Source organism: Cervus elaphus, chromosome 30, assembly GCF_910594005.1.
Source record: "Cervus elaphus chromosome 30, mCerEla1.1, whole genome shotgun sequence".
Taxonomy (NCBI): domain Eukaryota; kingdom Metazoa; phylum Chordata; class Mammalia; order Artiodactyla; family Cervidae; genus Cervus; species Cervus elaphus.
The window spans coordinates 46,497,280-46,569,368 of NC_057844.1; the positions used below are offsets into that span (position 1 = coordinate 46,497,280).

At 37.2% G+C, this 72,089-nt stretch overlaps 1 long non-coding RNA gene across 2 annotated transcripts; it reads left to right on the forward strand.

Moving 5' to 3' along the window:
- Positions 1-6,117: 6,117 nt before the first annotated feature.
- Positions 6,118-34,639, forward strand: LOC122686922. 2 transcript variants are annotated; one of them, XR_006338945.1, is made up of 4 exons: positions 6,118-6,194; positions 18,973-19,103; positions 33,351-33,550; positions 34,267-34,639. It is a non-coding gene; the product is annotated as an uncharacterized LOC122686922 (long non-coding RNA). The 2 variants fall into 2 exon arrangements; XR_006338946.1 differs by lacking the exon at positions 33,351-33,550.
- Positions 34,640-72,089: the final 37,450 nt, after the last annotated feature.

The following is a 72,089-nucleotide window of genomic DNA, read 5'->3' on the forward strand; positions in this document are numbered from 1 at the left end:
TGGGTAGCCTTTCCCTTCTCCAGGGAATCTTCGCAACCCAGGGATCGAATCTGGGTCTCCCACATTGCAAGCAGACTCTTTACCAGCTGAGCCACAAAGAGTTTGCTTGCAGTGCCAGAGACCCCTGGGTTGGGAAGATCCCCTGGAAGAAGGAAATGGCAACTCACTCCAGTATTCTTGCCTGGAAGATCCCATGGATGGAGGAGCCTGGTAGGCTACAGTCCATGGGGTCCCAAAGAGTCAGACACAACTGAATGACTTCACTTTCACCTTTCTAAATGTGGTAGTAAAATTTAAGACACTTTTCCTGATCTTGCATCAGGTTACACAAACATTCTTTTGCTATTATTCCGAATAACAAGCTCTCTTTAACATTCTCTGATCCTACTCTATGAACAGTTATTTTGATCATGATTACTACCTTACCACAGAATCCACATAAAATCTGAATTGATGGGTAGCTTGTCTCCATTTCATGTGTCTTTGCATTTATCCTTCCAACATGAGATTTGTAAAGAAAATAAAATCAGAAGTCACCCCAAACTCAAAACTGTCCTACCATTTGCTATTATTCAAATTACTTGAAAATAAATATTTAGCAAGAAATTTTGTTTGTAACAAGATGTAGAAAATACAGATGAGTAGTGATTTATTTTGGTCTTCAGTTTACTTCTTAATTCTTCTGTAGGGGCCCATTTCCAATTCCTACTCTAAAAAGTGAGCAGTAAAATATAGATATCTTAAGTCCCCTTTTTCCAGTAGTCATGTATGGATGTGAGAGTTGGACTATAAAGAAAGCTGAGCACCAAAGAATTGATGCTTTTGAACTGTGGTGTTGGAGAAGACTCTTGACAATCCCCTGGACTACAAGGAGATCAAACTAGTCAATTTTAAAGGAAATCAGTCCTGAATATTCATTGGAAGGACTGATGTTGAAACTGAAGCTCCAATACTCTGGCCACCTGATGCGAAGAGCTGACTCATTTGAAAAGACCCTGATGCTGGGAAAGATTGAAGGCAGGAGGAGAAGGGGATAACAGAAGATGAGATGGTTGGATGGCATCACCGACTCAATGGACTTGAGTTTGAGTAAGCTCCTGGAGTTGGTGATGGACAGGGAGGCCTGGCGTGCTGCAGTCCATGGGGTCGCAGAGAGTCAGACACAACTGAGCGACTGAAGTGAACTGAACTAAGTCCCTTTTAAAAGAACAAATGACTTTTCTTCTCTTACTGTCAACTGTTTAAGTTCATCAATGGATTTGGAATTTCCTACTTTGTACAGTTATCAAAATGGCAGAGAGTCTCATCTGATGCAGACTGTCATCACTCATCACTATCACTGATGCAAGATTCTCTGCAAGTAGTTAGCATCCAGAACGACTTTCCATATCCTTCCACTTCATCGAATTCCCATCTTTCTAAATCATACATGAGAGCATCTTATTTCTCTCTCAACAATTAAATTTTCTTTTCTTCTGTTCATATTTATTTCCAATATTATTTTAGCCCTGAAATGTTGGCAGTTGTAGCATGCATATAAAACACTATGTAAATGAAGAATTATTGTGTTGATAACATATGTGAATATCCACGCAGTACCTACGCAGTCAAACCAGAGATGCAAGTAGGGGCACACCATCCAAAAAGAACTGGGAGTGTCCATTCTGCCTAACTTCTGATGGACATCTCCAGTCTGAAAGTTGCCTTTACCTGTATAATTGAACATTGCTGGATGATGAAAAGTTATTTTGAAGACAAACACAAATATTCAAATCAGAAGTTCTTGCTATGTACTATTATCCAAACCAAAGCACTCCCCTCTGTGAATAAAAGTATTTAACAACCCTATCAACTGCTTTGTTATTATGCTAAACTACTTCAACTTTCTAATGGGTCAGTTAAAGCTACTTTACCTAACCAGTAAATTCCAGCTCTTCTTTGCAAATGAGACACTAGCTATTTGACCTCAAAAGCATAGTATTATGAGAGTTTTGGAACAGGTAATTTACTAATGTTAATCTAAGTCTAAACAGAGACCTAATTTCTGACTGATCCCAAATTTTACTTAGTGAGGATACACATTTATGTAGAAATGTGAAGCCCCTTCTTTCTCGTTTCTTTTCATGAGGACTTATGAGATGCTGAATTAAGTATTTCAACATAAATCTGTGTTTGCTGTCTAGCGTTAGAAATTTTTATCCCTTTACTTATATGGGTGCCATAAATTTTATTTTGAAATGTACAGGTACTATGTTTTTCATGCACATGAGGTCATTATTGATTGGCTTAGGAAATGGACTCCAGAGTGTTCATTTAAACTCGATTCCCTTAGGAAATTAACATTTTCATAACAATAATAAAAATAAAAATAAGATATTTTAAATATAGAGTTGTTCATTTCCTCTCCTCTCTTCTGAAAGTCTGTTAAGCATAGCCTAATAGCTGGCTTTAGTTTAAAAAAAAATTAAGATGCCTTGGGTCAAAAAAATCAATTTTGGAAGTAGTAATATCAATTTCCTTGGCAGAGTTGCTGAATAGAGTTTTTATTGACTGTGAACCTAAGTTACTAAGAAAAATTAGTGATATTAGCAAGTGGTTATGCTATGCAAATCCATAAGATACACTAACAATGGCTCATCTCTCAGAGGACAGACCTAAAATAATCTATGAATAGTACGTGCAGCATTCCTTACCTTGAGATTTTGACTTGAAAATCCTTAAATGACTTAAAAATGTATTTAAATTCTTTACTACTCCCCTATGTATGTTATTTTTCTTCATTTTTTTAAAAAAGAAAAAGATCTGAGATTACTACACTAGAAACTAAAATAAAATATTTTCTTTCCTCTCCCCATTTCACCAACTGTATGCTGATATTGACTTCACCCAGTAAGATTCTTCTAAGGCTCTTATTTTAGACCTTGATATGTGAGAACCTAAATTATGAGAAAACTTTGTTCTAATGGAACTGCTTCACTTAACATTATTTTACATTCATTTACTTGACCCTGTCAGTATTTATGCTAATGGCAAATCTTTCTATGTTATTGGTCTTTACCAGAAGGACATTTTTTTGGTTATCTTTTATCCTTTTTTGTTGCCTACTCTTCCAAAACTATTTTAATTTGCTCTCTGAATTTCCAAATTTTGTTATCAAATCCTCCATGAAGACATTCCTTCAGGAATGCGAATGTTATCTGGTGAACATTTAAGGATATTCTCTTTAAGTCATTTCCAAAATGCCTGCCATGCAATGATGGACCTTACTTAGCAGTTACTCATATTATGGCAAGAGTTCAGTATCATAAGAACAGCCCTTCTGTTCCTTGGGCTAGTTCCCTCCATGACTCCCTGTTACACTTTGAATAGAGCACCGAGCCTGTTACTCTAAAATGTAAGGCTGTTCAAAGTATGACTTGTTATCACTCCTAACTTGCGCTGAACAGTCCTTTCTCTTTGCATCTTTATTTTCATAGTTTGCCATTTGTAGTCACTTCAAATTATGAGCACCCCAGGCCACAATTCCGCTTGCTGTTACCTATGCATGGAATGCCCTCCCTAAACTCCACTCTCACCAGTCATGATTTCATAATTAATTTATATAGACTAGCTTAATGGGTCTACTCAAAGGTCACTAGCTATTGGCTACCTTAATGATTCTTCCCTTTAAGGTTCAGTTTCTCCATTCTCTGTAAGCCTACAGCAATGTGTACATCTATTTTGCTGCTCATAATTTTGATTTCCCTAATTCAACATGCTGTTCTCATATTTTACTATGATCTCTGTTAAGTCATTTTTAAAATATTCTTCAGAAGTGTGTGGCCCAGAATAGTAGAGGGTAGGAATCTGGTAGCCAGTGTCATAGGTAGACCAGATGTCCTCCTACCAGGTCATTGTTTTTACTTCCTTTCTTCCTCCAGTCAACAAATAAGTATTGAAAGAGATTTTATGAAGAATATGTATTTGTTCCATAATTGATGGATTAATTTAAACAGCCCATTTATACCACTTTACACCTCTTTCCCCATAGCACTCTTTAGTCTTTCTAGTGATTACTTTTATAACTTTAAATATTATGCAAATAGTTTTACTTTTTGATTTCTCAGTGGACCATATTCTTAACTCCCTTCAGTGAAAAATAAAGATGACCAACTCCCTTTCTTTACCTGTAGCTTTCTTTTTCTCCTTTCAACTCTCAATTTTTACCATAGGTGCTTTCTTTTAAATGAAGGTAATGGCATTTATGTTTTGTACTGTAAAGCACAATTATGTCCCTCAGCATTTTTTGTATACAGAATATCAGTGGTTGTATTATATTATGACTATGCAAATATTACATAATATATAACCAATAATGTACTATAATTGCAATTTCTTTTTGCATACAGATTTACTGTTTTGTTTTATTTTGTTGGATTTTGGTTGTTTTGTCTTGTTCTGGAGTTTCTACTTGACATCTTTTTTCTTGTATTGACTGCCTTCATTGCTTCCTTAAATTATTCCAAATTCCCAAGGATGCTATTAAATCCTGGGAGTCTTCTTTTTTCTCAGAAACCCCTCCTTAGACCTGGTCCACCACTGATATCCTGAGTCAAGTGTTCAACAAGCTCCTATATTCTCCATCTTCCTCTTTCTTGGTTTAAATACCTGGAGTTATCCCCGAGTAGCTTCTTTAAGAAGGGAGATAAATTTTCATGCCTTCCAAATATGAAAATATATCTCTTCTAGCTTCAAGTTTGGTATTTGAAATTAGCTGGGTATGTAATTCTAAATTAATATCATTATTTCTCAAACCTTCATAGATATTGCTGTATTAATTTCTAGCAACCAATTATACAGATGTGCAGTTGATGCTAATCTGTTTTTGTTGCTTTAGAGATGAACTATTTGTTTCTTTTGAAGTCATTACATTATCCTTGGTGTTATGAAAACTGCACAATTATGGGCCTATTTTTTTCCCTCACACATTATGCTGGGCATTGCTCCTTCTGTTTAAGGAAACTGTCTTTTATTGTACCTTTGATGGTGCTATTAGTTGGATGTTGGCTCACCTGTATTGATTTTATATATATTTTAACTCTTATTTAATATATTCCCTCTCTTTGACCTTTTAATCTACTTCCTGAGAAATTTCCTTGCCTTTATTTGTTAAAGTTTGTATTAAAATTCTAATTTCTGTGATTATATTGTATTCTCAAGGTATCTTCATTTAGATCCACCAGTTTGACTAAGTAATAAATTAAAAATGTTATACTCCCAAGGTATCCTAAGATACCTTGGGAGTATCATAAAACACGACAACATTTTATATTTCATAAGAAAATTTCTCAACTAAAAGTATAAGTAGAATGATCATCAACCATACTGACTACCCTTTAATTTGATATTACCAAACAGCAATAAATGAACAAAGTAAAAATAAAATCAGAAGAGTCTAGCCTTATAATCAGAGTTTTAGTGCATAAAACATACTGGGAATGTGTTTCCACTCTCAGATTTATTTTCTTCATCTAAAAAAATGAAAATTGATTATTACATAGCCCATAATTTATGGAGAAATTAATTTATTTATATTTATGAAGAATTAAAAATAATTAAAAAATCATTTTCTTGTCACTTCATTTCAACTACATTATTATGCAATACCAGTCTTATGAAACTTCATAAATTTCTAATGCACCAAACCAGTGATTTAATTGGATACTGAACTAATACGAAGTCAGAAAAGGTTTTAAAATTCTTGTGACTTTGCAGCTAAAATTTCTATGATGTTTCATTATGTATCCATGTGTATTCAATTTGCACTCTACAATAAGAAATCCATTTAAATATACCTCTATTGCATAGTTTACATTGTACCTGTTTGCAAACTTATTCTTTCTGAAGAAGATTTTTAAAAAGTGAAATCAGAGAAACAAAAGAACATTGCTGAGATTATGATTCTAGCCTGGTGCCCAAAAATTCAACACTGATTTTTTTTAAATTATATTCAGAGCAAAAGCAGATAACGTGATCCCTATTTACAGTAGTTCATCTTGCCCTTTAATCATTTGTTTATCTGTGAGACTATTGATTGCTATTCCAGCCAGGAGAGCAGCCGTGACACAGAGGTAGGAAGAAAAGCAGTGTTATTCTGTGCCGTGGGCTCTTCCAAGCGATGAAACTATAATTCACAAAGTGATAGATAACAGAAGGTAATTTTATGGTTACTAAGAATGAGTTTGCATTTGTTTGTGTAGTTACTATATAAATTTATAGACGCATTTTGTTTGTATCACATTTTAAATTTTAGGGGCTGAGCAGGAAGAGGATTGAAGGAGTGTGAGGAGTATGTTCATGAACTCTTTCTGTAGCAGCCACTTGTAAAGGTGGACTGTAATTCAACATGAAATAGGTTCAGAATGTTCCCACAAACTCATTATAAATCAAGCCACTTCGAAGGTATGGTGTTATTAAGTTTGTTTTTTGATTTTCTCTTGCCCTTCCTCCATCATCTTATCTAGAGTAAGAGTTTAAAGGCAGGAGAAGTAATTCAGCAAAGACCCACTTTTAGTGGTTGAAATAAAAAGTCTTGTTAGAAACATTTCATTAAACCATAAACACAGTTCCAAGAGCAAAGGTTTTTTTGTTCCCCCATATCATAGACTGACTTTGTCTGCTATCTGATGCAATTTCAGCAGTAAAACAGTTAATTTATGCAAGCAAAATTAAGCATGTATTTTGGAAGTTGCAGATGCCTGTCACAAGAATCCCACTATGGTAATGAACCTCAGTTGATTCCAATAATGATATCAATGGCTACTTCATATGCATTATCCCAACTAAGGCATGTTGAGTTATGTAAGTTTACTTTTTGTCCTTGAAAAGAAAATCATTTTCATATACACCATTATGGCATTTATGACATGAGAAGCTTCAGGTTTTATTTATAAGAAGAAGTAGAAATGAGCCTGTTAAAAAGTAGTCACAAATCTATATTGAGAAAATTATATCCACATTATACCATTGGTCCTTTCAAGGCTGTGAATTGCTTGAGATCAAAGAGTCATGTCTCATGCATTAAAATGGTTGACTCCTAGTTGATTTTGAAAGTATGTATATGGGACATGACTGGACTAAACTTTGAGAGATCTACTTTAGATAATAAATGGTTTTCCCTCATTCTTCTTAAGTTCCAACTGCATCGTCAACATTCTGAATTGTTCTCTGCTATTAGTTGTATGGAAATTGGTTCTCCCTGAATCTTCCAATCTCTGTGCCAGAACTCGGCATGAAATAGGCACTAGATAATTGTCTACTAAACAAATAAGAATAAATGTGAAACATTTTATAATGATAAAGTATCAGAAGTCTGAAAAATTAGAGTGTCAGAGAATTACGCAATGTAAAAGCTGGCTTCATTTGAAGCATGGAATCTTAATCATTGCCCATTCAGCTAATTATTTAAATACTTTGTAAAAGTACATCTAAAAAGATTCCTAACTTCAGCAAGGAAGCTCTGTGAAAGATCAAATAGGCAAGTGACTTTACATAAAGATCTAAAGAATAAAAGTGACACATAAAGGCAAAAAAAATTATTAGGAAAAGCTTCGTGCTTAATAAAATTGAACTAATTAAATATACATTTATTGAGTGAATATTATAGCCTTAGCCTGTGCTACCTTCTTTAGGACATTGTTAAAAAGTGATGTAGCATTCCATGTTTCCAGAGGCTTTTAATGTAGCTGTAAGGAAACAGTCTAATGAAGCAATTAGAGATCAATGACCGATTAAACTCAGATATAGCCAAATGGGACTAATCACTCTTCTCTAAATATATTCAACATTTTTCTAAGTCTTTGCAATCACACAGGATATTCCCTATGCCTGGATTACCTTGTACTTATTTCTGCACATCTTAAAGTCCACTCTCCCTCTTAGGCCCAGTTCATGCCACCTTGTTCTTGAAACCATTTCTCATCACACCACTCAGAGTCACTGAGCCCTTTCTCCATGATGACCTGTAACCTGCATTTAGCATAGTCTCTTTACTTCACAGATTTGCAACTGACTCTTCATGAGTGCTCAGTGGCCAAGTTGTGTCAGACTTTTTGCTACCCCATGGACTGTGGCCCAATAATCTTCTCTGTTGGTGAGATTTCCTAGGCAAGAATACTGGAGTGGGTTGCCATTTCCTCCTCCAGGGGATCTTCCCAACCCAGGGATCAAACCTAACTCTCCTGCATTTGCAGATGGATTCATTCATATCTGGGTTGAAAGCTGCATAAAGATCAGTATTTAGATATTTAAAAATACTAAGCAGTGCCTAATATGTAAAAAACACAGTAATGATATTTTCCCTTCTCCTTTTCTTTATTACCAACAGTGCTTTAAACTGAATAGATATTTTTAAATAATTTGTATTGAATGACATAATATTTTACCATTGAGTATAACAGAAGTTTGAAAATTAGTATGGAAGGAAAGATGATAGTTGCAATGATTAAATACTATTTCATGGAGAAAGTCCAACTTCAGATGGAATTGGTGGAAGAGTAGAGGGTATGTAGGGGTGACTTGAAGAATAAACAAGATTTGGAAAAGCATGAAAACAGGATATTTTTGCAGAAGACTGGAAGGCCAGCATCATGTCATGTTTCATGAAAAGTTTCTAAAATATGTTTATGAAGCAAATATCAGAGAAGCCTAAAAGCTGAATGTAGAACTCTGAACAGGAAGGAGATAGATATAATAATCTCAGGATCATAAGAGAAATGGAAAGAAATTAGGATTTTTTGGAAACTTAATTTGATAGTGTACTACATAGAACATAAAAAGAATAGATGGGATGAAACCAGTTGAAAGGGTGTTATAGTAACTAAGAATGAAACAGTGAATTTCTAAATTAAGGTTACAGTCACATAAATGGAGAGTTTGGAGAAGAGTCTGAAACAAATAAGATAGATGTAGTATGAGAAAAGGACTTTTTCACTGTCTATACAGAGCAATGATTTCCTGTGCTTCAAATTTATTACTATAATGTAAAAATTTTCACAGGACTGACACAGTTTTGTCAATTTTTATTTTGCCAAGTAGGAACATTAAAATAATAAAACAACACCTACGCTTTCCTGAAAGAGGTATTTTAACACTGAAATATAATGAGAACTTCTGGTATCCTCACCTATACGAAGACCTACCACAAGTCTTTGCTTGTGCTTTTGATTGCCCTGCAGTAAATCTGTTCTTAGAAATTCCACTCATCCAAGACCATCTCCAGAATCACTTCTCCACAAAGCTTTTCATGAGTATTGCAAGTAGAAGCAATTGAATGTATTTATTTGTTCTGCTATGCATATCACATTCTTCTTCAAATTTGCATAACTGTTTCTTTTATTACCACGCAAGTTCTTTAAGGATATTCTCCTTAAATAATTCTTCACTGAGTAACTAGTACAAAGTAGTTGCTTAATAGTTCAAAAATATAAAAGGGTAAACAATATATAAAGGGTAATATAAAAGGGTAAAAAAGCTTTTAACCTCAGGGACTGAAAGCCATGGAGGGAAGAGGAGCCACTTTAGAAAGAATAACAAGGGCCTATTTTTGATATGTTAAATTTCTAGGTAGAGAATAATAACTAGAATAATGAAAATAATAATAGGAAATATTGGTAATTTGGATTATGAGTGAAATTTTAGAAATTGAGCTATATTAGGGAGTTATCTGCATAGAGAAGTATCATTGAAATAGAACCTTTGTGGAGTAGGACTTAACAGAGAAAAAAATGAAATATTGCAAGAATTTTGGAGACCACCCAAAGGCAATGGGGAGAAAGATTAAAAGAAATTGGTGAGCAATATGGGGAAAGGGAAGGGAGAGGGATACCAGTAAAAGTCACTGTCCTAGAAGCCAAGATGGGGCTTAGTCCTCAAATGCTGAAGAGAGTTGCTCTTCACAATTTTGTTATGCAATGCTGCTAAACAAAATTAGCAATACTAAAAGTGACTGTAAAGACCAACTTATTGCCACTACTGAGTTATGTCCCTGAGAGAAAAAAAAATCAAGCTAACATACATTGCGAGTTGGAATATTAAAGAAAAAAAACATCTACACAACAGCTACAGGTTCGATAGCAGATGCTTCACAGCCATATGTCAATGAAAACAGCTCAACAAGAAAGGTTATATATAATTCTGGTTCCATGTGTACTAATTTAGTTTTCATTCCATTTTTAATGAATTCACATTAGAGAGGATCTTTTGAAGTCATAATGTGTTATTTTTTAATAATTTATTTCTGAACTTTAAAAATTAATAATATTTGCACAGGGCCATTTTATAATCACAATATGGTACTTCAAGGTGTGAATTATGATGTAATAACTCATAACTTGTGCATTTAAACAAGCACTCATCCTATGGCCTCATTCTTAGCAAAGCAAAAAGGTATGAATTATTATGCAATAACTCATGCTTTGTCACATATTATTACTTAATTATGGAGGAGAGTTTCAACTCATTTCAGTCTTGAAAAAAAATTCTAACATTTTAGCCTTTAAAAAAAAGCTCAGATGCTTTTTGACACAATAGAATCACTTTAAGCCTTTTCCCAATCAGACCTCTTTAAATTACCTTGTATTACATCTGTGTCCTTCTCGTTCTAGAGGATCTTAGGAAATCTCCACCAGAGAAACTGAAAATCCCAACAGTTCTTTGGTCTGTATTTCGCAGAATCATTCATTTATATCTCCAAAGGAAACACCTATATTACTTCAAAATTTTTCAAAATATTATAAAAAAATAAATCGCTTCTCTTTCTAACACAAATGAGCAAAAGTAAGGTGAAAAGTGAAAGTGAAAATGAAGTTGCTCAGTTATGTCCAACTATTTGCAACCCCATGGACTGGAGCCTACCAGGCTCCTCCATCCATAGGATTTTGCAGGCAAGAATACCAGAATGGGTTGCCATTTCCTTCTCCATGGGATCTTCCTGACCTAGAGATTGAATCCGGGTCTCCCACATTGCAGGCAGACTCTTTACCCTCTGAGCTACCAGGGAAGCCTCCCCAAAAAATAAGAAAGGAAGGAAAAAGCAAAGAAGATTAAAGATTAAGATTTTAATTAAGATTAAAATATGAATTTCTATTAACTACGATGGTTTTCTGATAAAGTTGTTAAATCATAGCAAAATCCCTCAATGATAGTATAAAATATACTTGTCTATAATCACTAGAAAACAGCATATGTACTTTCCAGAAAGAGATACAAATACTATCTCAGAGCTATATCATGAACAGTCATTATTAAATTGTAGAGTTTATCTCAAAATCCAAAGCAATAAAATGTTTTATTCAATGCTTCTTCTGGTGATAGAGGATTAAGCTTCCAGTGTAGAAAAGAAAATGAAAAACAGAAGGAGGACTAGATATATTACAAGAAACAAATAGCAGTTCAATAAATAGTCAACATACCAAACAAATACTATAGAGTAAAAAGGACTCTAACCTCTCAGATGCATCATTAAAGAATGATGTATTTAAAACTGGTCTGGTTTGTGTGTTAAATAAGTGAATAAAAGTATGGAGAAGAAACAACCACCTTCTATTTAGGGGAAACTACCATGCCATTGTCTAGTGGGTACCAACTGATCTCTCTCTATTACTACTACTAATCAATTAGTCAATGAATTAATGTTTCAGTTTTGTTGCATAAACCTTTTCAGAAGCTGTTCTTTTCTTCTACTATATCTATTACCTCCCACTCTAATTTACTCTTTTTTTAAAGAAATTTTTTTTTTTCTTAGAGTTAAGAGTGAGGAAAATCAGTGACCTAAGGCTGGTAGATCTCATACATTCAAACTTTATGGAATCTTCTCAATTAATATAAAGATATTTGGTAGCACCACTAAGAAAGCAGCAGGGTAACACACAGGGAGCAAAGTCATGCTTCAGAGCTATGCTTGTCTCACCATGAGATTTTATGCTAAATCATTAAAACCCGCCAACAGATCTTTGTCTCCTAAAGCATATGTTGGGCTCTCATAATTTGGTTTTATGTGCCAGCGGGTTTCCCAAGTGACTCAGTGGTAAAGAATCCACCTGCCAATGTAGCAGTGCTTAGTCGCTCAGTCGTATCTGACTCTTTGCAACTCCATGGACTGTAGTCCTTCAGGTTCCTTGTCGATGAGGATTCTCCAGGCAAGAATGCTGGAGTGGGTTGCCATGCCCTCCTCCAGGGAATCTTCCCAATCCAGCCATCAAACCCAGGTCTCTCACATTGCAAGCCACAATCTGAGCCACAAGAGAAGCCATCTGAGCCACAAGGGAAGACCAGTGTAGGAAAAGCAGGCAACTAAGGTTCGATCCCTGGGTGGGAAAGATCTGGAGTAGAAAATAGCAATCCACTCCAGTATTCTTGCCTGGAAAATTCCATGGACAGTGGAGCCTGGCAGGCTACGATCCATGGGATTGCAAAGAGGCAGACTTGACTGAGCGACTGAGCATGACGGCTGTATAATCTGCAAGTATATCTCAAAGGTAGCAGGACGAGGTGAAAGTTTTCAGTTACTTTATAAAGATTTCTGATGGCATAACTGCACACTCTAGTATCAACCCTTGGTCTTGAAATCTGGTTTAAACTCTGTTCATCCTAATGTCTGGAGTTGCATATTTATATAATGCATGTCCATATGATCATGTATTACTTGAACACAATGAGAACCAGGATATATATTCTTATATCATTTGTTACACAGTCAGTGATTACATAAATTGACTTATAATTAAGGTTGATTGGTTTATAATGAGTTCTTCTTATAAATCCTGTCTTATATTAACTACTGATTTAATGCTTTATGTAGGTCTTGTTCTAGTCAGTTTATGTTACACAAAATAGATTTTGTATGTTTTTTGGCAACACCCATAGCCAAGATAAAGCAATATATTCCCACAGTCATACATCTCTTCTTTATGTAATTGTTTTATCTGGCCTATTTATAAAATCATTTTGAATTTTAATTTAGACAGAAATTTGAGAAACTTAAGCTAACCAATGTTGTCACTGCTTTGCTTAAAGTTCCGTTATTTCTGTGTTTATTAATGCCTTAAAATGAAAGCCTCTGTAAAGAATAAAGTATTCATTTAATGAGAACGATAAAAATGAGATGTTTTTCTTCATAGAATTAGATAAATTCCTAATTAGTCTTCTGATTTGCTGAAGTCTGGATCTCATTTAATATTTCCTGGTTCTGAATGCAATATAGTTTTTTATACTCTAGTTAAAGAGCTATGACAAGGGACTAAATACCACAGCAATAAGCAATTAAGGAAATTAATCTTTTTAAAAAAATAAGGAGGAGAGCAGTAAGAGTTCACTTCAGAACAGCAAATGTTGGATAAGGAAAGCAGACTACTAAAATTGTATTAAAATGTGATTATTCATTGTATAATAGTATTTATTATTGCCATATGTTTCTACCCAAGATACATCACAGATGTCCCTACTAAATCTGCTTCAATCCACATACAAGATTTAAACTCAGAGTTGGATCCACACTCCATTTGAAAATTTCCCTTCTCACAGATGTTGGAGAAAAGATCATATTTTTAGTGCAAAACAAATTGACATCTGTGGGTCTAGAGGGACTACTGCCATAGAGTCCAAAGCTGCTTAAACCCAATGTCTCTCATTTCCATTTGAGACTATTCTGTCTCCAAACTCCTTGAAATTGAACTTGTAAACACTTTCAATGGTAGTTTATTGGAAAAGAATCAACCAGACAGCTAATCTACAATATTGCAGGTAAATTGGAGAAGAGACAAATGTTCACCAACTTATAGGTATTTCTTGAACATGTCAAGAAAACAATGGTGTTCTCAGTGAAAAACAAACCAGCAAATATGTGACTCATATTCTTTTACCTAAGGTTGTCCACTTTCTTATTTTAGGATATTTGGAAACTTGTGGTTATTTTTCTGTCTGTGTTTATCACCTAATAATTTTAAACTGGTATTTAATGCTTCTCCTAGAAGGAAAAATTAATTCTTTCCAGGATTCTAGCTTCTGTTCTATACTTGGAAAATAAAACTTGGAAAATAAAACTTGCAAAGACTAAAATCCTAAATATGACTCAATTCCCAATAGCCAACACTTTTTGATATTCTCTCCATAAATTTCTCCATAAAATTTGATATTTTCTCCATAACTATTTGATATTTTCTCCATTTACTTCATAAATGTATATGGCATTTATTTCTTGAAAAGAGCTATGAAGTCAATTATTTTACAATATAGTCGTCTATATTCCTATATTCTAGCTAAAACAGCAAGGTGGTTTGTTCTATCCTTATAAATGCCTGCCCTTTTAACATGCTGTAAATGCATTCTAAAATTTGTGCTACGTTCTGGTTGTTACAGGGAAGAATTAATGCATTCTATTAAACTTAACTTTTGCTGAAACATTCTTAACATCAGCTAAAGCTCAGAGCTTTAACTGGAGACTAGCTTCTATAGCAATTAAGGAATAAAATACCTGGCTTTTATAATCCATCTTTTGTTCTGGGAAATGCCTATACTTAAATGAGTATGGTGTTAGACAAGAACTTGAGGCCACTAAATATTTAATTTCCTCGAAATCCATCCATATTCTGTGTTTTGACAAGCCCATCACTAGATAGGTATTATTTAAACAAGCAGGAATGTTTCAATTAAGTGTATTCCCAAATTAGTCAAGTGATCATACCATGCCTCTTCTCAAAAACTCACCATATCTCTCATAGCATATAGAATAAAATACAAATGTCTCTCCCTAATGTGTTAGGCTATCTACCATCCTAAATCTACCTTTATCCCTTTTCAAAATCTGACTATTCCTAGAATGCCTTCTTCACCTTATTTGTTTAAATCCTACCAGTTCTTCAAAGTCTATTTAAAATGCAAAGTAATCATATATCCCCAACTGGAATTCATCTTTGTATTTTCAATATAGCTCCTTTTCCGGTCAACCTTCCTTTGGTGCAATTGATGTGTGTGCGTACTTCTTGCTTCACATCACTCATAGGATGTTAAAAATCTGTTCAGTAGGGACATCATGTTCTTTGGTTTTCACTATAGCTCCATGTCTTGGATATAATAGGTACTCCATACATATTTATATTTGAGATAAACAATAGATAGTACTTGCATTAGATCCAAGTTTGAGGGCCCTCTGCCTTGGATGACAGAGAAGGCAATGGCACCCCACTCCAGTGGTCTTGCCTGGAGAATCCCAGGGACGGGGGAGCCTGGTGGACTGCCTTCTATGGGATCACACGGAGTCGGACACGACTGAAGTGACTTAGCAGCAGCAGCCTTGGATGAACCTCGTGCTCTACAGGATCTTGTATACCACAAACACACATGCAAAATGAAAGTATTTTAAAAACACTTGGGCACCACTATCATGAGTATCTATCACTTAGCATTGGCCCAGCACAACTTACAGTCTTAAACATCTGCTCTGTCCCTAATACAGAAATGCTTCATGTGTCTCTTTGTCCAGTGCCCTCCAAATAAGACAGCTATGTTGCAGTGCCCTAAGCTTTGTAGGTTGTGCTGCAAACTACAGTAGAAACATTTAAGTTATAGAGAATGCATGCTAATTAATATAAATTCTTCCTCCCAGAGAGCATGAATATATTAATAATAGATCCTTGCATGAGAAGTAGTGTTTCCTACCAGAGCCCATCAGCCATTTTCTTGTTTCTCTTTATATTAAAGTCAGTGACTTCCATGAATTAACACTGTTTTTGCAATAATTGGCACATGGTAGTTGAAATATTTTGTCATATTAAGAAATTTATATTACCTTTCAATTTCTATAGATGAGGTCTAGATGGCACTTGCACTAAATACAAATTATTTACACTGGCTATTAGATAGTCATGAACACTACAATTAGGAATTATTTTATTTCATCAAAAATGATACAATTTAATCAATTTTTTAAAATACTAAATTGAAATTTCAACTTTTTTTAGATACTATTGATCCCTTAATAATTTGTGTTCTTACTTTTAATTTTAATTGAGTTTAAATAGTTAGAAGAAAATAAGTTTTTAAAAATATATTAAATACTTTCAATTTTTAAATTTTAACTTTTATATAAGTATGTTTTCATAAAAATAAGTTAATATTTTATACACTGAAGTGGTGGGTGCAGTAACAAGAACCAAAAACATTACTCTTTGTGTGGATTTTTTAGTTTACTTGTTATTTTATTTTTTTATTTTATAATATTCACTTTATTTTCTGAAAACATTATAGAAAAAGACACATATGTAAAAAAAAATACAATAGCCCAATCCTAAACTTATATATACATATATGTGAACCAGAATATACACATTTTTGAACAAAAAAGTTGAATCATGAAATATACATTCATTTGCAACCTAATAGATCCAAATTTCCAGAAGCAAAGTGTAAAGGGAGATTTGGGGGAAGAAAAAAACATTTTTTTTCTAATTGCTGTAATATTCTGCAGCTGCACCATATCATAGTACCTTACTGTTAAATTTCTCTGGTTTTTTTGTTTTTTTTCTTGCCTTCTACACTTGCCCACGGTCTAGAATTGTTACTGATACACTTCCATATTAGAACCAGTTCCAGATTGTTTAAGCTGTTTTTTTTAAGAACAGTTGACATTCAGAAACTGACCCCCAATTTTGGAGCCCAGTAAAAGGAATAGAGTGAAAATAAGAAAGAAAAAATCAATGCCCCAGTAGCTATCGGCAATGCTGTGTGAAGCCAGTGATTCCCGAAAGAAAATCAGTAGACTTCTTTAAGAGGAAAAAAAGCATAATTTTCAGTTTTGAATGAAAAGAAATTGCCATTTTCTAGTCTAAAACTCAGTCTTGGGTCCCACCAATGACTAAATACGACCACAAAGCATAGCAGAGCAGGGGAAATGTGACACAAAGCCAATGTCCATGATCCCCGTGGAGTCACATCTCACACCACCAAATAAAGGACTAGAAGGATCCGTGGACAGCTATTTCCGAAAGGAGGATTTCACCCTGAACTCCTGCATTTAATCAGCTGCATATATTGTTTATTGCTCCAGCGCCATGAACATTATTGCTTAATTAAATTGTTTCTATCTTTGTATATCATAAATGCCGCATCTATTTAAAGCCATTTTTTAATTTTATTTAGTTAAATTTTGGTTTATCATCCACAGAAAGGATTATTAAATCAAATGGGTGACTATTTCAGCTTAAGTTAAAATCAATAATATTTAGCTGGACCTTAGGTGCTAAATTCTCAAACTCCATGTTTTTCGCTTTGCTGCAGTCCTGTATCTAAAGATCACTGACGGGGCTTTCTCCCGTATTCATTTATGATTTATGGCTGTTCTAGTTTGTGGGACGAAAGCTTCAAGGGCTCTTGCAGTGTTTAAGCTTCTAAATAGTCAGAAGAATTTTCATTCCTTACTCTTTTTGACCTGAGACTGCTATGCGCAATTTTAGAAAAATTAATCATAAAAAAATAGAATTTTGTAAAAGTTCAGAACTTAATGTGTTTTCTACAATAGTTAATATCTGACTTATGGGGGGAAAAGTAGTTCTGTAAAACATGCCCTCAAATTTCATATAAAACAAAATCAGTTTAGGTCCTTGAATTTTTAGATCTTCCTTATGTTTTCATTTCTGTAAGAAACTCTGATGAGGGATGAAGTCTTCAAATGCCTTTGAGTGGTTTCAAACATTAAAATCTTTCTGACAGCAAACTTCTCCTTCATTAAACTATAACTCACTCTTTAAGAAATGGTGTTTCTATTTTGCTATTTAATTTACATAATGAAAATGGTTATAAATAACATTACAGAATACCAAAGCACAAATGATTATTAATTACTTGAACACACAGAAAGTTTATAATTCAGTCACTATAAAAACTATTTTTTATTATGTTGGGCATGTTGTAAATTAATTACTTAAATAGGCATAGTTAAAATTTTACAAAAAGACATCCTCCTAAAATAATACCAACATTTTTAAAGAAAATAAACTTAGAGTCTTAGTTCCTGCTAACCTCACATCAACAACAAAAAAATCACCTAATGGTTAATTCGAATTACTGAAGTGTATTTTGTCAGAAATCTTTTTTAGGAGGTAAGGCCAAAAAAAAAATTCAGTTTCCATGGCTGCATTGCAATGTAATTATTTCTTTTTGCTGCCTCATATCAATTTATTTTAAATTATATTGACTTACTTATTTACTGAAAATGCCGGCATGAAATAAACATGAAAAATTATGTGATTTCTTTTTAGTACTTTCTGTTTTAAGTCATTCTATACATTCAAGTTCAATGTAAAAAGAAGTGAAAACATTCCCAACACAACATATTAAAACTAAGAACAATTATACTGTGAAATTTGTATTTTAAGTCCATACTTTTGAAACTATATTAGATTTAAAAATTATAAAATAAAACATTTACTTTTAACAGAATTTGAATCTTTTTATTCTTTTAATCGACCAGCATAACATTCAAAAGAGTAACATCCAATTATTTTCACTTATCTATACAAACAATGTAGGAAATTCCTAAAAATAATTCCAACAGATATACCAACTTGCATAGAATTAAAATTTGGTGTGAAAATTTGACTTCTCCACAACATACTTACAAAAGAATAAAGAGTGATTCCCCAGAAATCCTGAAACTAATACTGAAAGAAAAAAGAAAGAATTGACTACACCATCTTAATAGTCATTAATAAGGATTTATATCTAAAAAATCAGAAGCACTTTAAGATTATTGACTTATACCAACAGATGTTCAAAAGTCTCCCTTTATTTCCAAACTTCTATTTGTAGGGAAAGGAAATAACCTTTACTGTATAGTAGGTATAAAAGGAACCAGATGATTCATCTCTGTGAATCTGCTTGTTGAATTTGATGGATCATTCTTAAAAGCGACGTTGCTAATCTTCAGGTTTTCTTTTTTAGGTTATTCACAGATCAGTGGGTTTTCCAGCTAATACAGGTCTGATGCTCTTCTGTCTTCACACATGGTATTCATCATATCTTGACAAGAAAAGACCTTCAGTCTACAAATAACCTTCACTGAAGTAAGACATGTAAGTGGGTTTCTTTATGAAAGATAGATTTTATGGCTGAATAAAAAACAACTGTAGTTAAAAAATGTCATTGCATGGCCTTATTTGAAGATTTTCCTTCAAGGAACTTTAATGTTTGTTGTTGAAACTACTAATAGACCAAAAAAAAAAAAAAGTATTAAATTACTTTATCTTTATCATTAACCACAAATGCAACAGGAAGGGTTGATCAGCTCTGTATTTTATCATTCTGAAGCGTTCAGCCTTTAAAATATTTAAGCATCCACATTAGTTCTTGTCAAACTAGCACAAAGCAGTGCATAATATGACCCGGGTGTAGGAGCAGAACAAGATAAAAGGTTACAGCCAGGGTGAAATTTCCACAATGGGATTGCCCTGTGCTATAGATAATAGTTTGGCTTCCTGTTTCCAGACAATTGCTAAATGATGTTGAATGTTTTCTTTATGTTTTCACTTGGTCATGCCAAAGGAGAGAATCAAGTTTAGTTGATATTGAACTGCAAGGATAAAACAATAAGTTTGAGGCATCTTACATGCATTGTATTATTTCACATGGCCAATTAGAAAAAAATAAAATATTGATCAAATTTCATGTTGTTAGATAGCATGACAATTTGGGTTCTCACAGTATAAATGAAACTTCAAAGAAATATGAAAAACTTTCAAGCTGGGCAAAAATCAAAATAATCTTTCACTGAAACTAGTGTCTGAAGAATTTCTCTCTACATAGAGCCGACTGAGTGAAAAAAACAGCTGAGAGATAATTTCTTAAAACACTTTTTAAGTTCTTTCACTGGCCTTAACTATATTAGCAAAACTTTCTATACGCATGTCTAAATTAAACCATGTCAAAAAATGATTATCAGTGAAATTAATAGCATTTAAAACCACAAATTCTAACCCTTCTATGTGGGATGAGGGATGATAAGGAAGAATATAATTGCTAGGAGTGAGTGAGACAGTACCAACAAAAAATCCTACCAAATCTTAGACCCTTATTTTCAATAGATACTTACTAAAAAACGATCCTGCTGGTAAAGAATCTGCCTGCCTTGCGGGAGACCTGGGTTTGATCCCTGGGTTGGGACAATCCCTTGGAGAAGGGGACTACTACCCACTCCAGTATTCTGGTCTAGAGAATTCCACAGACTGTATATCCATGGGATAGCAAGGTGTTGGACACCACTGAGCGACTTTCACTATCTTGCCCTTGTCTAGTTTTTAAGCCAAACAGTGGTTCTAGAGGGAAAAAATACTATTAAATAAGCAGTAAGGAAATTTTGCAATAGTTGGTATATATTTATTAAATCTAGCCCAACTTTTAATCCTGTTATTCATCCATTTGTGGCTTCCCAGGTGGCACAGTGGTAAAGAATCCACCTGCCAATATAGGAGACACAAGAGATACAGGTTCAATCCCTGGGTCTGGAAGATCCCCTGGAGTAGGAAATGACACCCATTCCAGTATTCTTGCCTAGAAAATTTCATGGACAGAGGAGCCTGGTGGGCTACAGTCCATGGGATCACAAAGTGCTGGACATGACTAAGTGTGTGTGCGCGCACACACACGCACACACACATTCACCCATCTATTTATTTATTCATTCAACAAATACTGAGTTCCTGGTATGTATGAGTTACTGGAGAAACAATGGCCAACAAGACAGAAAAGGGCCCTACCTTCAAGGAGCTTACATCATGATGGGAGACAAAAACATGAACAAAAATTCAACATAAAACAATTATAGGCTGTAACGTGCAATGTGTAAAATATATCAGGGGCTGTAATGAAACAGACTGGTGAGGGCAGAATTCTCTGAGGGGATGATGCTGCAATTAAGACTTAGAAGGAGAAGGAGTTGGCTGATTATCTGAAAACCAGAAAAAAGGTGCATTTGCTTGGAGGGCTCTAGAAACTTAGAAATTTAGCAAAAAGCATTGTAACTAAGGGCTTAATGACTAAGACAGGGTGCACAAAATGAGAGGAGAGAATCAGCCAAACCACATCAGAGCTGACATGCCTGGGAAGAGTCTGGATTTTATTCTAAAGTCAGTAAAAAATTTTAAGCAGTCTTTAATAACATTTGATAACATTAAATCTAATTTCAAAACACTAAAACAATGGACTAATTAAGAAGAAACATGGAGTAGGCTGAGTGCCAAAGAACTGATGCTTTTGATTTGTGGTGCTTGAGAAGACTCTTGAGAGTCCCTTGGACAGCAAGGAGATCAAACCAGTCAATCCTAAACGAAATCAACCCTGAATATTCGTTGGGAGGACTGATGCTAAAGCTGAAGCTCCAATACTTTGGCTGCCTGATGCAAGGAGCCAACTCATTTGAAAAGACCCAGATGCTGGGAAAGACTGAGGGCAAGAGGAGAAGAGGATGACAGAGAATGAGATGGTTGAATGGCATCACTGACTCAATGGACATGAGTTTTATCAAACTCCAGGAGATAGTGAAGGACACAGAAGTCTGGCATGGTGTAGTCCATAGGGTTGCAAAGCACTGGACATAGTTACTGAACAGCATCAATTAAGAGGAAATAGTCCAACAGTAAGAAAGGATTTAAAAAAATAACATTGTGAGAATCCCCTGGAAGTTCAATGGTTAGGCCTCTGTGCTTTCGCTGTCTAGGGCATGGGTTCAGTCCATGGTCAGGAAACTAAGACTGCAAGCCATGTGTGGGGCCAAAAAATATATATACACACACACATTGTATAACCTAAAAAAGTTGAAATCAGGCCTATGTCTTGGAAACTTTGTGAATTATCCTTGTGGTAAGTATTACTGAATTGTTGGAAGACAATAGTAATATTTTTTTTTAAAAACCCACTGAATATAGAACACTGATATATAAAGTTGCAATTTCAATCATATTCATATGTACTGCAGAATAAAAATGCACTGGCTCAAGCATCCCAAGACTGAGTTTTGTGAATATCACAGCATTGGTGAAACTGTTGAAATTCCTCACTTAAGGGGATGAAATTGGGTGCACATATAACATGTTGTATTTAGTATCTTTTTTTATTGCTTACAGAATTTTGTTGCTTTCTGTCCAATATCAACATGAATCAGCCATAGGTATACGTATATCCCCTTTCTTTTCAAACTCCCTCCCATCTCCCTCCCCATCCCAACCCCTCTAGGTTGATACAGAGCCCCATTTGAATTTCCTGAGCCATACAGCAAGTTCCCATCAGCAATCTATTTTACATATGGTAATGTAAGTTTGCATGTTATTTTCTCCATACATCTCACCCTCTCCTCCCCTCTACCCATGTCCATAAGTCTATTCTCTATGTCTGTTTCTCCACTGCTGCCATGCAAATAAATTCTTCAGTACCATTTTTCTAGATTCTGTATATATGCGTTAGTATATGATATTTCTCTTTCTGACTTACTTCGCTCTGTATAATAGGCTCTAGGTTCATCCACCTCATTAAAACTTACTCAAATGCATTCCTTTTTATGGCTGAGTAATATTCCATTGTGTGTATGTACCACAATATATATAGTATCTTTAACTTGATCCGAACTATTGAATTAAGTTTTTAAATCACTGGGATGGGGAATACGTGTAAATCTATGGCTGATTCATATCAATGTATGACAAAAAAATTAAAAAAAAAATAATAAAAAATAAAATAAAATAAAAATAATTCCTTATTGTTACTATTTTATTCACACTGTAGTCTAAAAATGGTCTTTAACCTTTGGAAAAAGGTGGTATTTTTCAGACTGGCAGTTTAATAAATATTCAGGTGGCTAGATCCATCTTCAACATGTGAAGTGAGTAATATAATAGAATGATATTACTTGATCATGGATTAACATGCAATGGAATTATCATAAATTTACAGAATTGCTTATAATAATATTACAAATGAAAACATAAATTGATACACTTGGGTAATATGTTTTTAATTATGTAGGAGAATCTGAGAAAATAACCAACATTCAGTAAAAGGAATACGGCAATATATATTTAAACACTTGAATCTAAAGCAATATTACAGATATGATATTGGATATTTTAAAATATTTGGTGACAAGTAAATATTAAAGGCATAATGACTGGACCTCTTTCTGAAGAAAATTTACCAAAGGAAAGGCCACCTTCTAATACTGCTTGCAAAAACTCTTTGTATTTTGAAGTAAGGAGCTGGAATTGTACTTACCTTTTCCATATATTGTTTAGGACAAGCCTCTGTGGTGAAAAACCCAGTCTAGTTCCTACTTTGAAGTCTTCGGGATTGCCAAAAGCTCTGGGGCATCCTACTTCTACTTTGATTATTCACTTATTCATTCATTCAAAAGATTTTGATTGAACAGTTACTATGTGCCAAAGCATTGTCCTAGATACTTCAGTTTCACCAGTAGCTTAGAAGATGATAAATGCCATGGAAGAAAGACAAAGCACTGCAAGATAAGAGTGATCCAGGAGTAACCAGGGGACTGTTTACAATTTTAAATAGAGGGATAAACATTCATCTCCTTGAGAGAATGACTTGTAAGCAAAGATTTGAAGTTGGTGAGAGGTTTGCCATGCATCTGAGAAGAAGCATTCCAGGCCAGGCCCTAAGGAAAGTAAGCCTTAAGTTCTGGAAGAATAAGAAGGGACTTGAGTGAATACAGCAGCATGAACAAGGGAGAAAGGAATTTTGTAGTCTGGGGCCCATGGAGCAGAAACTCTGGAATTGTAACAGCCACATTATAACAGGCGTGGCTTATCGCAGCAACATGGAAGGAAGGAACAGTGGTTAGGAGACTTGTTTTGTGTTTACTTTTGACTGCACGGTTGTTGCTTGCCGTCAGTGGTGGTTCAGTGGTAAAGAAACCTCTTGCCAAGGCAGGAGACATGGGTTCGATCCCTAGGTCAGGAAGATCTCTTGGAGAAGGAAATAGCAACCAACTCCACTACTCTTGCCCAGGAAATCCCATGGACAGAAGAGCCTGGAGCCCATGGGGTTGCAAAGTCAGATACGACTTAGTGACAACAGACAAAAACAACAAACAAAAATGCTGTTTTGCTTAAATTTTGTGACAAATCAATAAGAATAGAAAAATATTCTTAAGGTCATTTATTCACACTTTATACTTTTAACTTTTTAAACTATATCTTTAATAGCTGGATCTCCACCTCTTCTCTTACCTTGAAGTGCTCAGGCAAGGTTTTCAGTTTTTCCAAGGACTGTGCAGCTATCTGACAAAAAAATACTGGTTAAGAAGCAATGACAAAAATTTCCTCCTTGCCCAGACTCTAATCAGACGCCTCTGAGCAATTTTTTCAACTAGTACTCAACGTTTGCACTTCCTTTTTTGACTCTTCATTGTCCAGTTTTAGCAAGAATCTTGCTAAGATGGTTTAACCGGAATTTCCCATCCTCCAAATCTGATTATCCTTGATACCCAGTCAGGTTCTTCATCCTCCACCATCCCCAGTCTGATCATACTGTCTTGCCTTCAGCAAGAATTCTGAGTTAGCTGAAATCCCTGGCTTTACCCAGATGTTCCCTTTTTTAAAAAAATTTTTATTGGACTATAGTTGATTTATAATGGTGTGTTAGTTTGAGGTAAAACGGATGTTTCCTCTTAGTCACATTCTATCCCCAACTCCCACCATACTCCTTGGTTAGAAATTCCCACCTTTCCTTATTGTATTCAGAGTTGAATGCAGGCCCTCCCCAACTGCAGTGGGTGTGCCGCCCCCCGGAATAAAGTCCACCTTGCCGCTCTTTGAGTATCTTGAGTAACTGTTTCTTTACCAACAGTCAGAAATGATAGGAAAGCCCAAGAAGCTGCCCAAATGCTAAAACAAAGATATTCATGATAATCACTTGTGAAATATAGTAAATCCTTGAGAAAAAATGATATTATTTAAAAATGTTCATTCAGGTATGAGAGTCAAAATTACATGAATAACTAAAGAGAAACTGTGAAAATTAAATCCTACATGTAAAACAATCTGTCTCCTCTATCATGGGCTACACTCTATTTTTATTTTCTCATTAAATTTACCCATTACAGTCAAATTGGGGTGAGGGGAGTGTTACTATGTTTCAGTATTTTTAAAACAAAGCAGAAATCTTTCCTATAAATTGTCGGCTCAAAACACACCAAAAAGAAGTAGATAGTTCCACGAAGCAAAGTGCTTTTCTCAACAAACCAACAATGTGTGTTTATTGCATTGGAGCCCAGGACCACCACATGCGATTACAGTAAAAGCTCTCCCTTATTTCCATCTGGCAATGAGAACACAAGATGTTGTGTAAACTACCAGAAGAGCTCTATTTCATTGTAATTAAAATTTAGTGTTACACTTAAGCAAGAAGGCAACTCCAGGAGATGTGATTATCATGAGATAATGACCTTGGGGTGTTGCAAGGCATGCAAGGAACCAAATGCCTCCTGTCCTCTAGGGGGCAAGATTATTTCTACATAACAACCTCTACCTCCTCTCACTCACCCTCCCCAGCTTCTGGAGCTGTATGATCAGTGAAAGGGGAAAGCTTGGGATTAAGAGCACCAATATGATTTCTGCGAAAAGAGGACATTGGGGGACTGGTAGATGACAAAGTTGGCATTGTAGAATGCTGAAGCAGCAGTTTCAAATGAGTTGTGTTGTTTGTGCAATAATTATGCAATGGCTTTAGAATTCTCTGGACACAGATAGAACTGTCAGTGATGTCATAGGCATGTAAGTAATCCCCAGCAAGGGCACAGATCTAACCTTTTCCCCCTGTTTTGGTTTCATGATTTCCATTTCATAATAGCAATAAGATATGACAGGTGGTGCAGTTCTTGAGGGTTTATTATACTTCTTGGGTGGTTGAAGCCACTCAGCCTTTGGCCTGAACCTCTCAAGACATCTGAGAAGTATAATAATTTCCCCCAAATGCAATGCCTGTCATGTCTTATTGCTTAATTGCTTTGCACTTACCAAGTAATTCTTAAAGTGAATGCAGATAACAGTGTTCATATTACAGTTTATACCGGTAGCAACTACTTTCTATTGGAATATTCCTTTAATCCAATACAATCTAATGGATTAAAAAATATTCCAATATGTTACCATTATAAACCCTAAGCTAAAAGATCACTTAAAATCATGAAAAGTATTTATATTTTGCAACAGTGTGTTGGAGGAGAAAATGATCAACTGAAATTCAAGAAGTTAATTTGAAATAAGACAATCTTCAAGTGACAACCATATGATGAGTCAAGTACTGCAGCTTTTCAAGAATATCTCAAATTCTACCCTCTGAAAGAGGTGGGAGAGCTTAATTTACAAATAATATGTTCAATAAGAAAAGAGAGAACAAAAACATAAGTATTATAAAAAGGAAGCAGTTCTAGTGAGGTGGATGAAACTGGAGCTTATTATAAAGAGTGAAGTCAAAAAGAAAAATACCAATACAGTATATTAACACATATATATGGAATTTAGAAAGATGGTAACAATGACCCTATGTGTGAGACAGAAAAAGAGACACAGATATAAAGAAAAGACTTTTGGACTTTGTGGCAGAAGGCGAGGGTGGAATGATTTGAGAGAATAGCATTGAAACATGTATATTACCATATGTGAAATAGATGACCAGTCCAAGTTCTATGCATGAAACAGGGCACTCAAAGCTGGTGCACTGGGACAACTCAGAGGGATGGGATGGGGAGGGAGGTAGGAAGGGAATTTGTGATGGGGGACACATGTACACCCATGGCTGATTCATGTCAATGTATGGAAAAAACCACGACAATATTGTAAAGTAATTGGCCTTCAATTAAAATAAATTAATTTTATTTTTTTAAATTAGCATATAATAATTGAAGATAAATTCAGTTACATACATCTCTGACTCACAAAGAATAAAATCAAACAACTTCTGTTTTAAACATAAAGGGAAGCATTAGACAAATGAGGAAAATATTTTAAAATAGTAATATAGAAGGGATGTGTACATGTAAATAAATATGTGTGTGCATGAAATACACGATGTGTGGACAAACTGAAAATGAAAGAGAATAGAGATATAAGGTGTTGAGGAATTTTTTTCTGGATAGGGGAGAACCTGCTAGATAGGGATGAACCTGATTAGTAGTCTACCCAGATGAAATTTCAATTTCATTATCCGTTTTTTTACTTGTATATAATAGCCATGTCCCTAACAGAAGCAGAAAAGATTAAGAAAAGGTGGCAAGAATATACCAAAGAACTCTACAGAAAAGGTCCTAATGACCTGGGTAACCATGATGGTATGGTCACTCACCCAGAGTCAGACATCCTGGAGTGTGAAGGCAAGTGGACCTTAGGAAGCATTACTATGAACAAAGCTAGCGGAGGTGATGGAATTCCAACTGAGTTATTTAAAATTCTAAAAGATGATGCTATTAAAGTGCTGCATTCAATATGCCAACAAGTTTGGAAAATTCAGCAGTGGCCACAGAACTGGAAAATGTTAGTTTTCAATCCAATCCCAAAGAAGGGCAATGCCAAAGAATGTTCAAGCTACTGTACAATTGTGCTCATATCACAGGCTAGCAAGGTAATGCTCAAAATCCTTCAAATTAGGTTTCAGCAGGAAGTAAACCAAGAAACTCCAGATGTACTAGTGGGGTCTAAGTGGGGTCTAGAAAAAGCAGAGGAACCAGAGATCAAATTGCCAGTATTCATTGGATCCTGGCAAATAGAAGGGGGGAAAAATGGAAGCAATGACAAATTTTATTTTCTTGGGCTCCAAAATCATGGCCCTGAACCTCCAAGCAAGTCAACTGTCATTTCGGTCAAGGACAGGTATGTGCACATCTCATGGAATGGTGGCAGGCCCAGCACTCACACCAGGTCTAGCCCACTCCAGGACTATCTCTGATTCACCCTTTCTTTGAAGAACTAATTAGGAACTTCAACTCCCACCTCCTAATTGACTAACCCTATGACCTTGGTGAAAGCCATTTGACTTTTCTCAATCTAGATCCCATGGTTTAAAAAGGAAGTAGTAATACTTGCCCAACTTCACAGGGTTTTATGAAGATAAGTGAAATCGATTCTAGAAAAACAGCTTGAAAGTTAAGTGCTAGTCAAATCTGTTTCTGATATTGTGGTGATTGTTGTTTTTGTTATTATTACTTTTGCACCTGATTGATCATGGAAAATGGATGATAAATACATTTAAGCACAACTTGAGGAAAAACACCAAACTGAAGGGGTTGCAGGGAGTGGCTAGGACAGGGATTTCCTGTTTATTTTCTAAAATTGTCAGGTAAGGCATTTATTACTTCCTGGTAGAAGATGTTGCTGATGTTGGCTTCTTGCATCAAGCCTGCCTTAATTGAAAAGGAGTTAACAAATCCCTCTTAGTGTTATCACTCTGTGTCAACAGGAAACCTTTCAGTGACTTACTAACCTGCTCTTTACCAATACACATTTTGCTATTTTCAGTATTTTATTGGTCTAATTTATAGAGTCTGTTGTGAGTGTGTTCAAATCAGTTTTATCTTGAGTTATTAACTACAGAGAAGAAAAAAAAAACTGACATAGAATTTTATATTGTTAAGTTTTAATACATTTTTTTTATTATGAGGAAGAAATCTTTTTATTTAAAAATTCTTCTGTAAATATTGTTATTCAGGAAGCCTACACACCCGGGTTTGATCCCTGGGTTCAAAAGATCCCCTGAAGAAAGGAATGACTACTCACTCCAGTATTCTTGCCTGGACAATTCCATGGTCAGAGGAGCCTAGTGGGCTCCATGGGGTCACAAAGGGTTGGACATAACTAGTGACTAACTCCATTACTAACTCATACTGTACCACAAACTGAAACCCATGCTTATTTCTCCTTCTGTGTGTGCAAGTGAGTCTTTCTTGATTTATATTACAATTTTATCCTTGCATTGAGTGTAATTACTTTCTCTTTCTATTGGACATAATTTTTGCCTACCACTAAAAATCTATTTTGAAGGAACTTAAATTATAATTGGTGGTTTTATTTCAAATTCCTCTTTTAAGCTGCATTCTGACCACTAAGCATAAGAAAACAAAGGAAGTTTTCCATTTTCTTTGACATAGATCAATTAGGTAATCATAATTTGGAAGCAGATTTTAGTGAAATGAAGTCTTTCTTCATTTCTCTCCTTTAACATTTTTTCACTATTAATAAAATGTTTAACTCTCAGATGATTTCTTAAAATTGTTTCCTTTGGTTTTCTTTTTTGGAACTGGATTATTAAATCAGGCTTGCCAAGAGAGAGTAAAATTAGAATTGTCTCATGAATGAAGATCAATTAGAAAACAAAATAAGTTAGTTGAATTCTAACTTTCTCAAATCATTTTTCCTCAATGGTATTTTTAATCCATGGAATTAAGAGGGGAAAATACAAAATACAAAAGTGTTTCTAAATCAAGTACAACCTTGACAGGATAAATAAATAAATTATTTATTTACCTCTGTAGACTTCCCTCCTAGGTGGTGCAAGTGGTAAAGAACCCAACTGCCAATGCAGGAAACATAGGAGACTCAGGTTCGATCCCTGGGTCGGGAAGATCCCCTGGAGGAGGGCGTGGCAAACCATTCCAGTATTCTTGCCTGGAGAATCCCTTGGAGAGAGGAGCCTTGTTGGCTACGGTCCATGGAGTCACAAAGTCAGACCTGACTGAAGCTAAGTGTAGCATGCATATATGCAGGAAGTATTGAAACACAGTCTTTTCTGATATCCACCCAAGGAAAAAATCAGAACGTTTCTCTACATAACAAAATTTTATTGCACAATGAAACTAAGTGAACCTGACCTAGACAATTAATAGTCAACATATGTCTCCTGTCTGTCTACTTATATATCCACTTATATTTTTAATGCCATTTGAATAGAATACTGTGCAGAAGATGACAACTCACTCAGCAAGAGAACCAGAATTCCAGCCTCCTTCCACCTTAATCAGGAACAATCTACACACATTTCAACACTTCATCATGTCCCTGAGGTGGTTACGACTTTCCTTAGTGGGGACGCTGGTGTCACTGAATTATTGACATAGCTGCTTCACAGTTAACCATGACTGCTAGTTCCTGAAACAACTGTGCTTTCCAGATGCTCACTTCTTTCATGCACTTTCCAAACAGCTTAATACACACATTCTGACCTTTTATTTTTCATTCCACTTGTTCCCAGTTTCTATTTCACATCTAACATAGTGACAAATAATACACAGTTATCATGGGATAAGATGCTTTCAAAGAGTCCCCAAGAATGCTCATAATAGCTGCTTCAAACATTGTTATATTACCTAGTGTCAGCTGGGGTTTGTAGTTCTTTTCTTAAGAGTTCATCTGCACGGTTACTCCTTACAGGCCAGAGACCACTCAAATACATTTCCTTTGTTTCTTTGAATTAAAATTATAAAATGCGGTAGCTTAGACTTCAGAAAAAATCTTTATACTCTGCAGTTTTGTCATGTAGATGTTATGCAGTTTATTTAACATGGTAAATCATGATGTGCTATCTTCTTGGTTGCTCAGTCATGTCCGACTCTTTGTGATCCTTTGGATTGTAGCCCACCAGGCTCCTCTGTTCATGGGATTTTCCAGGCAAGAATACTGGAGTGAGTTTTGCCATTTCCTCCTCCAGAGGATCTTCCGAACCCAAGGATTGAACCTGCATCTCCTGTGTCTCCTGGATTGCAGGTGAATTTTTCACCCACTGAGCCATCAGGGAAGCCCTGGTTACTGTGAATTTTAACAATGAAAGACTTTGAAACTGGGATATTTAGGGGATTTAGGAAATCTTCATAGGATTCACTACATGAAAACAAATGTTATTGCATATTTACCTTTCCACCAGAGTAGCACCTGCTTTTTAAAAAGCTAAGTGTTAATGACCATGTTCACTATGTAGAAAACAGGTAGATTTGAGCCTCATTTCCTCTAGCTATAGTTTGCCTTTGTCATCCAGAATTAGATGGAAATGTTTCTTTGGCTCTGACTGTGACAATTAGTCCCAATAAAAGATATCACCATTCCACAGGAACAAATGTTTTCTTCCACCTTAAAGATATCTTCTTTGGGAAAAAAAATAGACTAAGTTAATCAAGAGAGGACCCTATGCGTTGTCATACTAGTTACCTGTCATTCTCATGGTCCATGATTGGCACTTGCTGATTTACATATGTGTTCACTAACAGCTCTGGAGGTGTTTTGGGGTTATAAAGAATAGGAGATTCAATTCTAGATCTATAGAAATGTATTTTTTTTGGCATAATTTCTTCTATCTCATGATAACATTATGAGATTGACTGATATTTCAGCCTCATTATGTAAAATATAAGATAAATAAATAATGAAAACCCAGAAAAAGAACTGTAAACAATTAAAAAATACTCAAAAATAATACCAGCCCATAAAAATGACACAGATCCCAAAACATTTTAACAGAATTAAAGTAATAAAGTACCACAAGCAAAATATATGCTCTGTTATCCAAGACACTGACAGAGCAGAGACTGCAAAAATCAATGCACCCATAAACCTAAGACATCTTTCACACAGCTGCTCAAAACTCAGGTCCTGCTAAATCATGAATCCAGGTTGCTAACAAATAAAAAATTGGCAGACTGGGCCTTCATCTCCTTTGACGACTTCTCTGCAACTTCACAAAGTGTGAAAATGTAAAATAGATGAGCAGTCAGTGAGAGAAAAAATTAACATCTTACCAAATTCACAGATTTCATTTTTCATCTCTAAAATAAAATCGAAACAAATTTAAAGGTGATTCAACATCAGAATATCATTTCAATGATTTTAACTTGAGTTCCTACTATGTGCCAGTCACTGTTTGACTGACATCTGATTCAGCATGTTAAATTCAGTGGAAATTGCATCTTGGAAGTCCTTCCTTTCATCTCAGAAAACTGAGTCAGTCTAAAATGAATCTCTGCTTATATAAATGACTTCCTCGTTTGCCTTGCTGAAGGGAATGAGCTTATCAGAATCAGCCTATGACAAACCCAAACGTTTCTTGATGAGATCAGATCATATAGTTCCAGTAAATTAGCACATACCAAATACAGTATCTGCTGAATCTTCAGTATTCAGAATCCTATCCATTGTCAGCAGTGGAAAATGACCTCCAAGAAGGCTGCTTAACTAAGACTCCTGGAGTTAATTGAGGCTGTGACTGGACCCAAAAACTTTGAATCTTTGCTTTACTACTTCACATTGAGACTCCATGTCCCTCTGACTTCATGAATTTATTTATTAACTATGGAGAAGTTTTAATACACTAGAAAGTCCAAAATGACTTCTTTATACTTCATTCTAATGTCCTCAAGTTCCTCTGGCTGCAGCCTCTAATTTAGAACCACAGTTGGCAGAGGCTGAATCACAAGACTCTTCTACCCACAAGACTCTTTACTACCCAACCTGAGCCCTGGGTTCCTATCAATGTTTTAAAGTTGCTCTCTTGCTTCAAAGAATTTATGAAAGAAGAGGAAGAATATTGAAAATTATATGTAAAATATATTTTAATAAATGTGAGCAAATACATTTAGAGGTCATGATGTACTTCTAATTTTTGCCTCACGTTGTTCTAGCACATTTCATCTGACCTCTCCATTCAGCAAAAATTTCATATATAAAATTCTCTTTCAAGAGCTATATTTCAAAATTAGTTTAAAAATACAACAGTCATACTTAACATCTCATGTAAGTTTCATGTTATGCCAATTTACTATTATGAAAGATTAAAAATTTCCCCAAATGAATATGTTCAGTTTTTATATCTTGTTTGTCATAGAATATGAATGTTTGTATGAAAAGCAAAAATGTCAAATTTTCACATTTGATAATGTACTTCCAAAGTGTATAATTTCTGTTGTGGCACCATATCTTAAGGCATTTTGTATTTACCCTCATAAAAATACTAAGCTTCTTTCAACATTCTTTTATTGAGAAAGGGAAAGGAAAAAGGAAGACTAATGTGTAATATTGTGTAAGAGTCTGTTTTATCTTCCAACTTACTTATCAAGAAACTCCCCTAGATTTGAGAGAAATCATATGAAGTTCCAGTATCCTAGGGGCAATATGAATAAGTAGCTTTTCAATGAAATATGACTTACACTGTGAAAGTACAGTAGAGACAAAATGGAAATCTGTAAAGAATATGAGACCTAAGTCTTATGGCAACATTCTAGTGTTTTGTACCCAGAGATCCCACTGGTTTAATCTCTCTGATATTTTCCTCTCTCCTAGTTCTGGGCCTACAAGGATGCTGATGGGATAAGGGTGGAATCAACCAGAATGATTTCTCCAATGAAGGCAAATGAATCAGTACAAGAGAAAACAATATGCATGTCAACAGCCAAGGTTGCACACTGACACCAGTACTGCTAGGAATAAAGACATGGCCATAGCCTCCATTCTAAAAACCTGGGTCTACAGAGAGATTTTAGGTAATGCTTGAAGTGGGGATGCTGAAAAGTGTCAGCCATTTTACTTTTGGGGATTCAAATGCTGCTACGCCTTGATACCTTCTGCCGACAAACAAGATTAAAGATTCATCATAACAGCCAATTGTGGCCCGAAGATCAGTGAAGTCCAGACAAACCAGTGAGAAGTTGTCTCACTAAGCCTCAATCCTGGAGTCTACTGAAAAAGAACTCTTCCCTGATCTTTCCAAGAATCCCCAAAAGGCGTATTTCTCACCAAGTTCCTTAAAAGCATATTTCTAGCCAATGCCAGGAGATTTACATTTCACAAATGGAACCAACAGCCCAAGAAGGACATTGGCATCTGTACTGAGGAACTGTGCTAATTGACACTTTACACTATCCTAAATGTTGCTGTAGAATTGCCATGGTTGTGGAGTTTACATAAAGTGCTCCGTGGGTATTTCCTGATAGAAACCAAAATAGAAGTGTGTAATAGACCAAGAAAGCTCCTTCAGCACTGAGATGGTATTTCCTGCATGCCTTAAATTAAAGTGGTGGTCTCAAATAAAACACGTGACCATAACATAGATATTACATATTGTCACTTGTTATGTATTGTCCCATGACCACCTACTGAAAAGAAACCCTAGACTTATTTCTTTTATATTGTGGTACTTATCACTCTAGAGTTATATCGTATGCTTGTTTTCATATGTATTGCCTCTCTCCTCTACTAGATGGAAGCCCCATGAGGATGCAGACGTGTCTGGTTCACCACGGCCACCAGAGTATGAGAGTGTGCCTGGACCACAGCAGATCCTCAGAAAGCACCTTTTGAACAAATGAATGATGGAACATTCTCACCAGTGTGGCAGTTAAACACAGAACCTAACTGCTCCAAAGAGATGGATAAGTAGGTTCACATATTCAAATATCTGCCTTGCATGTGAAGTTTACACCTTTGTTCCACTTACAACTCAAGGATGCGGAACACAGGACATATGGAGAAAGGCTGAACTTAAAGTGAATTTCAGGACCATCTTCCCAGCCCACTTTCTCATGATCTCCATTATTATTTTGCAATTCTAGCCCAGAGAGGAGGCTTCAAGCCTCTACTGAGTTACAACAGAGCTCATCCAAATTTTAGGTCACTGGGGAAGGCACAGTTGATGCTAGTCAATAAATTGAAGAAAATGTCTTCCAAAATATTGCTTCACAGTGCCCTTTGCCAAAGTGTTAAAATCACTAGGAGTTCTTCAAAATTATGGCATAAATATTCCTAGAAATCATGTACTAAGAATGTGCAATGTAGCTTTTCAAGGAACTTTAAAAATACCCATTAAAAGCATGTCTTCTGTAAGGAACTAGGAAGGGGAGAAGTAAATGCCTTGTGGATAAGAATATTCTTTAGGTTTAACCTTTATGAAAATACAGATAGAGGCCCTCAGGGAACTTTGTATCAGTGAGACCCAATATTTACAGAAAAATCTGAACACGGCATTTAAACATGAGTAGTTCACCTCTATGAAATCACAGATATGGTCTGATAGAATAAATAACTAGAAAAAAGGGTTTTGATCCATGGTCCATTTTGGAGTATTCTGAACAGTAATGTTCTATTCCACGGGTGTGATTTACAATCCTCCCTAAATCTGGTCTCCAGAGCTGACTTAGGCTAATTTCTAGATCCTACTGCATCTACTTAGATCTTGTTCCCCATATATTTTGAATGCTAAATGCAAAACATGTACACTATTGGTGGCTATATTTTAGGTGGGGAATGCAATTCTTCCCCATAGTGGCAATATAGCATCCTCTCAGTTATAAATATCTTCACTTCAATGAGAAAAGATGATGAAATTCTTTTTGAAGACTCTCAAAGGGCTTGCAGATTTTTAAAAATATTACCGCCACTTTGTTTGGAAGAAATACAGTTTGGTCATAAAACCATCATTTGTGATTGGATTTATGGACATGACACGCATTTGCATGCTGTACGTGAAAACCTTGCACCAAAGAGTGGTTTCCAGCAAGGAAATTGTTGCTAGTCAGAATTTTCTGTGTTAACATGAACAAATTTCAGTTTCCCAAACCTGTTGAAAACAAATGTAATTCAAAGAATCTTCCTTTGCATGGACAGGGGCTATCACTTTCAAAATTCCTGATATCTTCACTGAAATGTTTCCAATAAGAAAGGCAAATTCTCTCTAAGAGATGTCTCAAAGTACTTTTTCTTTTAAAGTTAGATCAGGAGAAAAGCATCTTTCCTTTTTAGTTATTCTATTTGTGACATGCTAGGTACCTGCAATCTATCTGTATCATGTCTGGAACATTTTATTATCACTTAACACCATACTTAGGAGTATGTGAATTAAAATAAAATAATTACTTGCAGAATCTAATTCATGTATTTGACAATCTTGAATAAGCACAAGAAACTACATGTACAGGATTTTTTTAAGTAACACATAACTTTAAAGAAACTTACATGTAATATTACTGTATTATAAAGCAGAAGGAAATAAAGGTAAAGGTGCAAGTAATATTTTGTGCTTAAAAAAATGTAAAGTGGCAATTCATTAGGATGTGGGGTATACGGTAAAACTTCCTGAGAGACTGTCATTTGTGTTTGGTTTGAACAGTTGGTAGGATTTTGCTAAATAGAAGATGAGAGCAGTCTAGGGCTTCCCTGATGGTTCATATGGTAAAGACTCTGCCTGCAATGCAGAAGATCCAGGTTCCATCCCTGGGTCAGGAAGATCTCTGGAGCAGGGAATGGCAACCCACTCCAGTATTCTTGCCTGGAGAATGCCGTGGACAGAGGAACCTGGCAGGCTACAGTCCATAAGGTTGCAAAGAATCAGACACACTCAGCAACTAACACTACTGAGGGAACGGAAGCCTCTGACTCAGTGACTGGGGGACTTCTCTCAAACTTAGTAGCAGGCTCTGATCAAACTGTCATGAAGGCAAGTGCCTTGAACTGACATTGGAAATATAAAATGAAGCCCCGGGTTTAATGTACACTTCTCAATAGCCACAGTAAGGCAACTATTAAGTAATTTGATGGTTGACTAATTTATTTACAGTGAAATAGTCTCCATAGATGAGATCCCTATTTTAATTTTCTGATAATTTATATACAGAGAAGTTGCAAATTAAGATTCTATATTTTGAACATTTTTTTACTGTACTCCTTAAAAGAAACAAGGATTCTTTTATGAACTAAAATGCAAATGAGAACGCATTTGGCAGAATCACTCCAAGCACATGTAAAGCAGCAGCATCACACCAGCAGCTGCTTTGGTCCCAGTGTTTTATCCTGTCAATAGGAAAATCCTTGATGTGCCATTGAATACACAGTTATCTTGACAGCCATCTTCATGTAATATTCAAGATAGCTTTTACAAAGCTTCAGTTATATTATTAGCCTGAAATCAAATGCTTGCTCTTTATTTAAGGGATGATGAACTTGATTTGATGCCTTCTCCGCTGTGAATCAATTCAGACTCAGAATTCTCATGGACGGGTTTCATTATCCTTAACCGACGGTCAACTTAAGATGTTACTAGCCGAAATCCTATTCTTATCAATTACAGTTCCACACCACCAGTTTTACCTAGATTTAACTCAAGAGCTATTTTCATCAGCATTCCACCATGTATTGGGTCTGCCCTTTGAAACAACATAGCCACTAAATTTTTATCACCCAAGATAAGAAAGAACTGTCTTAAAGCTTTATCTTGGTTCAGAAGAAAAAAAAATCTATGATATAAGTTGTCTTAAAGCCCTTTTACTGTTGCCAGTCCACACAGAATTATTGGAATGGAGTTTACCATATTTAAACTCATGATTGAGAAGGAAGTTGGTAAGAAGGAAGAAAAGAAGAAAGGAAGGAGGAGAAAAGGAAGGAAGGGAATGAGAGAGGGAGAGTAAGACAGAAGGAAACTGAGCAAAAGCTCCCAAACATGGTCTGAAAGGCTTCCTCCTTCACTGGTTTTAAGAAGCTGGAAAATCATGCTCTAGATTCAAGAATCAAACAACACACTTAGCTGATGAATCACTTTAGATTTTAAGTTCTAGATGTACCATCTATAAGATAAGAGGGGCTTGAAAAAACTGAACAAATGCATCTATATCAGTCACAGACCTGGGAGGAACAGATGGTTCACTAGGCTATGAGAGGATGTTCAATGAACTATTTACCAGCTGTGGGCAGAATGTAGGGATGACACAGGGAGAGTGCAGGATCCAAAGCTAGGAGGAGTAGATGGCCATTACCATCCCCAGGCCTCGAGGACCAGGAACCGAGAAAGGCTGTAAGCAGAGGGTGAGTTGACAGAATTTGTGACCTCAGATTAGGGTCTGCAGCTAGCTCTTGGAAACTCTGTGAGCTAAGACCCAGAGAAATAAATACCCCAATCTCCCTTTGAGCTGTCCCTCTGATACTCAGCTAGTGCACCCCAGTGGTGAAATTCAGTGAATGGGGAATCAGCGAGCAAGGAAAACCAATGCTCTGTTCCAAATAAATCCCCTCAGAAGCACAAAGGGGTTATCAGTGAACAGGATGGGGAACGTGTCTGGAGGGACTGACACCAGAAATCCAGCACATAACACAAGTCAGGCACACTATTGCAAACAGCAAATTTATAAAGAAAGAATAAAAATGCAGGGGGACAAACCCCAACTCCTAATTTCATTGAAAAGAATGCTTTGGCCTTCAAGTCTTACAATACAGACAATTAAAAGGTTTTGACTAGAATGCAGTATTAAAATTATACCTGCACACATAAATAGAGCAAAGTAGTGTATTCTAGTTATTATACACTCAAACAGTTTAGATGGGAGTTGACAGATCAGAAACTTTTGCAGGCTTTATATTCAGACAAAAGTATGCATGAGAATCTTGTTTAAAAGATGAGAAGTTTAGAACATAGAGACTCAAAGAGAGGCAAAAGTAACAGAGGAGGAGTACAATGTCTTCTCTTAAACGGCTTCTTGGATTATTTTGAACTGTGGTGGGGTTACTAATATAAGCATATTCACTCAAAAATGCGAAGAAATATAGTGTTTTTTGTTGTTTCTATGATTATCTGTGGGGCTTCCCAGGTGGCGCTAGTGGTAAAGAACCTGCCTGCCAATTCAGGAGACATATGAGACGTGGGTTTGACCCCTGGGTTGGGAAGATCCCTGGAGGAGGGCATGGGAACCCACTCCAGTATTCTTGCCTGGAGAATCCCATGGAGAGGGGAGCCTGGAAGGCTAGAGTCCATGGGGTCACAAAGAGTCAGACACGACTGAAATGACTTAGCAAGCATTCACACATGTCTATCTGAGCTCATTTATAAGATCCAAACATATTAAGGTAGCAGGGGAATTTAAAACAACTACATTTAGTAGTATAATCTACTAATTTCTGTCATTCTATTAATTTGAATTTTTTTAAAGATAACAACCTTTTTTTCTCCTTTTATATTGAAGTATAGTTGACTTACAAAATTATATTAGTTTCCAGTGTACAACACAGAGATTCAATATTTTTATAGATTATGCATCAGAGTTATTACACTGTTACCGACTATATTCCCTGTGCTGTACATTACATCCTTGTGACTTATTTATTTTATAACTGATGGTCTGTACCTCTCAGTCCCCTTCACTATTTCACACCATCACCTCTGGGTATCATGCTTAGAAATGAAATAAGTCAGACAACAACAACAACAACAAAAAGACAAGAACTGTTTGTGTTCACTTGTATGTGGAATCTAAATAGGATGACAAAAGAACAATATAACAAAACATAACCAGACTCACAAAGAAAGAACTTAACCTTTTTTTTAACATAAATGTCCAACTTGTCTGATTTCTTCCACTGCATCTGGTTTCTCACCAAGATGGCAACTGGGCAAATGGAGAAGTGAGTTCAAGGGGTCTCCTGAGAGAGGGAGGAAGGGGAACCACATTCTGCCAGGGACCAACAGGAAAGAGAGTTGGTCTTTCCAACTGTCCTCTAGCTGCCAGTCTCAACAGGCCCACTGTTCTTTGTTAGTATCTGTGGTGGGTTCTCCCATCTCTTGGTGGGGTCTTCAGTTGATCAGATACAACTGGACTCCTGTGAGGGCCAAGGAGCCCTGGGATAGGACTGAATCCCCCTTGGTCCTGTCCCAGTGGTCTGCCCACCATGCTCTACAATATGGCTCTGCACCCCCACTACCATGATTTCCTTGGCCAATCCCACTTAGACTCCATTTTCAATTCACCCATCATTTGCCTGCCACTCTGAAAGTGAAAGTGTTAGTGGCTCAGTTGGGTAGGACTCTTTGCCACCCCATGCACTATAAGTCCATCAGTATCCTCTGTCCATGGAATTCTCCAGGCAAGAATACTGGAATAGGTAGCCATTCCCTTCTCCAGGAGATCTTCTCAATCCAGGGATCGAACCTGGGTCTCCCTTATTGCAGGCAGATTCTTTAGTGTCTGAGCCACCAAGGGAGCCCACTCTACAATGGACAACCTAAGAAAAGCTAGAGTCACACCTTTCTCAACAAAGCATGCTTGCTGGTCCTCTGAGCTATCCCCTAGAGTCACCACCAGATAGAAGTTGCCCCCAAAGTTGCAAAGGCTGCACTTGGGCTCAGGGGGAGACCAGATATATCCATGCCCTCCCTCTCCTAAGTCGTCTCCCCTTTAGTCTCCCCACAATCCCAAAGGCTGGCAAAGGCAATTTTTGTCTACCTTCTAGTCTTAGATTTCCTGGTAGAGTAAAATATTGAACTTCAATGGACAATTTCTCAAAGTGGGATCCAGGGAGTCCCCTTCATGATTGAAAGATCAAACCATCCCGGTAATACTAGCATGGTTTGCCTTTTTCACTCTTACTCTTTCACTAGTGTATGGTGGGGTTTTCCAGAGCTGCATGATGTGTGATATTACAAAAGACTGAATACAGAAGCATATATGAGACTCCAGCTGTCTCCTATGAAGCCGGACATTCACAAAAATATTAGGCAGTTCCATTTCTCTCACTGATTTTTCCTGGTTTCAGAAAATATCATTTTTTAATGAAAATAGGTGATTTATGTTAACATGTAGTGAGCTGCTTATTGACATACTAAAATGAATCAAATAATTTTTTTAAAAATTCCTTAGTTTTCAGTTCTAATAAGTAAACAGCAAGAATTTATATAATCAAAAACTTCTTCAATGATTCTTTAACAGAGAAAAGGCATCTTGAGAGCAAAACTTTGAGATCTGCTACTCAGGCTCCCAGTCCACTTACTGACAAATTAAAAATAAAAGTGTAATCTGGAAAGCCCTCCACCAAGCTATAGCCTCACTAAGAACTCAAAAGAATTAACAAGGATGTAAATGCTCCTGTTCCAGGAGGCATCAAGATTCTCCTCCCTGGGCAATAAGCCTGTGATTCACACTTGAGGTGAAATGTTGAAGATGATATGATTCAAAGAGCGGGGATTTAAAAAGTGTGTTTTTGGCATCTGGGAGACAGTGCCCATGATACTCTCTTATGTGAGGGCTTCCCTGGTGGCCCAGTGGTAAAGAATCTGTCTGCCAAGTAAGAGACGCAGGTTCGATCCCAGCATCAGGAAGATCCTGATAGAAGGAAATGGCACCCACTCCAGTATTCTTGCCTGGGACATCCCCTGGACAGAGGCGCTCAGCAGGTTATATATAGTCCATGGGGTTGCAAAAGAGTCAGACATGACTTAGCAACTAAACAACAACCCTACTATGTAAGAAGGCTAGGAGACAACAAACTAAGACTCTTTGAGGGACACAGATGACAAAGGTGACAAACCTGGGAGGGAATGCAACTCTGGACACTCCTGAGGTCTCCCTGAACAGAGCCCTGGTGGGGCCTATCGATGGGGATGCATATTTAGTAATAAGCAAAATTTATCCAGACAGCTGAGCCTCCCAGGAGAAATGTGAAAGGGTGGGAGCCCACATCCTGGGTCAAAGAAGCAGGATCAAAAGCCAGCTGTTATGGTTCCCGAGGGGGAGGGATAGTTGTGTACTCACTGCTCTATCTAAAATGGATAACTAACAGTGACCTACGGTATAGCCCATGAAATTCTGCTCAGTGTTATATGGCAGCCTGGATGCAAGGGGGTTGGGGGAGAATGTACACACACACATATATATGGCTGAGTTCCTTTGCCGCTCACCTGAAACTATCACAACATTGTTCATCGATTACGCATGCATGTGTGAGTGCGAGCTAAGTCATTTCAGTTGTATCCAGCTCTGTGTGACTCTATGGACTGTAGCCCGCCAGGCTCCTCTGTCCATGGGATTCTCCAAGCAAGAATACTGGAGTGGGTTGCCATGCCCTCCTCAATCGGTTGTACTCCAATACAAAATAAAAAATTCAAATGAAAAAAAAAAATCAACTATTAATCTTGATAACACTTTTACCTGTGGGTCAGTGAAGCCTGGGACATACATATGTATTACATACTTATGATCAAGCACTGATGCTCATAAGTTGTTATAGGAATACGATACAATCTATTATATGATAGTTTCTGATTTGCCAAGGAATTAAAAAATTTCTTATCCTTATGAACATAAAATAAACACTTTTATTTCAAAAATGTTAAAATTATAATTAAAATTAATATTTTTGAATACTGGCTTTTATTTTTTATTGGCATATGGTTGCTTCACAATGTTCTGTTAATTTCTGCTGCATAACAAAGTGAATCAGTTATATGTGTGTATATATATATATATCCACTCCTTTTGAGATTTCCTCCCCATTTAGGTCAACACAGATCATTGAGTAGAATTCCCCGTCCTATACAGTGGGTTCTGAATACTGGATATTGTTTTAAATGTTACTTAGAGTGAATTTTTATCTAATTTTCTGATCAATCCTGAAATATAGGTATTATTATTGTTATGTATAGAAGTTATTGTCATTAATATTATCCTCATTTTAGAGTTGGGGGACTGAGGGATTTGTTCACACAACTAGGAAGCGTTAATAAAATATTCTTTGGAATCTTTTCTCCTCAAGTCTACTTAAACAGTAAAAATCAGCCACTCTGTAATAATACATATTCACATTATGTTTCAGTATATTTGAAATATTTCTAATATAAAAGAGTCACTCTTCAATTCTCCATCATTCCCTCCCCACCTTGTCACAGATATCCATCTGAAACAGTCCTGAGAAAAGCAATCTGGTTCAATTTGCTAAGGGGGCAAAACTTCCCAGTAAGGTTTAGTGATTGCTACAGTTGGAATGTTCTGAAACCAGAACCATGTTCCTGTCATGGCAAATTAGGTCACCATGGCAAGACATGGAATCATGGGATGACGGAAAGTAGGAGTACATTATTAACTGATGTCCTCTCCATTTTATTTTTCCTCGGTGACATTTAACAAATTGAATGTAAATGTTCAGAAACACAAAATGCTCTGTTAGATGGTTAAAAAGAGGTTGGGGGGGGGGGGGTGGATAGCACATAAACAGGCAGGCAATATGATAATAAGACATCAACTTTCATGAAAATTTCAGGAAATGTCTTTTTCTAATGATGTATTTTAGAAGTTGTCCTTTAAGTAATTCAATAGCATTTTTAAGTTACTGCTTTTTAAGTTTTAATTCAAGTAATGTTGATTTACAATGCTGTGTTAATTTCTTGTTAATTTGAGCAGGGTAACTCAGTTATACATACATACACATTCTTTTTCATGTTCTTTTCCATTATGGTTTATCACAGAATAACAAATGTAGTTCCCTGTGTTATTGGAGAAGGAAATGGCAACCCACTCCAGTGTTCTTGCCTGGAAAATCCCATGAACAGAGGAACCTGGTGGGCTACAGTCCATGGAGTTGCAAGACTCAAACATGACTTAGCAACTAAACCACTACCACCACCCTTGAACTATACAGTAGGACCTTATTGGCAAAATTGATTTTGGAAATTTCTGGGTGGTAAAAACGGAGATTTTTTAAAATATACAACCTTATTGCATTATATAATAATATTGTATAAAAATTAAAGCATGAACAGTGTTAAACTACCCTAAACCCCAGTGAATACTAGAATATGGCTTTTCTAGTATTTAAAACTTTTTATTTTAAATCTAATACATTTCAGATGGCAAGTAAAAAATAAAGACAATATACCTTAGTGGCTACACTTGTGCCCTTGGGAACTAGACTCCTTGGTTAGAATTTAGGCTCTATCATCTATTAACTATGAGACCATGGGCAAGTTACTTAACTTTTTGGTGACTCTATTGCATAAGGTGAAAATGAGTTCAATAATAACCATGTTCACCTCATCAGAAATTTTGTTATCAGAAATAGATGAGTTAACACGTGGAAAGTACTGAGAAAACTTTTTGGTACATAGTACGCACTCAATAAACTAAGCTACTATTACATCTGAGAGCTGCTTGACTTTACTGCTGTTTTAATCTAAATGTCTTGCAGTAAAAACCCAAAAGAAGCATGATCTTTTTCACCAACTTTAAAACAAAACATAGATATGTATTGAAAAGAAATATAAATCCAAACTCAAAGGTGCTGAAAAAGACTTAGCTTTTACTGTTTCCCACCCCCACCCCCCGCCCCTGCAGATGCAGGTTATCAACAGCAAAAATTCCAGCAAGTGTGGCTTTTGAAAAAATGTTTCCATTTGCCTCACATATTTTTAGAGATAACTGTCATTGTTTTTCAACAATGCTCAGTCATGTTCAACTCTTTGCGATCCCTGTACTGAAGCATGCCAGGCTTCCCTGTCCTTCACCATCTCCTAGAACTTGCTCAAACGCATGTCCATTGAGTCGTTGATGCGATCCAACCATCTCATCCTCCGTCGTCCCCTTTTCCTCCTGCCTTCAATCTTTCCCAGCATCAGGGTCTTTGCTAATGAACCAGCTCTTCACATCAGGTGGCCAAAGTATTGGAGTTTCAACTTTAGCATCAGTCCTTCCAATAAATATTCCGGACTGATTTCCTTCAGGATTAACTGACTTGATCTCCTTGCAGTTCAAGGGACTCTCAAGAGTCTTCTCCAACCACAGTTCAAAGGCATCAATTCTTCAGCGCTTAGCCTTCTTTATGGTCCAATTTCCACATCCATACATGACTACTGGAAAAACCATAGATTTGACCATATGGACCTTTGTTGGCAAAGTAATGTCTCTGCTTTTTACTATGCTGTCTAGGTTTGTCATAGCTTTTCTTCCAAGGAGCAAATATCTTTTAATTTCATGGCTGCAGTCACCATCTGCAGTGATTTTGGAGCCCAAAAAAAAATAAAGTCCTTCACTGTTTCCATTGCTTCCCCATCTATTTGCCGTGAAGTGATGAACTGGATGCCATGATCTTAGTGTTTTGAATGTTGAGTTTTAAGCCAGCTTCTTCACTCTCCTCTTTCACTTTCATCAAGAGGCTTTTTAGTTCCTCTTCTTTCTGCCATAAAGGTAGTGTCATCTGCATATCTGAGGTTATTGGTATTTCTCCCAGCCATCTTGATTCCAGCTTGTGCTTTATCTAGCCCAGCGTTTCTCATGATGTACTCTGCATATGAGTTAGATAAGCAGAGTGACAATATACAGTCTTAATGTACTCTTTTCCCAATTTGAAACTATTCCATTATTCTATATCAAGTTCTAATTGTTGTTTCTTGACCTGCATACAGGTTTCACAGGAGGCAGGTAAGGTGGTCTGGTATTCCCAACTCTTTAACAATTTTCCACAGTTTATTGTGATCCACAGAGTCAAGGGCTTTAGCATAGCCAGTGAAGCAGAAGTAGATATTCTCCTGGAATTCTCTTACTTTTTCTATAATCCAACAGATGCTGGCAATTTGATCTCAGGTTCCTCTGCCTTTTCTAAATCCAGCTTGAACATCTGGAAGTTCTCAGTTCAACTACTGTTGAAACCTTGCTTAGAGAATTTTGAGCATTACTTTGCTAGCATGTGAAATGAGTACAAGCGCGCAATAGTTTGAACATTCTTTGACATTGCCCTTCTTTGGGATTGGAATGAAAACTAACCTTTTCCTGTCCTGTGGCCCCTGCTATGTTTCCAAATTTGCTGGCATATTGAGTGTAGCACTTTCACAGCATCATCTTTTAGGATTTGAAGTAACTGAAATTCCATCACCTCCGCTAGATTTGTTTGTAGTGATGCTTCCTAAGGCCCACTTGACTTCACATTCCAGGATGTCTGACTAGGTGAGTGATCACACCATTGTGGTTATCTGGGTCAGATCTTTTTTGTATAGTTATTCTGTGTATTCTTGCCAACTCTTCTTAATATGTTCTGTTTCTGTTAGGTCCCTACCAATGCTGTCCTTTAGTGTGCTCACCTTTGCATGAAATACTCCCTCAGTGTCTCTAATTTTCTTAAGGAGATCTCTAGTCTTTCCCATTCTATTGCTTTCCTGTATTTCTTTGCATTGTTCACGTAGGAAGGTTTTCTTAATTTTAATCACCACCTCCTGTACAATGTTACAAACTCCCATCCATAGTTCTTCAGGCACTCTATCAGATCTAATCCCTTGAATCTGTTTGTTACTTCCACTGTATAATCATAAGGGATTTGATTTAGGTCATGCCTGAATAGTCTAGTGGTTTCCCCTACTTTCTTCAGTTTAAATCTGAATTTGGCAATAAGGAGTTCATGATCCTTATGAACTGTGACTCAGCTGACTGAGCCACAGTCAGCTCTGAGTCTTGATTTTGCTGACTTTATGGAGCTTCTCCATCTTTGGCTGTAAAGAGTATAATCAATCTGATTTCAGTGTTGACCGTCTGCTGATGTCCATGTGTAGAGTTGTCTCTTGTGTTGTTGGAAAAGGGTGTTTTCTATGACCAGTGCATTCGCTTGGCAAAACTCTGCTAGCCTTTGCCCTGCTTCATTTTGTACTCCAAGGCCAAACTTGCCTGTTACTCCAAGTAGCTCTTGACTTCCTACTTTTGCATTCCAGTTCTCCTGTGATGAAAAGGACATCTTTTCTTGGTGTTAGTTCTAGAAGGTCTTGTAGGTCTTCATGGAATGTTCAATTTCAGCTTCTTTGGCATTAGTGGTTGGAGCATAGGCTTGGATTATTGTGATAATGAATGTTTTCCCTTGGAGACAAACAGAGATTATTGTATCATTTTTGAGATTGCATCCAAGTATTGCATTTTGGACTCTTTTGTTGACTATGAGGCTACTCCATTTCTTCTAAGGGATTCTTGCCCACAGTAGTAGATATAATGGTCATCTGAATTAAATTCACCCATTCCAGTCCACTTTAGTTCGCTGATCCCTAAACTGTCAATGTTCGCCCTTGCCATCTCCTATTTGACCACTTCCGATTTACCTTGATTTATGGACCTAACATTACGGGTTCCTAAGCAATATTATTCTTTTTTTTCCATTTATTTTTATTAGTTGGAGGCTAATTACTTTACCAGCCCAGGTTGAATGCAATATTATTCTTTACAGCATTGGACTTTACTTTCACCACCAGACACATCCACAGTTGGGTGTTGTTTCTGCTTTGGCTCATCATTTTTTCTGGAGCTATTTCCCTGCTCTTCTCCAGTAGTAGATGGAGAAAGATCACTGTAACTGTATAGAAAGGAAGGATGCAATGGTGGGAAGCAAAAAAGAGATGGCTGTATTTATTCAAGGAAGAGATGTGGTTGAAACAGACTAGAGTCTTGGGAGTAGGAAAGGGTAAAAGCAGAACTTCTTTATGAAATATCCAGTAAATAGAATGTAGGACTGCTCCACTATAGATACAAACAATATAGATAGACAGTAACAAGTATTGGCTAAAATATAGAGAAATTTGAAAACTCACTTACTGCTGGTGGGGTTGTAGAATAATACATTCACTTTGGAAATCAGTTTGCAATTCCTCAAATTGTTAAACATAAAGTTACCATATGATCAAGAAAATCTACCCTTAGGTCTATACCCAAAGGAACTGAAAATCTATGTCCACCAAAAAAAAAAAAAAAAACTTGCATGCAAATGTTAAAAGTATCATTATTTACACTAACCAAAAGTAGAAATAGCCAAGTGTCCATCAACTGGCGAATGAATGAAGAAAATGTGGTCTATCCATACCACAAAATACTATTCACCATAAAAAGAAATGAAATACTGATAAATGCTACAGCATGGATAAAACTTGAAATTATGTTAAGTGAAAGAAACACAAACAACTGCACGGTCTCTGATTCTATTTATATGAAATGTCCAGAGTGAGCACATCCATAGAGACGGGAAGTAGAGTAGTGATGGTTAACACTCAGGAGAGAGAAGGGCCGAGAGTGGGTACCATCGGGGTGGGGTTTCTTCTTGTGCTGTGCTTAGTTGCTGTGTCACATCCAACTCTTTGCGACCCCATGGACTGTAGCCTGCCAGGCTCCTGTGTCCATGGGGATTCTCCAGGTGAGAATGCTGGAATGGGTTGCTATGCCCTCCTCCAGGAGATCTTCCCAGCCCACGAATAGAATCCAGGTCTCCCGCATTGCAGGCAGATTCTTTACCAACTGAACCACAAGGGAACCCCAAGAACACTGGAGTAGGTAACCTATCTCTTCTCCAGAGGATCTTGCCGACCCAGGAATTGAACTGGGATCTCCTGCATTGCAGGCAGATTCTTTACCAGCTGAGCTTCCAGGGAAGCCCAAGGTTTTTCTCGGTATAATTAAAATGTTCTGGAATTAGATAATGGTTAGAGTTGTGCACTATTCCAAAGAATTGATGTTTTTAAATTATGGTGATGGTGAAGACTCTTGAGACTACCTTGGACTTAAAGGAGATCAAACCAGTCAATCCTAAAGGAAATTAACCCTGCATATTCATTCAAAGGACTAATGCTGAAGCTGAAGCTCCAATACTTTGGTCACCTAAATGTGAAGAGCTGACTCAATGGAAAAGACCCTGATGCTGGGAAAGATTGAGGACAGGAAGAGAAGGGGGTAACAGAAGATAAAATGGTTGGATGGCATCATCAACTCAATGGAAATGAGTCTGAGCAAACTCCGAGAGAAGGCAGTTCATCAGGTTGCAAAGAGTTGGACATGACTTAGCAACTGAACAACAAAAAGTTGTGCAACTGTGAATACCCTAAAAAACCCTAAATTACACACTTTAAAAGGTAAATTATGTGACATTTCAATTATATCTCATCAAAATTATTACTAAAAATTAGAGGAAACTTTTATTTAAATCTGAGTTTAAGTAAAAAGATATGTCAGCCTACTTCTTTACCTCTTCAATTCAGACTATGTGGTGTTTAGATATATACTCAGTGAGTTTCCTTAGTAAAATTTTGTTTGGCGATAAGAAATGTAAGCCTCTGACAGCATAGACTAGCAGTGTTTATACATTTCAGCACATGCAACCTATAGGCAAAAAATTTATTAATATTTAGTGATGTTTTATGTAAAAGCAAACAGTTCTCAGATCAGTCATAGGAAGGAGGAGAGAAAGGTTAACCAGCATAACATTCAAAGCAGAGGGGGTACTAATTAGGCATGAAAATGAAATGCATTATTACATATTTAGAATGATCACCCAAGAAATTATTGGCACACTGTCTGGTAGAGTAAAAAGGATGGTGATGTTCTAAGATTTCTAAATAATCTTTTTGAAAACTCAATTGGGAAAGTTCACAAATGTACTCTTAACACCCCCAAAGTTGTTTATTTCACAATCACAGAAGCTTGTATGCCTTTTTTTATAAAAGGGGAAAATGCACCCAAATACTTAGAAGTTGAAGAATAAGAAGACTTTTATCTCTACAAATTACAGTATTATGAAAATATGATAATTATGGTTTGGGGTAATTGAGAATTCTCATAATTATGAGAATTATGGTTTGGGGTATTCTATTACTTGCTATTTTACTAGATATTTTACTTAATCTATTTACCTTAGCTAATTAACTCTGGATCCATTGCTATAAAAGAAGACTAGACTGTTGCCTGCTTTATTCTTAGGGTTAAATACCCACAAATGCACCAAAGCTCTTGATAGTCTCCGTATGGATTAGTGGAGGAGAGCTATAGAGGAGTCGAAAAACTAGTTTTCTCATGTCTGTGTCTTTATTTTTAGCTTTTTTCTCACTTTGTTGTGGTCCAGAGGCTTCTCTATAACAATTCTGAATCTGATCAGGATATTCTTTCATTTCCTAATTGTGAGGAGAAGATAGGTGAACAAGAGAGACAGAAAAAAAATTGCATTTTGCTACTAGAGTCATGTCTACTTAAGAAATATAAAGATGTTTTAGTTAAATGTGCCAGATTCTCAAGGTAGTAATTTCATACTTGTTCTGAAATGTTGAAAATTTTTAAATGTAGGTGTTTGGCTGAAAGAATGAGCTGGAATCAGTCCTAAAAACTTTTTGGCAGGAAGAATAGGAACTAGATTCTCCAAATCCTGTAATGATGCCAAATATTCTTTCTCCACTGACTTCTCATTTAAAATGTTCATCTTCCAAGTGTATAATATATATACATTATATATATATAATGTAGTGCAGCAAATACTGTATTTTTTTCTGAAATGTTAGCAACAGTGATTTCCATGCCAAGTTGTCTTGACTGTCTTTGTGCTGTAAAAACCGAGTGATAATTTCTATAATCAGTTAAATGAATATAAGCTAAGCTGATCATCCTCCTTGGCCTCAATAGATTTTTGAGGGATTTCTTTTTGTAAGTGAAAAATGCTTTCCTTTTCTTTACCCTTCTTTTTTTTTTTCTTTTTTCAGATGCACCTGTTACATTTTTACCACAACTTATCAGGCCCAGTTTTATATCCAAACATCTTCTTCTAAACATTTGACTATCTGCTATCATATATGACCACCTTTTAAAAGAATTCTAGGGGACCCATGGGTCTGAAGGTCACAAGTCTATGGCTTCAGAAACAGAAAATAGGACACAAGTGATTTGACAGGTAAATTCTCTTGTATAGCACCCAGTGGTAATGGCACCATCTTTGTATTTTGAAAAACCTGGGGTCAAATTCACACACACACACACACACACACACACACACACACACAAACACACATGCAGACACTACCATCTCACCAGTTTTCTGATTCTGATATTTTCACCTATGAGAAGTTACTTTTCTCTGTAAGTAAAACAGAAAAAATAGCATTTCCATTGAAAAATATTATCTAATTTTGGAGAGACAGAAAATTCAACACAATAGGCAGACAAGAAGCAACTGCCCAGCCAGCTCTATCTGCTCCCTCATGGAGAGCTCTCTCGGCTTGTTTACGCTGTCACCTGCTGTGTTTTGGCCTCTCAGGCTACAATCGTTCAAGCATTTGGGTCTCTGTTATCAAATTTGATTCTAAATTTAAAATGATTATTTGGATATTTATGTAGTTCTCTTTTTACAGTATCATTTCCCTATTAGAGAAATAATGGCATTCTTTCCCCAACTGTAAAACATAATGTAAGAAAAGTGTATTTTTTATTTGCTTGGTTGGTGTTTGTTAATTTTGCTTTCTTTCTATACTGTGGCACCTTTCATCTTATATGACATTTTATGCCAAGTGTATTTTTCTATTATAAGTTAAGCTTCAGTAACAACTGTACTACAGACATAATTCTATGACAATTAAAAAGTAAAGTTATGTAAAGAAATCTGTATCAATGAAGAGAGAGCTTTCTGAGAAGCATCAGGTATAAAGATGAATATTCAAAAGAATATGTTATTGACACATACCAATTCAGTTCAGTTCAGTTCAGTCGCTCAGTCATGTCCGACTCTTTGCGACCCCATGAATCACAGCATGCCAGGCCTCCCTGTCCATCACCAACTCCCGTAGTCCACCCAAACCCATGTCCATTGAGTTGGTGATGCCATCCAACCATCTCATCCTCTGTCGTCCCCTTCTCCTCCTGCCCTCAATCTTTCCCAGAATCAGGGTCTTTTCAAATGAGTCAGCTTTCCACATCAGACGGCCAAAGTATTGGAGTTTCAGAATCAACATCAGTCCCTCCAATGAACACCCAGGGCTAATCACATTTAGGATGGACTGGTTGGATCGCCTTGCAGTCCAAGGGACTCTCAAGAGTCTTCTCCAACACCACAGTTCAAAAGCATCAATTCTTCTGTGCTCAGCTTTCTTTATAGTCCAACTCTCACATCCATACATGACTACTGGAAAAACCATAGTCTACATATCAATAACCTCAAATATGCAGATGATACCACCCTTATGGCAGAAAGTAAAGAGGAACTAAAGAACCTCTTGATGAAGGTGAAAGAGGAGAGTGAAAAAGCTGGCTTAAAACTCAACGTTCAAAAAACTAAGATCATGGCATCTGGTCTCATCACTTCATGGCATATAGATGGAAACAATGGAAACAGTCAAAGGTTTATTTTCTTGTGCTCCAAAATCACTATGGATGGTGAAAGCAGCCACAAAATTAAAAGACACTTACTCCTTGGAAGAAAAGTTATGACAAACCTAGGCAGCATATTAAAAAGCAGAGACATTACTTTGCCAACAAAGGTCCATACAGTCAAAGCTATATTTTTTCTAGCAGTCACATAAGGATGTGAATGTTGAGCTGCAAAGAATTGATGCTTTTGGATTTCAGTGCTGGAGAAGACTCTTGAGGGTCCCTTGAACTGCAAGGAGATCAAGCGAGTCAGTCCTAAAGGAAATCAATCTTGAATATTCATGGAAGGACTGATGCTGAATTGAAGCTCCAATATTTTGACTACCTGATGTGAAGAGCAGACTCACTAGAAAAGACCCTGATGCTGGGAGAGATTGAAGGCAAGAGGAGAAGGAGACAAAAGAGGATGAGATGGTTGGATGGCATCACCGACTCAATGGATGTGAGCTTGAGCAAACTCTGGGAGAAGGTGAAGGACAGGGAAGCCTGGTGTGCTACTGTCCATGGGGTTGTAAAAAGTCAAACATGATTGATCAACTACACAACAATTCAACAGAAAAGGCAAGGTTTAAAGAGATAGTTGGCAAAGCCTTGTTCAGAGGGCTTACCAAGCATTCATAGGCTCAAGAAAGTCCAGGAGGAAAAAGCCCACTACTTAAGACCCATGGTAACTGCAGAGCTTCAACTTTGCATGTATCATCATTGTAAAGGGAAGATTCTCAACACTGAAAATGGTCCCTCCTGATCAAAGTTCTATGATTTATATCCTGAGTCCTTGACAGGGCCTGTCACATAGTAGACACTCATAAGAATGTAGAATGAATGAATGAATGACCAGGCTTAGCATTGTCAGAATTGTTGTTGCTGTTATTCAGTCACCCAGTCATGTCTGACTCTTTGCAACCCCATGAATTGCAGCACACTAGGCCTCCCTGTCCCGCACCATCACCCAGAGTTTGCCCAAGTTCTCATTCATTGCATCGGGGATGCCATCCAGCCATCTCATCCTCTGATGCCCTCTTCTGCCCTTGATCTTTCCCAGCATCAGGGACTTTTCCAATGAGTCATCTGTATGTATCAGATGAGCAAAATACTGGAGCTTCATCTTTAGCATCAGTCCTTCCAGTGAGTATTCAGAGTTGATCTCCCATAAGATTGACTGGTTGGATCTCCTTGCAGTCCAAGGGACTCTCAGGATCTTCTCCAGCACCACAGTTCAAAGGCATCAGTTCTTTAGTGTTCTGCCTTCTTTATGGTCCTGCTCTCACAACTGTATGTGACCACTGGGAAGACCATAACCTTTATCAGCAGTGTAATGTCTCGTCTTTCAAGAGACCCTGTCTAAGTTTGTCATCACTTCCCTGCCAAGAAGCAATCATCTGATATCATGGCTGCTGTCACCATCCCCAGGGATTTTTGAGCCCAAGAAGAGGAAATCTGTCACTATTTCCACCTTTCCCCTTCTATTTGCCATGCAATAATGGGGCCAGATGTCATGATCTTAGTTTCTTTTTTTGTAAACGTAGTCTTAAGCTGGCTCCTTCACTCTCCTCCTTCACCCTCATCAAGAGGTTCTTTAGTTCCTCTTTGCTTTCTGCCATTAGAGTGGTATCATCCACATATCTGAGATTGTTGATGTTTCTCCCGCCTATCTTCATACCAGCTTGTAATTCATTCAGCCTGGCATCTCTCATCATTTGCTCAGTTCAGTTCAGTTCAGTTGCTCAGTCATGTCCGACTCTTGGAAACCCCATGGACTGCAGCACACCAGGCTTCTCTGTCTGTCACCAACTCCCAGAGCTTGCTCAAACTCATGTCCATCAAGTCGGTGATGCCATCCAACCATCTCATCCTCTGTCATCCCCTTCTCCTCCTACCTTCAATCTTTCCCAGCATCAAGGTTTTTTCCAATGAGTCAGTTCTTCACATCAGGGGGCCAAAGGTTTGGAGTTTCAGCTTCAACATCAGTCCTTCCAATGAATATTCAGAACTGATTTCCTTTAGGATTGACTGGTTGGATCTCCTTGCTGTCCAAGGGACTCTCAAGAGTCTTCTCCAACACCACAGTTCAAAAGCATCAATTCTTTGGCACTCAATCCATACACAACTTCTAGAAAAAATCATAGCTTTGACTAGATGAACCTTTGTTGGAAAAGTAATGTCTCTGCTTTTAAATATGCTGTCTAGGTTGCTCATAGCTTTTCTTCCACAGAGCAAGTGTCTTTTAATTTCAGGGCTTCAGTCATGGCATATGGTCCCATCACTTCATGGCAAATAGATGGGGAACAATGGAAACAGTGAAAGACTTTATTTTGGGGGGCTCCAAAATCACTGCAGATGGTGACTGCAGCCATGATTTGCTCAGAATATAGGTTACACAAACAGGGTGATGGTAGACAGCCCTGTCATACTTCTTTCTTGATCTTGAACCAATTAATTGTTGTTCCATACAGGGTTCTAGCTGTTGCTTCTTGATCCGCATACAGGTTTTTCAAGAGACAGGTAAGATGGTTTGGTATTCCCATTTCTCTGAGAGCTTTCCACCATTTGTCACAATCCAGTCAAAGGCTTTAGTGTGGTTGAAACAGAGATAGATGTTTTCTGAAATTTCCTTGTTTTCTCTTTAATCCAGTGAATGCTGACAATTTGATCTTTAGTTCCTCTTCCTTTTCTAAACCCAGCTTGGACATCTGGAAGTTCTTGGTTCGCATAAGGCTGAAGCCTAGCATGCAAGATTTTAAGCATGACCTTACTAGCATGGGAGATGAATGCAATTGTCTGATGGTTAGCACATTCTCTGATACTACCTTTCTTGGGAACTGAGATGAGGATTGACCATTTTCAGTCCTGTGGCCTCTGCCAGGTCTTCCAGATTTGCTGACATAATGAATGCAAAACCTTGATGACATCCTCCTTTAGTGACTTAAATAGATCTTCTGGAATTTCTTTGCATCCACTGGCTTTATTAACGGCAATGATTCTTGAGGCCCACTTTACTTCACACGCCAGACTGTATGGTTCTGGGTAACTAACCAACCAGAGCCAGAGTTATATAACTTTAAAAAGACACATTTAGGGAGTTTGGGGAAAATGGATACATGTATATGTATAACTGAATCACTTTGCTGTTCACTTAAAACTATCACAACATTGTTAACCGGGTATACTCCAATATAAAATAAAAAGTTTTTTAAAACTTTCAAAAAAAAAACCACATTTAAGGAACTGCTACATCAGTTACATTAAGAAGATCTCAAAAACAATCAAAATGTAGAAAATCAAAGAGTCCTTAGAACAAATATGTCAAAGAAATGACACATTCAGAAAGGAATGGAAAAGTTTTCATTGATAACATAAGCATTATTTTAATATGGAAGGTTCAAAAAAATCATATACCCACATGTATAGTTTTCAGCAAGGTAGGCACAGATAAATTGAAAATAACCTTACCTAACTCACCTGTACCAGAAATATCTCAATTCCCATATTTTACTTCTATGGTCTTATGTTTATAAATATTTTGGCTTATACTCTTATCCCCATGAGATGTAAGTAACTCTGTCTATAATTGCATTGTATCATTGGTATTCAGTCCATCAAGTTTTTAATTTACTGAATAAGCAAGCAAATTGGTAAAATTTTTCTAAATAAATTTTGTTTTTCAATTACTCCAAATTTGTTACCAAAGATCTCTTGCCACAGGAAAATTTTCCCAGCCCAGGGAAATGAGTAAGGATTTCTGATGAGGGAGGAAGTTCTTCCCTTGAAAAGAACACTGTCCTAAGTCTTTAGGAACTTGTAGAACAAGTGTTCACTCTTCAGGTCAACCATGCTTCCTTAACACTCTTTTACATTAGTTGTATTTCTTTTGGAAACAGTCCACTTCATTTTAACATTTGAACATACTCCTTCCATTTTTGCCTTACTTCATAATTCACAGGACACTCTCCTGTGCCTGGAAATCAGTTCTCTTCACCCCCTTTTCCATATATGGATAATAAGATATTAGGAGTTAGTCAACAGCTTCACACATCTGCCCTCCACATTGCCACCTAACATACTATACTGCAACCTGAAAACTCTATAACTTCAGTGTTAATATGAAATGAAATAGTTCCTATGTTGGAAGCCTATAAATTCACACTCTCCCCTTTTTGGTTTATTTGTAATAAGAAGAACTCATTAAAACAGAAAATCAACAAAGTCTTAGCAGGTGGATACACATTTCTCTTTGCAGCAAAGTGACCTAAGAGATTTGATTCTAACAGTCAGTGTTTCAGAAGTTGTTACCACATGTCAGGCATGGTAAACAGTATCAGGAGGAGGAATAATAAAAGAGAAGGATGTGGTCTCTGCCCCATAAAATATAAAATCTAATTGAAGAAACAAAACTATGGAGAAGTTTATAAATTGCGTAAAATAGTAGAGCTATATTCTTATAAGTAGAGAAGTATTTAATGAATGGAATGGTGGGAAGATAACTATAGTGATTACGAAGAATAAAAGATCAGTTGAGCTGGAGTGAATTTGGAAGCTTTCACAGAGAAAAAGGAACTCTTATGATGACTTGGATGATGGATGGGATTGAGAGAAGAGAGAGAAAAGAGTGCATCCCAGGCCAGCAGGGTTGGTTTCAGCAAAAGCATCAAATCAAAGAAGTTCAAGGCTGCTTAGAGCAGAGTTGAGCTGGGGTACGGGGCCAATGACATGAATACTTAGAGCTGTCTGCAAAGGTTGCAGCTCAGTGGTCAAGGTTTTAAACTGTCAGGATAAGCCCTTCGGACTTCATCTGGTAGGCTGTGAAGAGTCGCTGAAGTCTTTGAGCAGGGGAATGACAAGATTGAAAGAGTGTTTTATGACCAACTTGTCAGCTATGTGAATGATGAATTGGCAAGAAGAGAGATTGGAGGTAGGGAGAATAATTAAAATTAAAAAGCTTCTATAATAGGAGAAATGGGGACAGATGATAAGAATCTCAGAAAGGGGATTAGGAGTGGGAGGAATGGGGAAAGAAAGGGAATAAGAGATATTTTGAAGAAAGAGCTGACAAAAATTGGTGACTGCTTAGATTTGGTAAGAAGAGTGTCTGTGGCATCAAATACTGAAGCCAGGGTGACTACGACAGTGCCATCTTTGTGCCACACACTACAGTTAACGTGCAAGATACGTTCATACTGGAAATAAAGAAATGGAGCCTCTTGCAGTAAACATTGTCCCTTGGAAGGACAACATAAAATATTCTTTTGATGACATAGTACTAATAGATATTAGAAGGGTGGCTCATGTTTGCTTGTCTAAAATGTCCGTTCACAGCAATAGAGCTTAGCTATTTATAAGACATGATACTTAGATGGCGTTACCCATCCTTCTTTTGACCAAGCTTGGACTGAATTGGGCTGCACAGACTGCATGAGGCCACATGGGCCATCCAAACCCAGAAATTTGGAAATGAAATAAGGGACGATTACGGCCACAGGTACTAGGTGATATAAATTCAGGCTTGAGAGAGCCATTTGAGGGAATCTATGTGTTATTGAGAGGTTTCCCAGGTGGCGCTAGTGGTAAAGAACCCATCTGCCAATGCAGGAGACATAAGAGACATGGGTTCGATCCCTGGGTTGGGAAGATCCCTTGGAGGAGGGCATGACAACCCACTCCAGTATTCTTGCCTGGAGAATCTCCGTGGACAGAGGAGCCTGGAGGGCTACAGTCCATAGGGTCACGCAGAGTCGGACATGACTGGAGCGACCTGACATGCACCCATGTGTTACTGAACCAAGCCTGGCTCCTCTCACCAGCATGCAGTAAAGTCAATCTACTGATGCCAGGTTGTGGTGAAGTGCAGTATTTACTGCAGGGTGCCAAGCAAGAAGTCCAAGCAACTAGGGCTCCAAAGATCCTAACTCCTCAATAGCTTTCAGAGAAAGACAGCGTGAGGAGGGGGCTTTGTGGAGTGTGTGATCATCTCATGGATGTTCTTGTGATGGATGGGGATGGAGGTAATCGGGAGACAGCATCATCAGCCTTCTATTTCCAACCAGTCTGGGCTCTATATGCTTGCGGGCAGCATATAGTTAACTTCTTCCACCTGATAGGGGTTTCAGTATCTGTAAACTCGCTCAAAGGACGTAGCTCAGAATATTATCTATAGTCCTTGAAGAGGAAGTAGAAGTCCTTGACTTTGTTTGGTGGCTAAACTATTATTATTTTGTCTTACTTGACTGTTTTCCTTTCTTTCTGCATTCTCCCACTACTCTGACTAAATTAACTCTTTGGAACTCAGGGAAAGTCTAGAAGGCTAAATTTTTTCCTACATATAAGAGGCTGGTAGAGGACAGACAAGGAAGGAGAAGGGGGAAGTCTGTTAGAGAAAGGCACCAGAGAGCCCTGCTCGGTTACGCTATGAGGGAGCCATGTGAAAGTACGTAAATAGGAATTGCACAGAGAGAAAAGAAGAATGAGAAATTGGCAGATAAATGAAGAAAAGCAATGAGGGGACATGTTAAACCCAGAGGGGAGAGGGAGTACCTGCCTTGGTCTGACTTACTCACCACGTGCTATTTCCCTCATGAAATCCAGACATCCTTCCTGTCTGTGGGTCGGACAGGTACTGTGCATCTTTCCTCAAATGGCTCCTTTGGCTTAAGCTAATTGGAAAGGCTGTCTGTCCCTTGCAATAAAATGATCCCTAGCAAGGAAAATTTTATCCTACAACCCCCGGGTATCATGAACTGAAGTAGGACAGGCAAGAGGAATATTTATGCATGGAACACATGACTGGAACTAAAGGAGGGAAGCCAGGGCAGGGGCTGGAGATGGCGATATAGTCAGTTAACTGAAGATGATGACTGAAATTTTATCACCAGTGCGCATGTGCAAAAGAACACAGAGCGTTTGGGCAGGAAGAAGAGAATTTGGTAGAAGTGGTCCAAGAGGTCACCAGGATTTCCAGCCAGGGCTCTTCAAAAGCCAGCTGAAAAGGGGAGGTGGGGAAGGAAATGCTTATCCTGAAATATTTCCTTTACCCTTTGTTAAAGATGCAAAGGCATATTTATTTTGAAATAAAGGAGACTTACAAAATAAATTTCATTGAAGTGAACAGCTCTTCCTAATGAGGTCAGAAAAACGTACACACCCAGGTTAAATTTCAGTTTCTAAAAGCTAAAATTAAAAAATTTATTTTGGCTATAATCTATTTCTATGAAGACCTTCAAACCTAGAATGGACAAGTCTCTTTTCTCATGTAACCGGAAGTGCTTCCTTCTCCATGAAATCTCCCCAGGGAATAAGAGGAAAGTAGTAAAATCTACAGTCTTGCACATGAGAAAAAAATTTCAAAACTACCCCAAACAAGCATATTTTTAAATTGAATGCTAATGTCTTAATTATACTTTTTAATGCAGTAGTTAGAGTATAAAGTATAGGAACAGGTTTGCCATATCTGTGGGCAGGAATCTGACTTCATCAATAGTGTTCAGAGTTTGCCTGCTATGTGGGGGCAAGGAAAAATGAATTAGTTCTAAGTGCAAGAAATAGGACTGCTTGAATAGCAAAGGTTAGGTGCTGGTATGCTCAGGCGTGTCTGACACTTGCGATCCCAAGGACTGCAGCCTGCCAGGCTCTAATGTTCTTGGAATTTTCCAGGCGAGAATACTAGAATGGGTTGTCATGCCCTCCTCCAGGGGAATCTTCCCCTCCCAAGAATCAAACCCAGGTCTCTTGTGTCCTCTACACTGACAGGTGATTCTTTACCACTAGCACCACCTGGGAAACCCAGCAATGGTCAGAACCTAGCACAATGCAGGAAGTACATTTGTACCTTTTGATCCTGAAAGAATCCATGCAAGAACTCTCCAGAACCATCATTGCACTTGACATGAAATCCTGGATTTATCTTTTAAACCTACTTTGTTTTCAGCAAGTCTCTAAGAACTACGTGGAGCTCAACTGAATCAGGTGTCCTTCTGGTCTGTTACACGCACTTTGGTGAAACTATTTCTTCTTTTAAATACAAATATACTGCACTTTAGCTCAGAGACACAGCTGAAATTTTGTAAACAGAATCAGTGAAGTTCCCTTATTACAGAGGTAAAAGAGGCTGTTTACACCATACAATAATCAAAGAGTTAATCTTGTTTCACTCTTACAGGAGTAAAACCCACTGGCAAGCTTTAACTATGTTAATTTTCAAACTTTCAAGTCTGTACTCAAACCACAAAGCCAGCAAACTAAAGGTAACCAAAGGAGCTCTTTAGTAAAGACAGAAATGAACTATGCCTTTTGAAGTGTTTCCAGGGAAATGTGTTTGGAATATTTAAGTCCCAAGTGAGTAACAAAGGTTATTCATTCACAAGTGAGATAAATTCATAGCTGTCAAATTGTCTGGATTCTCTGTGTGATCACTAGGGCTTCAAATCATTTATTTTTTTCTAGCAAAAGTTCAATATTTTCACAGCTTCAAATTTGATCGTACTTTATAATTTGAAAATAAAGAATTGCTTCTCTTCCTCACCTGCTCACTGAAGCAATAAAGTCCATGAGTATATTAAAGCAATTTTTCTCTTCTGTTGTAGTTACATTTTGTTTCTTTTAATAAAGCCAAATGTTTCTAAATTGGATGTTTTTTCCAGTAAAATAGCTGGATATAATTAACAAGGTGTCTGGTTTCACCAAACAGATTGGGGGATGGGGAATAGATTATTGCAAATATAAACTTTACGGTGTTTTATATTCAGCTATGTTTTCTTGAATAGTTATGAATGAAATTGTTCAAAAGTCCCCCAAAATAAATTTTGCTGTTTTTGGCTCTTTTAGGAGCTGCATAGGTGATTCAGAAAGAAAGAAAACAACTTTATTTTAATTGCTTACTTAAGTAAGTGTGTTAGTTGCTCAGTTGTGTCTGATTCTTTGCCTCCATGGACTGCAGCCTGTGAAAATCCTCTGTCCATGGAATTCTCCAGGCAAGAATACTGGAGTGGGTTGCCATTCCTTTCTCCAGGGGGTCTTCCCAACCCAGGGATCAAACCCAGGTCTACTGCATTGCAAGCAAATTCTGTACCATCTGAGCCACCAAAGGAGCCCATAAAACTTAAGTTAGGTGCTAAGAGGAGAGTTAGAATCTTTAACAAAGATGGGTAGGTAAAAAGCAGTTCTTGACAGAATGTTCACAGGAGACAGAAATGAGCAGTGGCCACTGACCTGGTGAACTTGAAGTTTATTTCAGGTTGAAAACCAAAGGTAAGGAGATGGCTCTAGGGAGCAGGATCCAGACCTGATCTTCTCTGGGAGGGGATCAAGGATTTCTTGGGGCTCTGACCGAGGGTGATCAAATCAAGGAGCTTGAGGGTACATCTGGATGGAAAAGCAAGACAAAGAGTGAAGTTGATACATAACTGCCTCAGTAAGTTCACAGAGTTCTGGCTCTAGTGAGGAGAATCATCCCAACTCTTACTGATGACCTACCTTGTAGAAGGAAGCAAAGTCAGAGATGATCCTGCCTTCAAGAGACATCATCTCTCTGGAGAGACAGGACTTACATGATAAAGGCTAGTTATGATGTGAAGTAAGTGAATACCTACCTAATAATTTCTGAAGGGATTTGATTGTGGAGCCTGAAGGAAAGAGAGTGCTGAGGTACTTGGAAAGGAGAGGAGGGAACTATAGATGAAGGGAAAGATTTCATGAAGTTGTGTGGTTTGGGTTTGGGAAACTCATATGAGTAGATTAATTATGTTTCAGCAGAGGATCCATGTAGGTGAAGAGTGGGAAAGAAGGTAGGGAAATAGGTAAGAGCTAAATTGAAAAGGAGTTGGAATTTGAAGGCAAGAGTCCTTGAAAACCTTTTTTAGAGGGATAGTGCATGTAAAGTTGTATACACTATTATTCTGGTGCGAGCCTGTGGGATAGAGTGGGAAGAGACTATAGCAAGGAAGATATAGTAGAAGGTTATAGTAGACATGAGTGATGATGGCTTAGATTTGAGGTGTGCAATGAGGATTAGAAGGACGAGAATGGTTAGTGTTTGCTAAGTGCCAGACACGTCACTTAGTGCTGTGAAACATACGAAGGTAAAACAAAGGACTTAAGACCAACAAAGGTAACAGGTAGGTTAAGTCTAGGGTAGCTCTGTGAACAATAATATGTTCCACGTACAAGAACATCTTCTTTGAAAGGCGATGAAAAATTTATCCAGATGAATCTAGATACAACATTCAGTTAGAGATTCAGGTCACATTTCATTTTCTATCAATTATATAAATAAATAGATGAAAAAATGAAATTATAGATAGATTTATAGAAATCTCATATATCTATGAAAGATATATGCATATCGTATATAGATGGATAGGAGATACATATATATATGATTCTATCCTATAAAACAAAACAATTTATACAAGTTTTTAAAAAGATCAAACATTGTCTTTTAACATATTTCCTAACACTGGCCAACTTTAGGCCAGGTGTCTCATACTTCACAAATGCATATGTCATTTAGTTGTTTGTAAAGTAAATGATATTTTACCAATCTAAGGAAGGATGGCTTTCTAAGAAATTGTGTCGTGAATCTGTAAATTGTAACACCTCTGTAAACTGAAAGAATTTTCATGGTGTGATTTTACTTATTTTCAGAAATTGAAGCTTTATAATAAGGAAGGAACACCTGTACAGTCTCATAAGTTCTTTACTCAAAAAGCTGAATGAATTTAAGTTCAAAGAAAAAAGAAAAAAAGAAACATTATGGGCAATTTGAGTCTGGTTAAACAGTGCAGGGTGACTAGAAGTAGGACTTTCATCTAAGGCACATTGAAGGCTGCTTTCAATTTTAGCTCAAGAATATCACAAGATATTAAAAATCACAGTTGACTTTTTAAAATTTAAGGAAATGGAATAATAATCACTAGACTCAGTTGAAAATATGGTAATGAAAAATAATACAACTATGAACAAAGGACTAAAGCAGTCACACTGATCATAGTATAAGAAACAGCAGACATGAGTGGAAATTGACAGTAAAGGACTTGTTAGTAAAGATATAAGATATAAGTAAAGATATAAGATTTACTTGTTAGTAAATTTAGTAAAATCCCTTTACTTGTTAGTAAAGGTATAAGAATTCATAGACTGGATCATTTTTGAGAGAATATAAAGGGAAAAAGTCCTGGGAAAAAAGATTAGTCATTGCAGTAAAAAATTCAAAATAATAATTTTTCTCCAGCCTTTTGCATTTCCTATAAACCTAATGTATTCTGAAGTCTACCTAAATGTTTTGCAGGGTAGAAGACAAGCTCATGGGCTTAGTAATGGGTGAGAATCTCAGTTCAGCTACTGAAAAACTATGAGTTCTTCAACCTCCTTAAACACCAGTTTCTCCTCTTCAAGAAATTCAGAGTGTGGTACCTATCCCTCAGGTTTGTTGTATTTTAAAAGAAAATGCATTTAAGCACTTAACACAGAATTGGGCCCAGAATAAGAACTCAGTAATGTAAGTTGGACTGTGAAGAAAGCTGAGTGCCGAAAAATTGATGCTTTTGAACTATGGTACTGGAGAAGACTCTTGAGAGTCCCTTGGGCTGCAAGGAGATCCAACCAGCCCATCCTAAAGGAGATAAGTCCTGGGTATTCACTGGAAGGACTGATGCTGAAACTGAAACTCCAACACTTTGGCCACCTCATGCGAAGAGTTGACTCATTGGAAAAAACCCTGATGCTGGGAGGGGTTGGGGGCAGGAGGAGAAGGGGACGACAGAGGATGAGATGGTTGGATGGCATCACTGACTTGATGGACATGAGTTTGAGTAAACTCCGGGAGTTGGTCATGGACAGGGAGGCCTGGAGTGCTGTGATTCATGGGGTCGCAAAAAGTCAGACACGACTGAGTGACTGAACTGAACTGAACTGAATGTAAGTTAAAGAGATGGGAATACCAGACCACCTTACCGGCTTCCTGAGAAATCTGTATGCAGGTCAAGAAGCAACAGTTAGAACTGGACATGAATCAACAGACTGGCTCCAAATAAGGAAAGGAGTACATCAAGGTTGTATATTGTCACCCTGCTTATTTAACTTATATGCAGAGTACATCATTTGAAATGCCAGGCTAGATGAAGCACAAGCTGGAAGCAAGATTGCTGAGAGAAATATCAATAACCTCAGATATGCAGATGACACTATCTTTATGGCAAAAAGTGAAGAACTAAAGAACTTCTTGATAAAAGTGAAAGAGGAGAGTGAAAATGTTGGCTTAAAACTCAACGTTCAGAAACTAAGATCATGGCATCGGGTCCCATCATTTCTTGGCAAATAGATGGAGAAACAGTGAAAACAGTGGCAGACTTTATTTTTCTGGGCTCCAAAATCACTGCAGATGGTGACTCCAGCCACGAAATTAAAAGATGCTTACTCCTTGGAAGAAAAGCTATGACCAGCCTAGCTGCTGCTACTAAGTTACTTCAGTCATGTCCGACTGTGAGACCCCATAGACGGCAGCCCACCAAGCTCCCCCGTCCCCGGGATTCTCCAGACAAGAACACTGGAGTGGGTTGCCATTTCCTTCTCCAATGCATGAAAGTGAAAAGTGAAAGTGAAATTGCTTGGTCGTGTCCAATTCTTAGCTACCCCATGGACTGCAGCCTACCAGGCTCCTCTGTCCATGGGATTTTCCAAGCAAGAGTACTGGAGTGGGGCGCCATTGCCTTCTCCATGACCAACCTAGACAGCATATTAAAAAGCAGAGACTACCTTGTCAACATAGGTCCATCTAGTCAGAGCTACGGTTTTTCCAGTAGTCATGTATGGTTGTGAGAGTTGGACTATAAAGAAAGTTGAGTGCCGAAGAATTGATGCTTTTGAACTGCAGTGTTGGAGAAGACTCTTGAGTCTCTTGGACAGCAAGGAGATCCAACCAGTCCATCCTAAAGGAAATCAGCCCTGAATATTCATTGGAAGGACTGATGCTGAAGCTGAAACTCCAATACTTTGGCCATCTGATGGGAAGAACTGACTCATTTGGAAAGACCCTGATGCTGGGAAAGACTGAAGGCAGAAGAAGAAGGGGACAACAGAGGATAAGATGGTTGGATGACATCACTGACTTGATGGACACGAATTTGAGTAAGCTCTGGGAGCTGGTGATGGACAGGGAAGCCTGACTTCCTGCAGTCCATGGCGTCGCAAAGAGTCGGACATGACTGAGCAACTGAACTGAACTGAATGTAAGTTATTATCATTTATATAAAAAAAATTAACAAATCTCACTAGTTTCTCATGAAATCACCTTTCAGGAACAAATTAGCTCCTTCTCGCTGAAGTTTTATTTGATTTAACATACCCCATATACTTCCATAAAATAATTTGAGAAAGTTGAAAATTAAGGCTATGTGTTCAATACCATTATAAAAAAATATAAATAAGAAAAGTTAACCTACAGTGTAGGAAATGGGAATGAACATATTTACTATTTTTGAGTCCTCTCTGCATTTCCTGTAAGGGAAGGAACTAAAAATAGTATACTGCACTGTCATATTTTTAAGATATCAGTTCCTCCAGAAGAACAAATAAAAATGATCGCTGTATTGTGATAGCCCTTTCTAAAATATTTCTCCCTACAAATTTTCATTTGATCGTCACAAAAATCTTGTGAGTCTTTTGACCAGCTATGATAACCCAATTTTATATATGAGGAAGTTAAGACCCAGTAAGAAGAAACAGAGTTAAGACTTGAATCCAAGAGTGTTGGAAAGCACACACACAAATTAACTAAGTTCTGAGCTCCCTGCAAATAAAGGCAGAATTGGTGGGACAGGGGGAGCATGGAGCATACCTTCCATTATCTGATAAAATATCTAATAATAAGAAGCATGCCTTGGGCCACTAGATACAGGCATTTACCTTCCATTAAAACTCAGAGAAATTAGTAATATGGATATTTATACAAGGGTCTTTAAACCACAAGGGGAACTGTGATTTTAGTAGAAGTCTTAAACAAAATGCAGACCTGTTCTTTATATGTTTCTTTATTATACAGCCTGAGGGAGTAATTTTAAATTGGTTCTGCAAAGGAATTATCTTTAAACAGCAGATGGCGGGAGTAATATTTTCTAGGTAAATGGTATTCTTTTAAGAAAGATTTATCGAGAACCTACTATGTGTCAATATCTATGCCAGGTCATGAGTATACAGAGATGCATGTTTTGATTCCTGCCGTCAAAGTTCTAATAGTCCAGTGGAGAAATGCATTTGTCATGAAACATCCTCCTGGTGATGGAGGTTTGTACAGAGGCAGAACACAGGAGAGCCCAGCAAATATATCTAAACAGCCTGGGAAAGTGAACACTTGTAACTATAGGAGACAAGTGGTTAAGAGCAGAGAGAGTATTGCAAACAAAAGAAAAGTGTGTGTCAGGGCTCAGACATTGAAGTGAGATGTTTAAAGAAACTAATTCCTTCCATGTCATAGAACTTCAATAAGATACCAAGAGGCATGATAGGAAAAGATGTAGAAGCAGCACACAGGGATCAGATGAGGCTATTTATGCCCTGCAAGTGAGACAGACTTGGGACCTTGCACCCCGTGCTGCAGTGCTGAAGTGATTGCACCTGGACACACCTCACCTGAAGAAACAAAATACTAAGAAACTGTATGGACTAAAAATAACTGTGCACGCACAGTTGGGGCAAATTTTGGACCCAAAAGTTACAGAAACTAAAACACCCAACTGCTACTTTTGGGCCTGGAGCAAAAAATGGGGTGTCGGGAGCAAAGGCGGGTACTATTGCATATGCCCCTTGCACATGCCACCACCTAGAGTGTGGGTAAAACCACCTAAACCACCCCTCTGGCCTGATTCCTGAACCCACCTGTACCCTCACTCTGTATAAGGAACAAGCTTGCCCCACTTTGAGGAGAAAGCAAGCAAGGGAATCTCTTGTTTGTTCTGTTCCCCAATGCTGCGGCAAGGGCCCCAATAAAGCCTTGCTTGAATTTATTATCTGGACTGTAGTCAATTTCTATTGTTTAGTAAAGCCATGGACCCTGGTCAATAACACCAGGAATGTAGAGTTTGCCTTTCCTATAAAGAGTTGTTTATTCAGTAAGGAATGGACATGATCTGATGGGAACAGGAACAAGGATCCTATACATTATGTCATTGACTGGACAACCAGATGCGAAGTAACCAGTTTGCTACATTTTCTGATTCTAACTACTTGCCAAAATAATTTTTCTTATAAAGGCTACAGAGGTCTGTGAATTGTTAATTGGCTTGTTTTAATTTTGAACTTATAGCAACATTTTAAAGAATGTGAGTTTGCCTCTGGTTCTGGGAAGCCAGCAAATTAGATGTTGGGATGGAGAGAATAGGCCTTTGCAAGGAAAAGAGAGAAGCGAGTGGGCACACAGCTCAGTCCAGGCTGCTGATCTGGGAAAGCGTATTTCCTGAAGAGTGAAAGTGGGGGAGAGAGACGTGAGGGAACCACAGGGAGCGACTAAGGGTCAGAGAGAAGAGATTATGGAATGAAAAGAGCACATTAAGGAGAAGAAATTGGCAATAAACAAAGGATCAGAGAACAAGGCCAGAATCAGCAAAGAAAAGAAAGAGTATAGGAGAGCGGGCAGGGACAAGGAAAAGTCTCAGTACCCTGACACCCCACAGCCTTGATGGGACCCACAATAAACACTAGACAACTGATGTAAAAAACTCTGTTGCAAATGGAATATTTGGCAAACCAGACATTCATCAATTTTATTTCCAGTAAATTGACCTTTGGCTATTATTTTTTCTCATATGTCTAGCTTCCAGTTTAAAATATTTAAAAATAGGAAATACCTAAGACTATACCTGGAAGGAGGGCATAAAGGGAAAAAATGGATTTTTTAAAACAAGAAACTTGAGTCAATTTATAGGTGAGGAGAAAGAGTTCACTATTGAACATAGCACAAAGAAATGGAGTATTTTTTGCAGTAAAGTATTCCACTTACTGTTTGTTGTTCAGCCGCTCAGTCATGTCTGACTCTTTGCAATTCCATGCACTACAGCACACCAGGGGTCCCTGTCCTTCACCATCTCAGAAAGTTTGCTCAATCTCGTGTCCATTGAGTCAATGATGCCATCCAACCATCCTCTGTCATCCCCTTCTTCTCCTGCCCTGAATCTTTCCCAGAATCAGGGTCTTTTCCAATGAGTTAGTTCTTCACATCAGGTGGCCAAAGGATTGAAGCTTCAGCTTCAGCATCAGTCCTTCCCATGAATATTCAGGGTTGATTTCCTTTAGGATTGATTGGTTGATCTCCTTGCAGTCCAAGGAACTCTAAAGGTCTTCTCCAACACCACACTTCAAAAGCATCGATTCTTCAGTGCTCAGCTTTCTTTATGGTCCAACTCTCACATCCATACATGATTACTGGAAAAACCATAGATTTGACTACATAGACCTTTGTCAGTAAAGTGTCTCTGCTTTTTAATATACTGTCTAAGTTTGTTGTAGCTTTTCTTCCAAGGAGCAAGCATCTTTTAATTTCATGGCTGCAGTCACCATCTGCAGTGATTTTGAAGCCCAAGAAAAATCAATTTTATCACTATTTCTGTTTTTTTTTTTCCAACTATTTGCCATAAAGTGATGGGACCAGATACTATGATCTTAGTTTTTTGAATGTTGATTTTAAGCCAGTTTTTCACTCTCCTCTTTCACTGTCATCAAGAGGCTCTTTAGTTCCACTTCATTGTTTAGCCATAAGGGTGGTGCCATCTGTATATCTGAGGTTATTATATTCGCCAAGAAATCTTGATTCCAGCTTGTGATTCATCAAGCCTGGCATTTTGCATGATGTACTTGGCATATAAGTTAAATAAGCAAGGTGACAATATATATCCTTGACATACTTCTTTCCCAACTTTGAACCAGCCCATTGTTCCATGTCCAGTTCTAGCTGCTGCTTCTTGGCCTGCAGACAGGTTTCTCAGGAGGCAGGTAAGTTGGTCTGATATTCTCATGTCTTTAAGAATTTTCCCAGTGTCTTGTGATCCACTGAGTCAAAGGCTTTAGTGTAGTCAATAAAGTAGATGTTTTCCTAGAATTCCTTTGCTTTTTCTATGATTCAGTGGATTTTGGCAATTTGATCTCTGGCTCCACTTTCTTTTCTAAACCCAGCTTATACATCTGAAAGTTAATGGGTCATGAACTGCTGAAGCCAAGCTTGAAGGATTTTGAGCATTACCTTGCTAGCATGTGAAGTGAGTGCAATTGTGTGGTAGTTTGAACATTCTTTGGCATTGCACTTCTTGGGGATTGGAATGAAAGCTGATCTTTTCCAGTCTTGTGGCCACTACTGAGATTTCCAAATTTGATGCATATTGAGTATAGTACTTTAATAACATCATCTTTTGGGATTTAAAATAGCTCAGCTGGAATTCCATCATAATACTGCCTGAGGCCCATTTGGCTTCACACTCCAGGATGGCTGGCTCTAGATGAGTGATCACACCGTTATGGCTATTTGGGTCATTAATATCTTTTTTGCACAGTTCTTCTGTGTATTTTGCCACCTCTTATTAATACCTCTGTTTCTGTTACGCCCATACCATTTCTGCTGTTTATTTTGACCATCTTTGCATGAAGCGCTCCCTTTGTATCTCTAATTTTCTTGAAAAGATCTCTAGTCTTTTTTGTTATACTGTTTTCCTCTATTTCTTTGCATTGTTCACTTAGGAAGGCTTTCTTATTTCTGCTTGCTATTCTTTGGAACACTGTATTCAGATGAATACACTTTTCATTTTCTCCTTTGCTTTTCACTTCTCTTCTTTTCTCAGCTATTCCAGTTATTACTGCTATGTAACAAACTTTCCCAAAGCCAAGTGGGTTATCTTGGTTCACAAATCTGCATTTGTGCAGGGGTTGTCAGGGTCAGCTCATCCATGCCCAGGGGTGAACTGGAATGACTCAAAGGCTAGGAGCTGAAATAACCTGAAGGCTCACTCACTTACTCACACATCTGGCAGTTGATGCTAGCTTTGGTTTGGGCATTTCAGTTCTTCTCCACATGTTCCGTTCAACGTGACCTCTGCATGGTCTACTCTGGGCCTCCTCAGAGAATTGAACTGAAGGCAAACATCTCAAGGAAAAAAATAAATAAGCAAGAATCACCTTGTCTTTTCTAAGCTAGTCTCACAAGTCACATAATGTCACTTCTACTGTATTTATAGAACCAACTTTATCAAGAAGAAAGGGCACAAAACCCAGAAAAGCATCAGTATCATATTTTAAGAATAATACTGTAATTTAGGATATATGTGTATGTCCATCTTTTGAAAATATCAATATAATCTACCACCCAAGCTCCCTTGAGCTGGCAGGAAAAAAACTAGTTCCAGAGAACAACAATAAAACAGCCTTGGATAGGTGAATACATTTTCCTATTACCAAGAAGCCAAGAATTCAATTGATTGTGAATTGTTTAAAGAACAAGGATCCCTGTAAACTTCCCTTTTAGAACTGTTTTTACTGTATCCCATAGATTTTGAAAAGTTGTGTTTACATTTTCATTTGTCTCCAGGTATTTTTTTTATTTCCTTTCTGATTTCTTCATTGACTCATAGTGGGGGTTTGGGGGGTTTTGTTTTTGTTGTTGTTGTTGTTTTTGTTTTAGTAGAATATTGTTTAGACTCCATGTGATTATTTTTCCCCATTTTTTTCCTGTAATTGATTTCTAGTTTCACACTGTGTGGTCAGAAAAAAATGCTTGATATAATTTCTATCCTCTTAAAGTTGTTGAAACTTGTTTTGTGACCTAACATGTGGTCTATCCTGGAGAATGTTTCATGTACACTTGAAGAGAATGTGTGTCTTGCCTTTTGGGGGTGAAATGTCCTATAGATATCTGTTATGTCCAACTGGTCTATGTGACATTTAAGACCACTGTTTCCTCATTGATTTTCTATCTGGGTGATCTGTCCATTGATATATATGGGGTATTAATATTATAGTGTTATTAACAATTTCTCCTCTTATGTCTGTTAATATTTGCTTTATATATTTAGGTGCTCTGGTATTAGGTGCATATATGTTAATGAGAGTTATATTCTTTTTCTGTATTGACCCCTTTTATCATCATATAATGCCCTTCTTTGTTTTTGTTTATAGACTTTGTTTTAAAGTCTTCTTTTATGTGAGTATTGCTACCCCCACTTTCATGCATTTATGATAAACTAATCTACAATGAAGGAGGCAAGAATATAGAATACAGATACCACAGTATCTTCAATAAATGATGCTGGGAAAACTGGACAGCTTCATGTAAAAGAATTAAATTAGAACATTTTCTCACACAACATACAAAACTAAACTCAAAATGAATTAAAGACCTAAATGCAAGACTAGAAACAATAAAACTCTTGAAAGAAAACAGGCAGAATATTCTTTGACATAAATTGTAGCAATATTTTTTTAGATCTTTCTCCTAAAGCAAAGGAAACAAAAGCAAAAATAAGCAAAAGTACCAAACTAAACTTAAAAGATTTGAGCAACAAAAGAGATCACTGACAAAATGAAAAGATAACCTAATGAATGGGAGAAAATATTTGCAAATAATATGACCAATAAGGGATTAATATTCAAAATATATAAGCATCATACAACTCACTATCAAAAGACAAACAACCCAATCAAAAAATGGACAGAATACCTGAATAGACATTTTCCCAAAGAAGATATATGGATAACCAATCAGCACATGAAAACATTTTCAACATCACTGATAACCAGAGAAATATGAATAAAAATCACAATGAGATATCACCTCAACAACCAGAAAAGTGATCATCAAAAAGGCCACTAAGAACAAATGTTGGCCTGGATGTACAGGAAAACAAAACAAAACAAAAAAACCTTGTATACTGTTGATGGGAATATAAACTGGTACAGCCACTGTGGGAAACATGAAGTTTTCCTCAAAAAACTGGAAATGCAACTACCACATGACCCAGCAATTCAGCCCCTAGATATATATCCAAAGAAAACAAAAACACTAATTTGAAAAGATGTGTGTACTGTGGACTTCCCTTGTGGTACAGTCGATAAGCATCTGCCTGCCAATGCAGAAGTCATGGTTTTCAGCCCTGTTCTGGAAAGACTCCACATGCCATGG